The sequence below is a fragment of the Dipodomys merriami genome, unplaced genomic scaffold (genome assembly GCF_024711535.1).
Source record: "Dipodomys merriami isolate MVZ:Mamm:240054 unplaced genomic scaffold, mDipMer1.0.p SCAF_428, whole genome shotgun sequence".
In the NCBI taxonomy this organism is placed as follows: Eukaryota; Metazoa; Chordata; class Mammalia; order Rodentia; family Heteromyidae; genus Dipodomys; species Dipodomys merriami.
In genome coordinates, this window is record NW_027205915.1 from 132,605 (window position 1) to 204,693 (window position 72,089).

A 72,089-nucleotide genomic window follows, 5' to 3' on the forward strand; every position below is an offset into this window, starting at 1 on the left:
AGTGATATTAGTAAGGATGAGAGAGATTCAGACAGTTCATTCAATGGCAGCAGAGTGCAAATGGTACACCCACTCCAGAAAAAAAAAATAGCCTATAAATGCAGCTACTCTTTGGCCCAGTAGTTGTATTGGAAGACATTTTTTTTCTAAGAAAGGAAGTTGTTTTTTATACAGACTGTCCAGCCCAAGAGAACTAAGCTGTCTCTGGAAGTGAGTGGTAAGTTGTGAGCAGTACTGCCCTTGCTGGGGTAGTACTAGAAAACACGAAGATACAAGATATAGTGAAATCAGCAGTCCCTGTGGTGCTGTCCCTCACAGCCGTGTGATTAAATGTGTATGGCAGTACTGAGTAAGTGACTTTATGGAAAGCAAGTGCACATTGGCAAGAGTAAAAGCAGTAGGAGGGGAGATTTCCTCTCAGCAGCATGGCTTCTCTGTGTCATGACTGTCCGGTTCAGAATGAGATGACAATTGTGACAACACTTTGTCTGATGTCAACAAGCTGGTAAAGGCTTCATGTGGTCTCTAGAGTTTTCCAAAGGGGCATGCAGGGCTGTAATTTCACACTGAAGTGTTAAAATTCATACCTCCAGGAACCACAGAAAGGAAACCAACATAGTAATGGGACTGCTAATCTTAGAGCAAGGATCACCTGGCCACAAAGATAAGAAAAATAAGACTCCATAAAAAATCATTTTCAGAGATCTCAACTATCCCAATCACCTGATTTGAGTAAATTTCTTATCCAATGGTCACAGATCTGTCTTATCTCGGTAGAATTATTACTATTATTTTTTCAGTGACAGTTGTAGAGCTTAAACTCAGGGCCAGGAAATTTTCACGGAGGTTTTGTCCTGAAGGGTGACACTGACTACCTCTTGAGCCATGTCATTACTACTGGGTTTTTTATGTTTAATTGGAGATAATGCTCTGAAGGAATTTCCTTCCTGGGATGCCTTCATTGCATGTGACAGAGTTAGGTGTTGTGATAAACGTCAGTATGGGAGTATATATATGTGTGGAACAGACATTTATGGCTTCTTACTAAACTCACTCTGAATATCCCCCTGCTCTTAGTCCTGTGAAATTCCTTATTTTTTCTCAAAAAGACCTTGTCTTTGTTCAGTGCTTTGAAGGAAAGCCACCTGTCTTTCACTGAAAAGAAAGCTGATGATGCAGCAAGTAGACATGGTATGTGATGAACCTTCTTCTAGAAAATCAGGCCCATGGGGAGCACATTGCAGGCTGAGGTCCCTTGGTGAGGAAAACAGAATTTGTACCACAGCAGAGTCGGACAGGTCAGTCAGGTTGGGTCGGGGAGGCCAGGATATTTCTATGTCTGGTGGTGCCAGAGGTTCCTTGCTCTGTTTCTCCTCACAGGTGAACGTCTAAGAAAGGTGCAGTGCTTTCCACAATGAGATCTCCATTCCTGCTTTGTTGAGGAAAAGGAAGGGTTTTGCTAGGATTCTTTCAGTATCTCTGGCAGAGATTCGGCTCTCCAACCACTTCCCCCTCTCCTCCCTTCCTAAATCTACTTTCCCCCTCATCCCCACATTATTCCCTGCTAACCATGGACTGAGAGTATCCATTGGTGCTGTCTATGGGGATGTTCTAGACCCTTCTAACCTCTTGCTCTTCCCAGGGCTGTTTGGAGTAAGTAATCTTGCCAAGGTATCTTGAGTTGTACAAAATTGCCCATGTCATGAATCCCCAGTATTGGCACTGTTATTAATTCAAGTGACCTATTTCTTCAGAGCTTGGATGGGGTCTCCAAGCTAGGCCAGATTTGTCTAGGAGAGTTCTCCCAGTGGTCTGCCTTCCCCTTTCTACACTGTCTTCAGTGCTGGCCAGCAGCTCCAACCCACCTGCCAAGGTGCTGGCCAGAAATCCTATCTGAAGACCGTGTGCACTGGTCTGCATACAGGCTGGTTGTTTTGTTGGGGTCTGTGGGCATTAGTTCCAACTGTTCATGTGGGGTCATCAGGAGAAGATGGGACATGGGCTGTCCATGTCTTTGGACAGACAGGCTCTTCCTTCCTCTTTCTCTCTCATGGATCTCTACACGAGATAGATGCTGGTAGGACCTTTGTTTGTGCATTGCACCCCAGGAATGTCTCCTTAACATGTACCCTCCGGGGTAGTTTTCCCTGCACTAGACTGGGCAGCAGCTGGAGTAGGCCCTTCCCTCTGTGTATGCCTTTGCACTTCTGTCTTCCAAAGTACATGCCACCCTGGGAAGATGAAAACAAGGTTTTCGGAGCTTTCTTTTTGCCCTGTGAGTTCTGTTCTGACTTCCATTCCTTTTGGGACACAGAGGCCTGTGACCTGAACCAAAGGTACTACTCCTACTACTATGTGGGCAGATAACAGGCTACCAGCAAGGAAGGTAAGGAATATAGAATAAGGAAGGTTGGATAGCTTCTTGGCTGCCAAAATCAAGGAGTCAAAGAGTGGGAAGGTCCTCCAAAGGGCAACTATTCAAGGATTGTGTTCCCTAATAGACAGTTCCAGGGGCTGCAACACTCGAAAATGATTTGGGGCCATGGATTGGAACTTTTTTATTCCACCAGAGAGATGTCATTGAGTTCCAGGTTACTTTTTCTTGAAACTAACAATAAGAACAGTAGAAACAAAGGAAACAATAGGTCATATGGGAAAGAAGGCAGAGGATTAGTGAGTAACAGGGCAGGCAGGTGTGTGGCAAGGACTGGAGCTGTCAGAAGAGCAATTAGGCAAGGTTCCATGCATGCAGCAGCTTGTGGTCAGTGCATTTGTAGTGATGGCTGTTGCTCTGGTGTCAGTGTGGCTAGAAGATGGCGCAAGTGCCAGTGCCAGTGCAGCAGTGCCGGCAAAGCTAAGAGATCAGTCCCCAAGGGCATCCACACAGTGATTGCTCTCGGTCCTTCCACGAGGCTGCATCCCCCCCCACATTCTTCTCCTGGTGTCTCCTCCATACACATTACACAGTATTCTGCCCTTGTACAGCCCTCTCCTGTGTGTGTGTATGTGTACCTATGGCTGGTTATCCCTTCTTTGGAAGGAACAGCACCAAGCCAGTTGCCTTCACTTACAGCCCCAGTGGGCTCCAGATGCTTCTGCTGAAATGGGAGGGCAGGGGCTGGGAGCTCCATGGGAGAGCCTCATACAGGCAGATGCAGCTAGCCCTTTCTAGCATGTGTTATGTGACTGCTGTTGGTCTGAAAAGAGAAGGAATGGCATGAGGCCAGAAAGAAGCTTTGGTTGGGAGGGGATGGAGCATGCTGTGTGGTAATGGTTGAGACTATTTGTGATTCCATGGTAGTATCTGGACCTGGCACCTTCCCAGGCAGCATAAGGTCCAACAAACTTGCAGTTTTGATAGCTGGCTGTTGAGTGAGTAGGCCTACCTGGGGGCTTGTAAGAGGAGAGATGACAAAGAGGCCCGTGAAGGGGTGAAGAGGAGTGAAGGCTGGTTCTGCAAGAACCTATCTGCCCCAGAGGGGGAAGGCTGAGGGGAACACATAGAGACCTTCCAGTGCTGGCTTGGCCAGGCTGAAACTCCAAGGGGCTGAGCAGTGGGAGCAGAAGCTCAATAAGAGAGCTCTCACTATGGCCACATGTAGCCAGTTATTATCCACCTTGACTGGGACTCTGGCACCAATCCAGGGGCATCAATTTAATGTAGTTGTGAGAAGAAAATGTGGGCAAGGTGGCTGCAGCAGAGTGAAAATTCCAGCTATTTTTCCTACATGTCCACTTGGGTGAGACCTGGGTGTGCTCCAGCTGACCACATCATTGAGAGCCTTGCAGGACCAGGCTCACCTGGTCACTTGCAGGGCTTGTTTGCTGGAGCACAGGGCTTCCATAGATCCAAAAGGGCTGTGGATACCCCCTGGGCATCTCCTACAGCTGCCCTTGGTTACTGTACATATGGTGTATATGTCCCCCACAATCATGAGAACCATCATCCCATTTTCCCTCTAGGTGTGGGCAGAATCTCTTGGCAAAGTACAACCCATCTCTCTGGAGGGTTGCTGGCAGGAGACCAGAATAAATTCTGCCACTTTTAGATAGGGGAACTGAGGAGGATCATGGGATACACACACACACACACACACACACACACACACACACACACACACACACACACACGTGTGAAAGCCTACAGAAAGGAGGAAGGTGTTAGGCCCCTGACAACCTAGCTGAGAGGCAGTGATGGGCCCAGGACTGGCTAGGAGGGGACATGTCAGAATGCAGCCAAAGCATGCCAAGTGAAATGCAGTTGAGTAGAGGTGGCTCTTAGGATACCTCATTTCACATGTGGGCAGTGAACTGCTTTCAGCTGTGATGAATGTCAAACCTGGAGGAGTGTTGGATACTGACCATGGAGACAGGGTCAGGATTACATTGGCACAGGGCCCTTTTCAGTGGTTTTGCTTTTGAGGATGTCTGGGGAGGAAAGGAGCCTAAGGCATTGTGGCAATTGCAAAGAAAGCCCTGTGTGACTGTCTCCAAGCCAGACACAGTGTTAGTGTGTTTTGTGGAAACCAGTGTGCACACACACTCACCCAAGTGAGTGACCAATGCAGGTGCCTATTGGTCACATTGAGGCAGGTGGAGGGTTAGCTGATGTTTGCCAGCTGGGGCCATCTCCTGTGTACAGGTCTGAAAAGATGGGTGATGACATGTGGGCAGCAAGAAGAGGGAGGGTGGGAGGGAGTGGCATGGGGTGGCTTCTGTTGGGGCTGTTTGTGGTCCTGTGGAAGTAGATGGGACTGGCACCTCCTCAGATAGCAACAGGGCCCTGTATTGTTGATGGTAGGTGAGTGTGGCATGCCTAGAGCATGTGGGATGAGAGATGACAGTGAGGCCAGTGTTGCCTCCCAGTTCAAGTGACAAGCCAATCCACGTGAGAGATCTTTCCTTTGCCTTCTGTCCCTGTGGAGGCCTTCCACCTGCTGCAGAGGAGGAAGGATGATGGGCCTATGTGGGACTCACAGTGCTGGGCTGGCCAGGGCACACTTCCATGGAGCTGAGCGATGGGAGCAATAACTCACCAGCTAATGCCACCAAACCTCCTGTATTGTGTCTAAAATGAAACCCTTGAGTGTGGCCAACAAGCAGTACTGCCCAGCTTACCTCAAGTTCACACTCTCAAACGCTACCACTGAGGGATCATACTCCATGTACCTTGTAAACAGTACCTGGTCATGCTGTGTCTGATTCCTCAGGCTTTGGAAAAGGAGGATAAAGACAGTACAAATCTTCCATGGGCCGAGCTTCCTTCTACTCTGCTGGTCCTCAGAGGTGACCTATAGGCAAAGGATGTCCATATTCCTATCCAGTGATCTGGGCCAATATAACCTTGACCACATACAATGGGACCACAGATTCTACACAGAACAAATGTCTGAATGTATGTAGGTGCACCCGGGAAAAGGCTCATCTTCTGTGTATATGCTTCCCAAGGGTGGAGGCATCATTCAGAGAGTACAAGCACATCTGGTTCTGTGGCCCAATACAAGGGCCTAGCCCCAGTCTCTGGCCAGCACTCAGATGCCCTTTCCCTCTACCTTCGCTCTTCACTCATGCTGCCTGCACAGGCCAGAATGCCACCAATCTCTCATGTCCCAACACTCACCCTCCTGCATCCACCACCCCACACATCCAAGCAAAGTCCTACCTCTCCTACCTCAACCTCACCTGCAGGAAACATCCCCCTCGCTGCAGGTCATGTCCTGGTATATCCATTCGCTCCCTGGCAAGCTCATCCCTGAATCAGGAGCTGCTCTTCCACACTTGTGAATGGAAAGGAAAAGAACTTGAGGTTGAGGGATAGTGCAGAAAGGACAGAGGAAAGCAATCCAGAGGCAAAAAGGGAAAACAGAGGGAAATAAGACTAGAAATAACAAATAGTGAAATACAGGAGGTGGGGGAGAAAGCACAGGGGGGAGCAATCTACAATCCTACAAACATCCCAAGTCCCACTGGCAAGCAGTGTTCATCCTTCCACCATTGCCCCAGAATCCTCCTTTGAGACCAAATTAAAGGACACTCAGGTAAGGCCCACAAAAATCACTTGTCATGAGACAGGTCAGACACACATGCTTTTCACTGGCTGCCCACACCCATTTTTATAGCCACAGAAAAATGGCATAAAAATCCAGATGGCCCTTGCCTGAAAAATAAAGGTTCTTGGCCCTTGTGTAGATGATAATAAAAGTAGAGAGGAGTATATGCTATTGGTGATAGAGTCTGCTTCACCATCAAAACCTGCGTGGTGGACCGTCTCCCCAGCTCCACTCATCTCACCACACTGGGCACCTCTGCTGCACAGCAGTAGCTGCTGGGACCTGGATGGCGCCTGCATCGTGGTAACAAGAAATGTTTCCCGGGGCTGGGAAGCACGAAAGAACCTTGAAGAATGATGTGTGTTACTGTCAATAATAGATAAACTGGCAAGCATCAAAAAGTAGCTTTTAAAGTTCTCCAAGTTTGCATAGTTAAGGGAACATATGATAGGTGAAATATTACTGTTAAATAAGCAAGAGAAAATCCATTATGAAACCCTGTGCAGGCACACCCTTCTGCACCCCATGCTCCACCATGGCTGGATGCTGGCCTGTGTGGCAGGCACAAGGTCAGAGCCCTTGGATGATTTTTCCCTGGAGGAGACCTCGACACCTAGCATCAATACCACAGCCAGAGCAGGGGTTCCTCACAAACTGCAGCAGACACATTTCTGGTTTGCTTTTCAGTCAAAGGTACATCCCACTAGGATAAAGGGGGGATACAGCTGCCTAGAAAGAAGAAAGCAAGGGTCTGCTCTGGTTTAAACCACATGACCAGCTCTGTACTCTACTCTTAGGTTCTGGCCCTTGAGCCAAATAAATGCATCTGTTTTGGAAAAACCCAAGGTGGTTTATTTCCAGTAGTGGGGATGAAATCCAGCCCCTCCCATTCCAGGGAAGAACACATCCCCAGTCCAAAGGCACAACCCTGTCCACTCACTCCCACACAGTCGATGGTGGTAACTGCACTGGGATAACCATGCTCCTGTTTTGCACCCAGCTGGACTGGTTTTAGGGTAGACAGTCTCCTCAGATCCATTCTGCACTACTGTGACAAAAACTTGAAAGCCCACACTGTCTTGAAATGTTACTTCCTGGCAAGCCACAACCCTGAATGCATCCCATGACAGCATCAGTATTCCAGTGCTTGCTTACATAAATACAAAAAGAAACTAAACTGACTAAATGGATGAAACAAACAAGATAAAGTACATTTCAAGTATCAGGATTCAAAACATCAAGGTTCCATTACTTGCAGATGACTTAGTAGCGAATCCTACTAGAATATCTACAGAAATGCAGCTAGACTGCAGAAAATACAAATGTCCAAACTATAGAAAAACCGCACAGTGAATGACTCCCTTAACTTCAATTTTCTTATAATTAAAAAATCTGATTTAAAAGAAAATACTACTAAAATCAACATTACAAAACTTGTCCAGTATAAAAGATGACTGGGGCATGATACTCCAGAGACCAAAGTGGAATAGTTAGCAAGATGGAAAAAATAAAAGCCAGAGGGAGCAAATGGGAATACAGAGAACTTTACATCTGAATGTCTTCCACAAAGACTCTTAAACAATTCCTGTCAGTTAAAAAGAAGACAAACAACCATGCACTGACAAAGAAGGGGGTAGCCTGACCCTCCCTCAGTGTGGGAGGGCTATTTGGTACCCAGAACTGTAAAGGAGTTTGCACATGTCAAAAATTAATTGCTAATCTTCTTCCTCAGCCACCTCCACAGTGAGAGAGTATTGTGTTCCTGCTTCAGAAGTTAAATGCTTCTCCAAGTGACAACTGGCTCTTGCTCTATCTTGATGCCTCCTGTGCCAAAGATCAAACACAGATGCAGGCCAGCTGACAGAGTTGGGCACAGCTCAAATGACTGAGATGTCCAGGCTCCCCAAGGCCTTTGACAAGTTCAGCGTATGGACTCCTCTCCCAAAGTACTCTGGCTTAACCCTATTTCTCCCTAATCCAATCCAAGTCACTGCAGAGATGTTTCTGTTCTTTCTTGGTAATGTCTCTTTTGTACATGTACTTCACTCTTGATTAAACATATTTCAATGAAGCCCATTTTAAAGCTGTACCTCATGCCTCCACCTACAGCAGTCTCAACAATCCAGAAGATTCCAGGCGTGGACTCAATGACTTTGACTTCCTGTCACTCTAGGTTGGTGTGACCTTTTATAACACTTCAGGTTTATGGAATCACAAACCTTATAATTCAAGCTTGACTGCTCAACGCAAGTTCCTCCTCTTTGCTCTGTATGTTATCCCATGGTCTAGATGTACCATGTCCTCATTTCCTGTCACCTGCAAGCACACACCTGAGTATTCCACTCTTTGACTGATACTACAAATAAAGCTCCTATAAACATCTCTGAACAAGTCCTAATGAGGCTATATTGTAGTGTGGACAAATATTTAGGTGCCGAATTGCTATATTACATTCTAAGTACACAAAATGCTGCCTATTTCCAGAGTGATTTTCTGTACTATTTCCTATGGTCAAGAGAAATACTCATGTTCTGTATTATTCTCTGCCAATAGAGAGATGATCACTCATTCATGGTGTCAGTCTGTGTCAGTTGGCACCTCTGCTTTGGGGCCTGTGACTACACAGTACAACCTGGCAGAAGTGAGCCTGCTCAATTCCCAGCACCTGGATGGCAAAGACAGAGAGGAGAGCCCCAGCACCCTCTTCATGGGCACACCTCAATAATTCAAGCCCTACACTTCAAGGATCCCATCCCTGCTACTACCACCATGAGTCTTTGAGGGACACTCATCCCAGTTGAGCACCCTGTGATCTTAAGATGTAACTTTGCTAATGTCTACTGCTGCTACAGCTTTTTGTGTCCTCATCTAACATTCATATACCACATCTTATACAAAAACTGTTAAAAAAAAAAACAAAAACTTTGTCTTTTTATTAGTGCTCGGGCTCAAATTCCAGACCATGTACACGCTAAGCAGGTTCTCCAGTGCTGAGCTCCGTTTTCTGCCTTTTCAAGTTTGGCCTCAGCAAGTGATGAGGACTTGAGTTCAATCCTCAATGCTAGGAAAAAGAAGTTCTTATCTGATCATTACTGCTTGTCTCAGACATATACTTGTTATTGCAAATAAGGGAAACCATGGGACCTATGTTTCTTTGGGCCTGGCTTACTTCACTTAATATAATTTTTCCAATTCTTTCCATTTCCTAACAAATGGGGCAATGTCATTTATTCTCATGAAGGCACAGAATTCCATTGTGTATATATACCACATTTTCTTGATCCATTCATCTACTGAGGGGCATCTGGATTGGTTCCATATCTCAGCTATGGTAAATAATACTGCAATAAACATAGTTGTGCTGGTAGCTTTAGAATGGTCTGGTTTGTGAACATTTGGGTAAATATCCAATGGTGGGATTGTTGGTAGGGGCGGAAAGTAGGGGAGATGAGAAGGGATGGGAAGGGGAAAAAAGGAAGAGACAAAAATGCTTGATAATAAATGTACTCATTACTTTGCCCATGTAATTGTAACCATCTGGGGATATTATCCCAATGAAAAAAGAAATTCTTATATGGTTTTGGTATACTTCTTCAGCCAGATAGATATGTAGATATAGACATATTGCCAAGAGGTTCTCTATAGTCTGTCTTTTTGCTAGCTCTCTGAAAACAAACTAAAGCCCAATGTATTTTATTTTTCCCAAGTATAATTAATTCATGTTCTGTATATCCTTCTTAACAAACATTAGTTTTCGGAGTTCTGGCTTCCCTCCATAGTCCTATGTGCCACTTGGAGTTCTAATTGGTGGATAGGCCACAGTTCGGGCTCATCCGCTTCCACACACATTGTACCACCACTTGGAATAACCATCTATTTCTCACTGAATAATCAAGTCTCTTGATTTTTTTAAAAATCAATGAACATTATATTCTTCAATTGATTCTGAACTTTCCATTCTGTTCTATTCAGTTACCTGTCTGTCATTGTCCCTAACTTTCATTGTCCCAAGCACTTTGCAATATTTCTTTTTTTTAATTGTGAAAATACCGTACAGCGGGCTTACAATTACATGGGCAAGGTTATGAGTACATTTATTATCAAGTATTATTGCCTCCTCCTTTGTTTCCCCTTACCATCACGTTGTAACATTTCTTGAACTTAATCATTTTCAAAATATCCTGCTCATTCCAGATCCTATGCACATCTATAGAAACTTTAGAAATTGGTTCATAAATTTCTATTCAAAAAAGCCTGCTAGTACATGGTTAAATAACCTGCCACACTGGCAGCTCTGAACATTCACTACATGAACATAGACTCTTATGATATCATAAGGCAGAGCCAGTCTGTGAGCAGCTGCTACAACATTTGAGATTCCAGTGATGACACTTGCTATGTGTTGCTGAGCTGGCTGATGGTTGGTAGCCCATGGAAGCCTCAGATTGGGGCTAGTCCCCAGACATCCAAAGACTGGATCAAAAGGCTGGGGCTTTTTTCCCAGATAAACAGAGGCCACGGCAGTGTTGATGATCAGTGGATCACATCACTGCTCATACCTACATGATGAAGCCACTGTGAAACCCGAAAGCACTGAGTTCAGCCCAACTCTGAAGTTAGCTGGAAGTCCCTTGTGGGAAAGGGGTGAGGTTGAGGAAGGCTTGCAAGAGACATCCACAGTCTTCCTAAGAAAGTTGCATCGGCCAGGAGCTGGTGGCTGAAACCTGTAATCCTAATTAGCTACTCAGGAGACAGATCTGAGAATCGTAGTTCAACACCAGCATGGGCCAGAAAAGTCTGTGAGATTCATGTCTCCAATTAACACCCAAAAACCAGAAGTGGTGTTTCAGTTCAAGTGGTAGCTCTTGTGCAAAAGAGGTCAGGGACAGAGTTTAGGCCCAACAAACAGTAATAAAGCCAGATCACAAAGGCAGCAGGGCCACCTAGTGGTAGAAATAAATTCCTCAGAACTCACAATGCTGGGCAGACTACCTCAAATGAGGATAAGTCCTAAAAAGACCTAATAAGAGGCCCTGTACTCAAAACAAATGGTGACCCTTGACAACTAAAGATCATAAAAAAACATAAGCAGAAGAGAGCCCGGTGTCAGGCCCAGGCCTGTAATCCTAACTACTCAGGAGGCTGAGATATAAGAATCATGGCTCAAAGCCATCCGAGGAAGGAAAGTCTGAGACTACTATATACAATTTACCACCAAAAAAATCTAAAAGGGGAGCTGTGGCTCAAGTGATAGAGTGTTAACCTTGAGCAACAAATCTAAGGGAGATTGCCCAGGCCCTGAGTTCAAGCCCTAGTACTAGCACACATACGTACACACACACACACAAACACACACACACACACACACACACACACACACACACACACACACACACACACACACACACTCACCACAAGGCCACATTCCCATGCCAATCATGCAGCTGCTCTGAGCCAGCTTTAAGAGTGGGTCCCTGAGCTAGCAGTCAATCATACCTGTGTGTGACTTGCCAACCTGCTACTGTGTAATTTCTCTTGTAGGGACACAAGCCTCAGCAGAGGGACCAACTTTTCACTGCTCCTACCCCTTCCACCCAGTCCCAGCACTATGCTCAATCTCATAAGCACAGGCTTCTCCTTGCACAGAAGGTTCTAATAGGTGCTCCCAAACTGCAAACCTCCCACCCCCAAGGAAAGGAAGAAGAAGAAAAATCTGCTTTTTCTCCAAACTCCATGGGATTTCTTTGTTTGGGGAGTACCTAGGACTCAACACTATATCTCCCCAGCTGGCAGGGAAGTGCTGGGCTCAAGCAGTCCTCCTGCCTCAGTCTCCCAAGCTGCTGGGAAATTCAGGAACACCACCTGAAAATGGAAACATTCTTTTTCATTTCCCTTCTTGGTGCTGTGAAAAGAAGCACGTGCGATCTGAACTCAAGGCCACACACTTGCTATTCACATGCCCTGGCTGCCCTCAAGCTCAAAGTGATTCTGGTGACACTAAATATAGTAGATTTGCCTCCCCCATGAGAAAAGTAAAACATGGGAGTGGAGCACAAATCTACTAATTTCAAGGCTGACTGATAACAAATATGATATAGTGGGGCTACACAAGGAGACAGGCATATAGCATTGAGGTTTCCAAGATACTAGCTACCGACTGTGAGCCACAAAGCTGCAGTACAACAGGTGAACACAGGAGAATCTTCCCTGCACAGAAGTGTCTTCCCAAGGAGCTTCCAGAGACAAGAGCCTCCTTGAGAGCCCAGTCAAACCAGGATGCACTTAGTTAATGGAGGATGTGATCCTGCCAACTCATCACAGCAGAAGCAATACTGTGCTCCTGTGTTCATCCTGCCACTGAAGCAGGACAGCCACCCGGGGAGGGGTGTCTCATCATCTGAGGGAATCTCTTCATCTGGGGGAGGTCTCATTGCCCTTGGAGGGTCTTGACACCTGGGAGCCTCCATTTGAAGAATCATACCTTTGTGTGTGGTGCCAGCACCAAAAGATTTTCTAGTTCATTGGAGACAGAGTTTCCCAGACTTTTCTGTCCTAATTGGCTTTAAAACACAATCATAAAAACACAATCATCAGATCCTCTGATCTCAGTATCCTGAGTAGCTTGGATTATGGGAGGTGTTACCAGAACCTAACAGAAATCCTATCCTCAATGATGGCAACAGTTCAGTATAAAATCCAGCTCAGTATAAAATCTGAGCTCCTGCTCAATCCTGGAGCACATACAGGCAACCCCACTCAGAACCTAGAACAGGACCAAGGGGCGAACGTAAGATGATGCTGCACATGGCCACCTAAGGACCAGCCATGCTCACAACAGGGACATTGGGTGTAGAAATAGTTGCAAAGGACTCAAGAAGGAAGTGGAAATTTCAGCTAGCTGAGGAAGCCTATGCTACTTTGGCCAGAGTGGCAGCTCCTTCTGCCTGTTGCACAGTGTCATGTGGCAGACACTGGGCACACCAGTATCCCATCTACTCAACCGGGCTGGTCCAGATGGGCACAAAGGGCCTATGTGCTTCCTAACAGGAAACAAGAGCCAGAGGATTCTCATCACGTGTGAGAATTGACTCTCACCGAAAAGAGGAGGAAGCCCCCAGCAACAGCCTGCTGGGACAGCCTCTGTGAGCCTGTTTTGCAAGTGGAGTTCAAAGGAGAATGTTGTCCTAGACTGCACCCTCTGAGCTCTCAAGAAAAAGAAAATCAAGGGGTATTGCCAAGAGATAGAAAACTGAAGGCAGCTCTGACATGGGGAATAGGCAGATATCTGAGCCAGTGGTGAACACCATAAATAAGGACTGTTCATCTCTATAAGAGTCTCAGTTTCCCAGAACAGCAGGAAAGAGAACCAGAAAGCTGGGGGTCTATAACCCTGAGCACACACAAACTCAGTGGGCTTGGGCCCTGCTCAAGGGCTCATCTGGAAGGGTGAATCCTCCACCTCGCTGAGACCCGGGCACAGCAGTTAAGATGGGAGGTGGCTTGTTTGTAGAGTACAGCAGAAGGGCAAGCAGAATTTAAGCTGGAGAAGATAAGCTGTGGCCCCCAAAAGGATGAGACAGCAGACAGAATGGATGGGCAATGAGAACAGCCCTGTGCTGTATCACAACACCAGCACTTAGGGGCAAGCCACCCAACAGTTCCAGCCTGCAGCCCACTATATGTCCCTCTAACTACCTGCTATGCATCAGCAACAGTCTGCTACAGGGGCCGGCATGGGTCAAGAATCTCCACCGTGATGAAATTCTTTTGTCTTAATCATAGTTTGATCCCCAGTGATTATCATTGCTAAAAGGAATGACTGTCTCCCAGCACACACAGTCTTGAACAGCACAGGACAGACACTGTTCACTGCTGTGGGAGTTGTCAACAAAGGTGCTAAAACTTGAACAAATTGCCTAACTCAGCACTATTTCCCTCCCACTGTCAGGATAAACCTAGGCAGTGTGGAACAAAAGCCCCTGCCCCATTCAGAGAGAGAAAAAAACCTCCAGATGAGGTGCTCAGGCTGCCGGCCTAGGCAGAAACATGGTGGATGCTAGTTGCCAAAAAGCATTCATGATGGCAGTGGCTCACCCACATGAGGAGAGGGGAGATGAGGTTGGCAGCTCACCCACGTGAGGCTCAAGCTCAGGGTCTGGTCCAGTATCTTCCCTCTCCACAGCTTCACCAGCAGCTTCTGAAAAGACAACTACAGACCCCTCATCACAGACCAAATAAATACCATGTAAACTGATGGTGACAATGACCAAGCCAAGTCTCCTGACCTTTGAAGCCATTCTGCACAGCCACACCACGCTCCTCAACATAGGCGAACATTCTCTTCCTGCAGTGGGTTCAGCTTCCAATACACCCTAAGCAGCCACAGTATCTCAGACTTCATGTTTCGCATGACAACTGCATTCTTCTCCTTCCTACAGGCACAGCTTCTGCTTCAGGTCCTGAACAAGGAATGGGAAAAAAGATAGGTAAAGTGAGCTCTAGGAGACAGGAAAAATACCTCTACAAGTGGCGAAGCCAGGAGACTGAAATCTGAGCATTGCAACTTGCATAAAGTCAAAAGTGAAGGCATGGCTCAAGTAATAGAGCACTAGCCTTGAGCAACAAAGCTAAGCAAGAGCAAGAGGCCCTGAATTGAAGCACCAATATCAGTCCATGCACATGCACACACATGTGGGCACATGCGTCCATGCACGCGTGCATGCACGCGCACACACACACACACACGTGTGCGCACACACACACACGTGTGCGCACACACACACACACACACACACACACACACACACACACACACAAACAATGACTTGCAGACATAATCACTTTACACTGGGCCTGCAATGGCCACATCATACAGAGCTAAGAGCCACAGTACATGATTGAGCTTGGAGAAGCTGTGGAGGAGGGGACAGAACTGGAATCTCTGCTCTCATTCCATGATCCACAGGGAACAGACAGAGCCTCTTTCAGCCACGGAGAAGTGAGGGAGCAAAGGGCAGGTCCTGGATCCTCAGAGGACAGGAGTAGTTCCTATTCAGCCAAGCCCAACAATGCTGCTCTCTCCCTGAAAGCCTTCATGAAAGCTGTCCATACATGCTATCCTAGAGTCGGTAGTGTTACAAATGTCTCTGGATATTGGGATGTCCTGTAGGAATAAGAACATCTACTCCAAAGGAACTTAGCAAGACAAAATTTACTCTTTCAGAAGGGTGTGTCACCAACCAAAAATTTGGCAAACAAGTACACACAGCACACACTGCTCCCTTTAATTCCTAAAGCCAAGAGGCTTTGCCCATGTGCTCAGACTGTCTGAGCTCAGATACAGAATGTGCAAAAGGATGTGAATGAACAGGGTGTCACAAACATTCAAGGGTCTTTGTAAAGGATTCTTAAAGTGCAGCAGGCAAAAGATATAACCAAAATGTAATCAACAAAGGCCAAAAAACCAGGCCAACAAATAAAGTTTCAAAAAAAAATTCTCACAAGATTGGCAGAAAGGAACCAATCTACTTTTGATAGAAAAGAAGCTTTTCTCACACTAGGAAACATGATCAAGTCTGACTCAGAGTAAGGCCTCATGTTATATCCAAGATGCTCCAGACACAAACCAAGGAAGGTTTAATAAGAGACTCCAAGGGACTGCAGCCCCATGGAGGGAAGGGTGAACCAGACCTTGAAGAGACTCAAGGGAACATAGCTGCAAAAGAAGTTACACGAAGCCATTCTCCCTCTCCTTCCTACCAAGACAACCTTTTTTTTGTTTTTATATTTAAAAAAAAAGCTCTGGACTGGGAATGTGGCTCAGTAGTTCAGTGCATGCATGAGGCCCTGGATTCGATTCCCCCGGACCACATAAGGAGAAAAAAAAGCCAGAAGTGGTGCTGTGGCTCAAGTGGTAGAGTATTAGCCTTGATCTGAAGAGCTGAGGGACAGTGCCCAGGCCCTGAGTTTGGGCCTGACAAAAAAAAAGAAAGAAAAGAAAAAAAGCAAAAAAGAAAAGATCTTATTACAAAGCCAAGTCTGTATCTTACAACCCTCCTGCTCAACCCAAGTTTTAAGATTACAGGTATGCATCACCATACTTAGCTGGACCACAGTCTTTTGGTAATACTGGGATTAACAAAAAACAACCCATTAAGCTTGCTAGGATTGTGCTGCATCAATTAAACCATTCACCTAACTCAGAGCCGCAGCTTTTGAAAGCACCCTGGGGATTTGTTCAGTGTCACTCAGGTACATACACTCCCGGGGAAGGCAAACTCACAGAATTTTGGGCTCTATCACACTTGCTCACTTAACTCAGGACCTCCTAGAGACATTACCAGAAGATTTAGTATAGCCACTGGGCTACAGTAGCAATTCCCCATAAGAGAGAACACTGGGCACTCTTTAGAGGCACTTCTTTTTGCCACAGAGGAGCAGTAGCTTGTGCCTTTCACTGACACATGATAGGTAGAAGCCTGGTGTATTGCTGAACACCTCAGAAATCACAAGCAAATTCACAGAATCCCCAGACCAATGTAACAGTGGGAGCTCAGGCCACTGTGTGCCAGTAGCCAGCATCTCCTCCATCCCTCCACTTATGCATGATATTTTTTTTTCTTTAGTCCTCTTAAATCCAACACATCTCAGCCTCCCTCACTGTTATCCATGGAATCCTAATTCTACACTTCACCTTCACCAGCCTTCAGCTGCCACTTCCATGCCAAGTCTAAGCCTCTGGCAGAGAAAGGTAGACCCTACCCCACAGGGATGACAGGTGTGTCAGGGGCCCAAGCACACCTGCTCCATCTTTCTAGGGCACCAACTATATCCCAAAGAAATTGCACTTTCTTTCTCTTTACAAATGCCAAAGAATGATAGATTATGTGCTTCAATTTCTAACTCAAAGGGTCTAAAAGGAGGAAGAAGGACAAGGAAGAAGGGAGGACAAGGGAAAGGGAAGAAGGCAAGACACCCATTCACACTTGGATCCCAGCTTCTCCAGACCAGTCCTGTCCTCTGTTTTTCGCTGACACTCAGGGAGCTCCATGGGAAAAGAAATAATGACATGCGGGAAGGACACAGCCAAAGCCAGGCATCCAACAGGATATAGCCAAAGCCAGGCATCCGACAGGTCCCAGCCAAAGCCAGGCACCCACCCAACAGCCCTGTGGTCATGAGAGCCCCTCTCTGATACAGCACTAAGTATCTGGTGCCAACCAGCAGAATGCTTGACAATGAACAGCAAGAAACATCACAGTCCAATTCAGGTTCCAGAATCCCCTGGATCTACCAGCTAGAACACAAATCCTCAGATATTTGCATTAACTACAGACTTTTTTAGATAAAGGTTATCATTTTCTTTTTTAGGGGGGTCCAGTTGTGGGGCTTGAACTCTGGGCCTGGGCGCTGTTCCTCAGCTCTTCAGCTCAAGGCAAGCGCTCTACCACTGAGCCACCTTCCCAGCCCCAAGGTTACTAATTTCTTAAGTGACCAGCAATCACACAACTGTCAACTATCACTCATATTTTAACACCCAAAAGAATATAGAGGACCTCTCCTCAGAAGACAGGGCTTGTTGAGAAGGGTAGTATACTATACAGAGCTCTAAGGAACACTAACACCATCACTAAGCAGGCCAGTTCACAGAAACTTCCTCTGTTCCCTTGCTCATCTGCATTAGGACATCACTGCAGAATGACTCCAGACATGGAGGGGAAGGAGATAAGAAGAGGAGTTGAAGGCAAAGCCAGGGAGAGGTCTGGTAGAGCAGTCAGTGCAGAGGTACGCAGGACAGCACAGGATCCCTCCCCTCCTTCAGACCCAGAGACCTGGTCTCAACTGGGACTTAGCCCACCCACCCCACCCCCAGCCCTACAATCTGGACTCCTCGAGGAGGCCTTCCCACTTTGTCAGCATTCCCAAGAACTTGAAGTTAAACAGAACTTAAATCAGGGCAAACGTGTAGATGGAATCACTGCACAGTACACAAATGGCTCCAAAGGCTGATGTGGTGAAATGCCCAATCCTGCTTCTCCACCTGGTTTTCTCACAGTGCTGATGGAGACCTATGATTACAAAATATCCTCCTCATGAAAGCAGAAGACACACTGATGCTCCTACTCCAAGTCTCTCCAAGAACGTCATCAGCATCCACTAGTCCATGAGCGGGAGCACAATGTTGAGCACTCAACCAAGAGGAAAGCAGTCACTAGGAGAGGATACGCACCAGAAGGAGAGCACTCACTCACCAGGAAAAGAGCACTCATGAGGAAAAGAGCACTCACCAGGGTGAGGAAGCCATTGTAACAATCGTTTACAGCATTCCCTGGCCTCCTACAATCACCCGAAATATGTCAGTATACCAGGATGAGATCTGGAGGACAGATAGCTGCCTCAATGACATAGGATGGGAACTTAGGCCAAAGTGTATCCCTAGACATCACCCTTACCAGCCTATCCTTCTGGGCTGCTTACCTGAGATATTCAGGACTTGACCAGGACTCTCTGCGCCCAGATATCTACCAGACACCTCACAGGGCACATACAGTTCACCTGCCTGTTCTGCTGCTTCTGTAGCTGTAGAGAACTTCTGGAACAGAAGTAGAAAGGTCCTTCCACTGTCTAAGAAAGGAAGTTCAAGTCCTCATGTTGGAAAAGATGTTAGTATTTATCCCCAATTCTTCCATGGCCAACATCTTTCTCGAAGGCAAAGAAAGGTCAGAGCCAACCTCTCACACCCCATCAACTGTTGCACACAACAGTGTTTTGCATAAACTCTTCCCCTAAACCCCTGTGAGCCCACAGGCACAATCTGCAATTATTTGAGCCAGAACTGTCTGTTTCCAAAGAGGAATGAGGCGTACGAGCATGTGACCAAGTCCATGTGAGAGCTGGCCTGCACCCAAGCACAGAACGAGCCATAAGAAGAGGTGGTCAAATGCAATAGAATTGAAAACCCAGAAATGAACCTACAGACCTATAGCCATCTAAACTTCGATAAGGAAGCTAAAACAATAGAATGGAAAAAAGACAGCCTCTTCAGTAAATGGTGCTGGCAAAATTGGTTAACTACATGTAGAAAACTAAAGCTAGATCCTTATATATCACCCTGCACCAGAATCAACTCCAAATGGATCAAAGACCTTGAACTCAAAGCAGACACTCTGAAAACATTACAGGATGGAATAGGAGAAAACCTAGGTCTCCTTGGCTCAGGCCGAAATTTTCTGAATAGAGACCTGGAAGCACAACAAATCAAAGAAAGGTTGGACAAATGGGATTGCATAAGGTTGCAGAGCTTCTGCAGGGCAAATGACATAGCTAGCAAGATCAATAGAAAGCCCACCGATTGGGAGAAGATCTTTACTAGCCATACAACGGCCAAGGGTCTCATATCTAAAATATACTTGGAACTCAAAAAATTAAACCACCCAACAACAAATCCTCAAAGAAACAACTGCCCAATAAATAAGTGGGCGAAAGACTTAAAGAGAAGCTTCTCTGAAGAAGAAAGAAGGATGGCCAATAGACACATGAAGAAATGTTCAACATCCCTAGCCATAAAAGAAATGCAAATCAAAACAACATTGAGATATCACCCACTCCAGTTAGAACAGCAAAAATCAAGAACTCTAACAACAACAGATGCTGGAGGGGATGTGGACAGAAAGGAACCTTACTTCATTGTTGGTGGGAATGTAAACTTGTTCAACCACTTTGGAAAGCAGTATGGAGGTTCCTCAAAAGGCTTCACATAGATCTCCCCTATGATCCAGCAATCCCACTTTTGGGCATTTACCCAAATGTTTACAAACAAGACCACACTAAATCTACCAGCACAACTATGTTTATTGCAGCATTATTTACCATAGCTAAGATATGGAACCAAACCAGATGCCCCTCAGTAGATGAATGGATCAAGAAAATTTGGTATATATACACAATGGAATTCTATGCCTCCATCAGAAAGAATGACATTTCCGCATTTGTTAGGAAATGGAAAGGTTTGGAAAAAATTATATTAAGTGAAGTAAGCCAGGCCCAAAGAAGCATAGGTCCCATGGTTTCCCTTATTTGCAATATCTAGTATAGGTATGAGTCAAGCGGAAAAGGTCAGATAATGTGATGTTAGGAAAATGAACCCTTAAATATGTATTTTAATGTTTTCGTTTCTTTCATGCATGTGTTTCTAACGCATTTATAAGATTATTTCTTTGTTGCTTTGTATGTCCCTCCCCCACAGTGTAACCCCCGCTTTCACTATATTTGATGTCAGTATAACATGTGGAGGAGATGGGAACAAACCAGTCGTTTAAGGATTCAGGTGGACCTGTTGCAACAATGAGAAGTACAAAATGTCACGTCTAAACCAACTTTACAATGTCGGTGTGGGGGGGAGGGGGGTACAATTCGGTGGGGGGAGGGGGGAGGCTGGGAAGGGAGGTGAAGGGTAAACAAAGGAGGAGGCTGCAATGCTTGGTAAGAAAAGTATGCATTATCCTGCCCATGTAATTGTAGCCCCTCTGTACAGTATGTTCTCAAATAAAATAAAATTAAATTTAAAAAAAAAGAAGAGGTGGTCAGCAGCCTGGTGGCACAACCCCCACAGGAACACCCACAAAAAGTATGGCCTCTGCGAATCAGAAACAAGGCATGCAAAGGCAGGACAAGGGCAAAGGTTAAACATGAACAATAGCCAGTCCACCACTCCTTCTGTCTCACAGGTACATATCCACGATCAACAAGCCTCACAAAAACTAAACCTTAGATAAATATTAAGGAAATTGTAGAACACAGGGAAGACTTCAAGATTCAAGGATTGGAACACCGTAATGTTCCAAATCCAACAACGATTAAAGCAAAGAAATCCCTGCTTCTGACTCACTGAATGGTATTAACACTTAAGTGGTATGACATCCTAAAAATGGCCACAACAAAGAAAAAATTGACACAAATATCAATCCTCGTGAGAAAAGTGATCTTTGTTATTGCTGTTGAAGTCAAAGGCAAACTTGCATGCCTAATTTATGGCTCTGTGTTAACAGAAATGGAAAGTCAATCTGGAGCATAATTCAAGCTCAAAGCAGGCTAAACAGAGGTAGAAGTAGAGAAGAAAGAAGAGAGCTAAGGTCAGATGTATATGATCTTGCAGCCATTGTAGGATCTGCTTATTCCTTCTGGCTATGTCTGATAAATTAATGAAAACAATCAGAAACCAAAAGAAGGTAGGCTAATCAGCAAGCTTAGAGTAAAATACAAAGAATCTCGTCCTAAAATCTTCTTTCACAAGGATATTTCAAAAGATTTTAAAAATTGGATCCTTTGAGTATGACAGCCCATTCCTGTAATCTGATATCCTTGGAAGACATAGGTATAAGGAAGGGGGAAGTGAGAACTTATCAGAAAAAGAGCCAAGGTGGGAGGTGTGGCTCAGAGGTTGAAGTGCCTGTATACCAAGAGCAATGCCCTGGGTTCAAACCCCAGTACTGCCAAAAAAAATAAAATAAATGAGCCAGGCACCCCATAATCCAAGCACTCGGGAAGAAGAGGCAGGAAGACAGCTAGTCAAAGTCCAGCCTAAAGCACACAGCAAGACCTGTTCTCAAGGTACTTAAGAGAAAACTGTTTGTTTACCTCTGAATTCCCCATTTAACAAGGGCTATAGCATCAGTTCCCTATACACAACACAAAGAAAAGAATGGGATGGGAAGAGAGGATAGACACATGAACACATGTATGTGGTCAGAGGCAACTGAACTCTGTCATTCTACCCCCACTTCTAAGCCTAAATCCATTCAGTTGTCAAGACTGGATGAGAAGTAAATTTTAAGTCCTCCCCTCCTACATAATGTTGACACCTGCCTGGGGTAACCCACCAGAACATAGCAGTGTGCATGTTCAAATTCTGGGAACCCAATGCCTTCAGTCTAGCAACAAGGTGCCAGGGCAGGCTGCACACCCACTTCATCAACTTACAGGCCTTGTAGCTGCTCCTGCCCACTGCCAACTACCCAAGGCATTTCCTCAGCAACACACTGGGAGTTAGGCACAGTGCCCCTCTAACATGTCAAAGAAATGAGCCCAGTGGGGCAGTGACCTCAGGAGGAAAGTGAGTTGAAGGATGGCCTGGGCTTGATTGAGACACTGTCTCATTTCTCACAAAATAAAACAAAATGTCTTTTAGAGAAGACATCTAAACATTGCCAGGAAGCCTGCCACCCACAGCCTGGCCACACCAGTACCCTCATGAGTCTACCTACTAGAGAGAAGCTCCTAGTGGGCCACCCTGAGCCCCAAGGGAACCCCTTCAAGGTGGAGTGCACAACTCAGAACATGCTGAGCCTCTAAGGGGGGAGGGGGTGCAAATGGCAGGGTGTCTGGGCAGACCAGATCTAGGGGCAGAGGGCCGGACATGTTCTGGGTGAGGGGCCAAGAGCCAGCTGGCTGAGGCTGGGAAAATCCCCGGGCGAGGTGCCAAAGGTCGACCAGCCCTGGTGATAAGGACGTCAGGTGCCAAAGGCCACACAGGGTCTCAAGGCAACCTGGACAGTAGGGCTGGGGTCCACATAGGGTCTTGGGAGGGTGAGTGGCCCAGGGCTGGTGGGCTGGATCTGTAGGCATATTGAGATGAGTGGCCAGGGCCAACAGGGGTCCCTGGGCAGCTGTAATGAGGGGCTGAGGGCTGGCCCGGGGTCTCAGGCAGCCGGTACAAGGGGACAAAGTTCCCAGGAAATCCATGAGGAAGGGCGCAGGGCCAGCAGGTCTCAGGAACAGCCATGCTAGGTCCAACAGTCAGCCTTTTACTTTCCTTCCCAGGACCAGTACTCTACTGCATGCACATGCTATGTTCTCCATGTACACTCCACTATGTGTCAATACTCCACTGCATACACATGCCACATTTTCTGTATACAGTCCACTATGTGTCAATACTCCACTGCATGTACATATTGTGTTCTCCATGTACAGTCCACTCTGTGTAAATACTCCACTGCATGCACATGCTGTGTTCCCATGTACAGTCCACTGTGTATAAATACTCCACTATGTGCACAAATTGTGTTCCCTGTGTACAGTCCATTGTGTGTAAATACTCCACTGCGTGCACATGCAGTGTTCCCATGTACAGTCCACTGTGTGTAAATACTCCACTGTGTGTGCATGCCATGTTCTCTGTGTACAGCCCACTATGTGTCAATACTCCACTGTGTGCACATGTCATATTCTCCATGTAAGCCCATGTTGTGGAAATACTCCACTGCGCATTCATGTGGTATTCTCTGTGTACAATCACCTGCCAAGAGGTCCTTAGGTTGCTTCTGGCTTCTTTGACTACGGTGAACAATGTTTTATGAACATAGGTGTGTCTGTCCCTACCTTCTTCTGTTGGCATACACTTGGGAACTAGAGGTGTGTAGCATCTCCCTGCACCACCATTTGGGGACCAAGCCTCTGCTCTGTAAAACTCCGGGACACTCTAAGCACATCACCTCTTAGAATCTAGCACAATTAGTCCTTTGCATTTTTGTCACTTTAATAAATTTGAAATCGATTTTGATCCACTTTTCCCTAATCACCAGTGTTGGGCATCTTCTCCTTGTACCTTTCATGATATCCACATGGCCTTTTGTGACCCTGGATGCATTTTGCCCAATTTTTACCATGTGTGTTATTGTTACCTTCAAATAGTTTTACAGAAGAGTTTTGATTTAACGTGTCCATATATGTGCACAGCGTATCTTGTACAAGCATTCTCCCTCCATTAATTTCACTTCCTCCAACTATCCCAAACCCGCTTATATCATTCAGTTTCCAAGTTCCATTTTCACATACATATATTGAGACTGATATGTACATCCTCCCACCATTCTTCTCTCTATTCATTTTTCCCCTACCATTAGCATCCACATGCTCTAGTCAAGACACATTTCAGTTTCCTGATATTCATTTTTGTTAAACTATTAGCTTTTTGATGGGGTTATGCCATGGAATCTCACTCCAGCCTATACCATACTTTAGTCAGTTTGGTATGGCATACACACATCCACACCCACACCCACACACATATATTTATATTTATACTCTAGATATATGTCATGCTAGCTTATACTATATTTTAGTCAGTTTGGTATGACCAGTATGTTTGTTTTAGGTATAAGATCCACATATGTTCCATGCACTAGTGGCTTATGCCCATAATTCTAGTCACTTGGGAGACTGAGGACTGATTGTAGTTCAAAGCCAGTCAGGCAAGAAAATCTGTGATATTTTTATCTCCAATTAACCACCCAAAAGCTAGGAATGGAGCTGTAGCTCAAGTGGTAGAGGGCTATCCTTCAGTGAAAAAACTAAGGGACAGCACCCTGAAATCTAGACCCTGTACTGGCAACAAAGAAAAGTTTAAAAAGAGTTGCATATGAGAAGCGACATGAGCTCCTTATCTTTCTGAGCCTGGTTGCTTCACTTCAGATTCATCCATTGCCCAGCAACAACAAAAAATTCTTGTGTGTGTGTGTGTGTGTGTGTGTGTGTGTGTGTGTGTGTGTGTGTGTGTGTGTGTGTGTGTGTGTGTGTGTGTGTGTGTGTGTGTGTGTGTGTGTGTGTAATGGTCCCGGGGCTTAACTCAAGGCCTGGATAATATCCCAGAGCTTTTATGCTCAAGATTAGCATTCTACCACTTGACTCATCTCTGCTTCTGGCTTTTTAGTGGTTAATTGAAGAAAAGAGTCTCACTGAGTTTCCTGCCAGGCTACCTTTGAATCACAAGCAGCATCAGATCTCAGCCTCGTGACTAGCTAGTATTACAGATGTGAGAACCAGAACCCAGAAGAAGTAGATATGATTTTTCTTTCTTTTTTTTACAGGAGTCTAAAGTTCCCTGAGTCTCATAAAAGGCTTTACATTTAGACTCTTGACCATTGTTGGAACTTTTAAGACAGTGGAGAGTCTTAAGATTTTGCCTTTTGAGAGGAACATGATCCTGAAGGGTCCAGGGGCAGAATGTTATACCCTTAAAATGAAATGTCCACCACCAGCTCATATTTTCAAGGCATACTGCCCAACTAATGCTGCTGGAGGAGAAACATATTAGCTTACTTCTAACCTGAAATAGAAGTAGAATGGCAGCCATATTTCAGCATCTTAGACATCCCAGCCTTATCATGGAGCTGGTACAGTTTTCAGATATCAAAACAATATTTTGGAGGATCTACGTATCTTGACTGTCCCCACTAGCTCCTTTATATAATTTGGATTACTGATAGAATTATGGATCTATACAGACGTCTGCTTCGAAGGTGTTTCTGAAAACCAGTACCTCCAGCTAACAACATTGTTTGTTCCTTGCTTACATAGTCCTTCCTCCTCCATCTCCTTCTTCTCCTCTTACTCCTCCTGCTCTAGCCTCTTCTCCTCTTCTTCTTCCTCCTCCTCCTCCTCCTCCTCCTTCTCCTCCTCCTCCTCCTCTTCTTCTTTTTCCTCCTCCTCCTCCTCCTCCTCCTCCTCCTCCTCCTCCTCCTCCTCCTCCTCCTCCTCCTCCTCCTCCTCCTCCTCCTCTTCTTCTTCCTTCATTTCTATTTTTATTTTTTGGTTGGTTGTGGGCTTTACCTTTTTTTTCAAGGTGGTATTCTAACACTTGAGCAATACTTCTTTTCGTGTTTTTTTTATGGTTAATTGGAGATAAGAGCTTCATGAACTTGTCTGTACAAGCTGGCTTCAAACTGCAATCCTCAGATCTCAGCCTCCTAAGTAGCTAGGATTACAGGCTTGACAACTGGTTCCCACTATTACTGTAAATAGGTCTTTAAGAAGATATTGCACTAGTAAAACCCCAACTTTTAGCTCAGTGCTTATCACTAAAGCACCAGGTTAGGAGAGCAGACTCAGGACACTCTGCCTGGATTGACAGACCTAGCTCTTCCTATTAGAACACTCATGCCACAGAACATGGGCAAATGAAGGTATGCATGTCATTAAGGAGATACATGGCTTACACAAACTGGTCACAAGGACAACTGGAACTTAGTAGGCACTGTATAAGGTTCAGCTGCAATAACCAGTAAAAATAAACAGTATCACATCCACTTGATCTTGTGATATATCTTGTTTGTCATATATTAATTTGTTGAAATTTTTTGTTCTTTTTGCCTGTCCTTGTGCTTCAACTCAGTATCTGGGTGCTGTTCCTGAGCTTTTGTGCTCAAGACTAGTGCTCTACCACTTGAGCCACAACTCCATTTTAGGCTTTTCATGGTTAAATGGAGATAAGAGTCTCATGGCCATTCCTGCATGGGCTAGCTTTGAACCTTAAACCTTAGATCTCAGCCTCCTTTGTAACTAGGATTACAGGAATGTGTCACAGGCACCTAACACTTTATATAATTTTAACACATTAAAAATATTTGCCTTGAGCAAAGACACACAAACAAGAAATTATTCATCCAGACAATAAATAATTACAGAATGAAAGGTGACTTTCAAGGCACTGAAGCTGCTCTTCCTTGGCTTCACCAAGATATAATGGAAAGGAGTAACCACTGAGAGTTGAACTTTCAATTGAATTAAATTCTAAGTCTATCTGAAGATTATGGCACCCAGGGTTGAATGTAGGGTTGGGCACTGTCCCTAAGCTTGTCAGCATAAGATTTGAGCCATGGCTCCCCTTGGGGCATTTTTGGTGGTTGATTGGAAATGAGAGTCTCAGAGACTTTCTGCCATGGGGTGGCTTTGAACTACAATCCTTAGATCTCAGCCTCCTGAATAGCTATGACTATAGGCATGAGCCACTGGTACTTGGCAATTTTACATTGTATTTAATGAAACTCTTGAAACTCAAAGCATTTTACATTTTGTGTACAGTTCAGCTTCACTGTACATACATTGGTAGTAATAACCACTGAGATATGTGTATAATATTACATATATATTTTCTACATTATGGGGATGTGTGTATTTACTTATTATTATTACTACAGATCATTTTCACATCTTGAGTTATTTGACGTTTGCAAAATTAATAACATCAAGCAGTGTTTTAAATAACTCATGCTAATGCAGTCTGATTGTATTTCATGAATGTATTGAAGATTGCAACCTCTGAGCAGAAAAATGATCAGTAAAATATGTGAGACCTCTTATTATAAGGTCTACAGTAAATTTAGAAACAAGTGACCAGATAATATCAGCAAGAGACAACTTATCTCCATTTCAGCTATCTTAAAGCTGTTCTTAATCCTGAAGCAAATAGCATTGGTTTACTTACAGTTATTATGGTCCTTTGTGATTTGGAAATTAAGATGCAATGCTCATAGGACAAGCCCTAAGAACTTGTATGCTAACATTGCTGGAAGGAGAATAGGAATAAAGTGGGGAAGTGGTCTGAGTCCAGAAGGCCAATGGGAAGACAATAGCCTCTTCTCTTAAGTGGATGGTTTTATGGTGGTATAGTGGCAGCTTAAAGGTACCAGAGACAACATTGGCTTACCACTGTGCTTCACAATGTATGGTCTCTTGTATAGGTATTAACATTGTTGAAGAAAGAATACTGAGTCTGGCATGTAGCTCAGTGGCAAAGTGATTGTCTAGCAAGCACAATGTCCTGGGTTCAATTCCAACTACCAAAAATGAACAGACCAAAAAAAAAAAAAAAGAATCTTCTGTTGGCACTGGTAGTTCACACCTGTGGTTCTACCTACTTAGGAGGCTGAGATCTGAGGATCAAGGTTTGAGTCGTGAGGCTATTATCTCCAATCAACAAGCAAAAAGCTAATAGTAGAGGTGTGGATTGATTGGTAGAATGCAAAACTTGACAAAAAAAAAAGCCAAGCAAGAATGAGAGGACCTGAGTTCAAGCCTCAGTTCCAGCACAATTAAAAAAAATCTTCAGAATCTGGGCACTGGTGGCACACACCTGTAATACTAGCTACTCAGGAGGCTGACATCTCAGGATTGAGATTTGATGTAGGCTAGTCAAAAAAGTCCCTGTGAGATTCTTATCTCCCATTAGACCCTAAAAACTGGAAGTGGAGTTGTGGCTCAAGTGGTAGAACACTAACCTTGAGCACAAAGAGGCCCAGGGACAGTGCTCAGGCTCTATGATCAAGCCCCAAAACAGAAACAAAAACAAATCCTCAGAAAATTTAAAATGGCCCCTGCGCAAAATCACAGAGGTAGTGGGTGTCAGGATCAGGGCTTAAATCTTGATCTGGGTACAAAGTACATTTTCTCCTTAAGTTGTAGTAAAAATATTTATTATTTTTCACAATGTGAAAATGTGTAAGTCAGTGACATTTAGCAATTCACAATTTTGTGTTACTATTGCATGATTTCTGGAGTATTTTTATTTGCCCTAAAGAAGACCTATTAAGGAGTAATTCTCCAACATTATATTGCCCCTAACTCCTGGGAGCACTAACCTACTCTGTCCCTACAGATTTGCCTATTCTATAGATATTTTGTATCAGTGAAATCATACAATAAATGGCCTTTTATCTCTGCCTTCTTTTAGTTAGTACAGTGTTTGCAAAGTTAGCCTATATCACTGCATGCATCAAAACCTTTTGTCCAACCAGGAGGCAGTGGCTCACTTCTGTAATCTTACTCAGAAGGCTGAGATCTGAAGAACACAGTTCAAAGCCAGCTGGGGCAGTAAAGTCTATGAGATTCTTATCTCCAATTAACCACCAGAAACCAGGAGTGCCAGTATGGCTCATTCTGGTAGAGCACTAATCTTTAGGGTAAAAAGCTCAGGGCAGCACTCAGGCCCTGCATTCAAGCCCCGCAACAACAAAAAGCAAGCAAGCAAGCAAACAAACAAATAAACTGAAAAATACCTTCTGGCCATATAATCTTTTTTTTCCACTATATTTTATTGTTAAGTTTATTTAGTGACAAGAAGGGAGGTAGGGAGTTTCCCAAGTGAGTTAAGTTGGAAGTTGGATACAATTCAGGATCTAGGTTTTCTCCATATTTATAGTTTCAATAAAGGGTTAGTTAGAGAGAAGAGTTTTTCCCAGACTTGTTTGCCAAGGCTGGTTTTGAACCATGATCCTGACATCTCAGTCTTCTCAGTAGTTAGGATGCTAGGCATACCACCTGTACTCAGCTTCAATTACTTTTTAGGTGTAAGAAAATATTACCCTGAATTTTCCCCTCCAATCAGCTCTGCCAGATATTCAAGGCAACCTATACTTCAGCAGTTGCTGGCAAAGGAATGGAAATACAATGAATCATGTAAGATTAATGAAGGTTGAGGCTGGAAGGGGCCCCATTTCCCCTGTTTCCTACAGTCACCTGATGCCTGAACATAATCCAAAATGTAAGGGAAAGTGATGGCTGTAAGATGGGGCAGCCACCAGTTGCGTGGGCAAGATTTCCTGTAGCAAACCCCTCTATCTCTGAGCTCCAGGCCTTAACTGGCTATCTGAAATGAAAAACAAAACCATCCAAATCACCAACCTCAACATGCCCAAGATGGAACTCATGGTCCCTTCCCATTGTTGCACTTAATTGTGACGAGCATTCCCATTTCAGATGCCCATGCTGGCAAAAGAATTTTCACATCAGCTTTATCATACATACCAAGCACTGTCCAAGTCCTGCTGATCTAGTCACACTTACTTATATCTACTGCTACCATCCTAAATCCAAGTGACCTCATCAGTTCTTCCCTGGATACTCCAGTCTAGTTTTTCACAGCACAGCTAGAGTGGGCCTTTCAAATATAAATTGGTTGTGTTTAAGGCACTGCTTCTGGAATGAGGACTAAAATTTGGTCTTTGTTCAATCATTCTCGTCCCAGTCACACTGCTTTCCTTTGAGCTTAATAAGGTTTGCACTCCATCCCACCTCAAGTCATCTGCATCTGCCCCTTGTCACCTCTCCCTTTCACCTTAACCTTCATTTCCAAAGGAAAGCTTTCCCACACATCCTCATGGTCAGACCCTTGCACTAGGAGTCACATCCTCATGGCTATACCCTTGCACTGGTAGCCACATTCTCATGGTCAGACCCTTGCACTCGGAGTCATATCCTCATGGTCAGACCCTTGCACTAGGAGTCACATCATTAGGGTCAGATCCTTGCACTAAAAGTCATGTCCTCATGGCAAGATCCTTGCTCTGGGAGACACGCCCTCATGGTCACATTCTTGCACTAGGAGTCACGTCCTCATGGTCGGACCCTTACACTGGGAGTCACATCCTCGTGCCAAGATCCTTGCACTTGGAGTCACGTCCTCATGGCCATTTCCTTGCATTAGGAGTCATGTCTTCAGGTTAGACACTTGCACTGGGAGTTAGAAGAGGACTCTGTCTTTCTTTTTTTTTTTCTCAGTATGCAGAATAAGATCTAAGGTTCATAACAAGAAGTAGCTGGTGCCTCCTCAACCACACACTAAATGCCAAGTACAGGGCTGTTGAATGACTAAGTGAATGGGTAACCTTCACAGAAGTGTAGCAGACAAGAACATACCCCAAGCTCCAGGGGGTTACAGGATGGCTGCGTACAATGGGTCTGCAGCCCAGGTCACTTGTGCCCATCTGCAGTGGCTCTGCCCCTGGCCCGCCTCTCACAAACAGGCCGGGGGTGGGGCATGGAGGTCCTATGATGTAACAGCCTCCCAGCATGTGATTAGGCTCTCTGGCACGCAGGCTAGGGAATGGACGTGTCTCTGTGTACTGATTGGCTGTCTCGCTGCGGTTGGGCAGGCAGTGGTAGTGGCAGCGCAGAGAGGGACTAGAACAGGCCTGGCAGGGAGGGCAGAGGCAGCCAGCATGGGTCCTCACCACAGGCTTCCCTGAGCCTTGCTTGCTTGGACTGCCCATGGGGGCCCGCCGTAACCTTGGCAGGATAAGGGCGCCCTGGGGTGCCCTATGGTTGCCATCTGCAACACAATGCAGGAGAGCTTAAGCTGGGTCGTGGCCAACTGCTTCCACCAGCTGCTGGAGGAAGAGTGGGACCCATTCAATCTCTTGCGTTAGGCCAAACTCTGGTGCCAGCAGCAGCTGCAGCACCACATGCATGACCAGGTGGTACTGACGGCTCCTGGCGACTGGGGTGGCCGAGTGTGGCCAGGCCGGAACCTCAGTCCCCAGGCTGGGCATGGGCTGCAGCTGCAGGGAGTCCCAGAAGGAGCTCAAGAGCAGCCCAGTGCCTGGTGTGCCATGGCCAGACAGCCCCGACTGGGTACACAGGTAGGAGAAGAGGGGCGTGGGGCTCAAGGCCACCTGGCCAGCAGCCTGTACTCTCCACGTGAGTCCGTGGCACTGTGCACAGCAAGGGTGGGAGCCCTGGAGACATTGCAAGGGTCAAGAGCATTCATGGCCGCGAAGATTGCGCCTCAGGTGGCCCTGGAGTCAGGCAAATTTGGGGGGTCGCGGGGCCTGTGCACAAGTCCAGAGCGGGCTGGTGCTGCGCAACCACCATCCCAGCCAGTGCACAGTGTGAAAGGGGACCGGCAAAAAGGGAAGGGGTGACCTGGAAAAGGGGGAAAAGTGGAGGGTGGGGCGCAGGGACACGAAGGGTGCAGGGGGCGGGAGGCAGAGGACATGGGCAGGGCTGCAGTTCTCCAGTTCTCCAGCTGACGCTGGCCTGGCAGCACTTGCAGTCCTGAATCACCCCTGATTGCTCTAAAACGGCATTCCTAACCCTGTCACCTCCAAGCTTCTAGATGCCTCCTGCCTCATCAGACCACAGCCTGGTGCAGGAAGCGGAAGGGCGCCTCAGAAAGCATTTCCACCTTACCCGCCCTGACCTACGGCGCTTGCACCTGCCTCCCCCTTCTTCCCTGATTGCTGAGTGAAGTGTGCTGTTGTCATGAGGTTACATGTGTAGTTGTCACTTTTGTAAGTGTTGAGCTTAGTTGTCACTGTTTTGAGTAGTGAGGTGAGGTGTGCAGTACTCATTGTTCAGACTGTTCTGAGTGTTGAGGTTAGGTCTGTGGTTATCACTGTTGTGATTACTGAGGTTAGATGTGTAGTTGTCACTGTTCTGAGTGTTGAAGTTAGGTGTGTGGTTGCCAATGTTAGGAATATTAAGGTTAGGTATGTGGTTGTCAGGGTTCTGAGTGTTGAGGTGAGGTGTCCAGTTGTCACTGTTGTGAGTACTGAGGTTTGATATGTAGTTGTTGCTGTTGTTAGTGTTGAGGTTAAGTGTATAGTTATCACTGTCCTGAGTACGGAGGTTAGGTGTGCAGTTGTCACTGTTCAGACTGTTCTCAGTGTTGACATTAGGTGTGTGGTTGTCACTGTTCTAAGTGTTGAGGTTAGGTGTGTCTTTGTCACTGTTCTGAATATTGAGGTTAGATGTGAAGTTGTCACTGTTCTGAGTGTTGAAGTTAGGTGTTTGCTGTCAGTGTTAGGAGTATTAAGGTTAGGTGAGTTGCTGTCACTTTCTGAGTGTTGAGGTTAAGTGTGTAGTTATCACTGTTCTGAGTATTGAGGTTAGGTGTGTAGTTGTCACTGTTCTTAGTACTGAGGTTAGGTATGTAGTTGTCACTCTTCTGAATGTTGAGGTATGGTGTGCTGTTGTGTGTTCTGAGTATTGAAGTTAGCAGTGTGGTTGTCAATGTTCTGAGTATTGAGGTTAGGTGTGCAGTTTTCACTGTTCTGAGTACTGATCTTACGTGTGTAGTTGTCACTGTTCTGAGTACTGAGGTTATGTGTGTACTTGTCACTATTCTGAGTATTGAGCTTAGGTATGTAGTCACTGTTTTGAGTACTGAGGTTAGATGTGCAATTGTCACTTTTCTGAATATTTGGATTAGATGTGTGTTGGTACTGTCTTGAATATTGAAGTTAGGTGTACAGTTGTCACTTTTCTGAGTACTGTGGTTAGATGTGTAGTTGTCACTATTCTGAGTACTAAGGTTAGGTGTGTGGTTGTCACTATTCTGAGTATTGAGGTTAGGTGTGTAGTTATCACTGTTCTGAATATTGAGTTTAGGTGTGCAGTTGTCATTGTTCTGAGTACTGAAGTTAGGTGTGTGGTTGTCACTGTTCTGAGTACTAAAGTTAGTTTTGCTGTTGTCACTATTCTGAGTATTGAGGTTAGGTGTGTAGTTAACACCGTTCTGAGTACTGAAGTTAGGTATGTAGTTGTCACCATTCTGAGTACTGAGGTTAGGTGTGTGGTTGTCACTGTTGTGAGTGTTGAGGTTAGGTGTGTAGCTATCACCATTCTGAGTGCTGAGGTTAGATATGTAGTTGTCACCGTTCTGAGTACTGAGGTTAGGTGTGTGGTTCTCACTGTTGTGAATGTTGAGGTTAAGTGTATATTTGTCACTGTTCTGAGTACTGATGTGAGGTATGCAGTTGTCACTGTTCTCACTGCTCTGAGTATTGAGTTTAAGTGTGTTGTCACTGTTCTGACTATTCTGAGTGTTGAGGTTAGATATGTGGTTGTGAATGTTCTGAGTACTGAGGTTAGGTATGTAGTTGTCATTGTTCATAGTAGTGAGGTTAGGTTTGCAGTTCTCCCTGTTCTGACTGTTCTGAGTGTTGAGGTTAGGTGTGTAGTTGTCGCTCTTCTTACTGTTCTTTGTATTCAGGTTAGGTGTATAATTGTTACTGTTCTGAGTATTGAGGTTAGGTTTGTAGTTGTCACTGTTATGAGTAGTGATGTTAGATGTGTAGTTGTCATCATTAGCAGAGCTTATTTGACCTGTTCCTGGCTTGGTCAATACTTGTGCACTGCTTCTGGGAAGCAGAGACTTATGCCTCTTCTCCTAGGTCCTCTGGAGGCTGAGATGGAATCTAGGTTCGAATCCAGCCTGGCTATAAAGTCCAGGAGACTTCTACATCCAGTTAGCCACGGTGGGGCTGTGGTTCAATGGTGGAATGCCAACCCTGAGCCTGAAGTCTTGAGAGACAGAGCTGAGGCCTGAGCATGCACACAAACATGTGTGTGTGTGCAGACACACACACAAAGTGTGAGTTCCAGCTCTATCAGAAAATTTTAAGAACTGGTACCTTGACTTGTGCAAATCATGACTCTGCCTTTATCTGTGCAGTCAATTTGCTACTTGAGAATCAGAAGTCAGTAAAATAAAGATGCTGAAAACCAAATGCTATTCCGTATGTCAGTAAGTGTATGACCTTATTTAAACAAATGAGATAATAAACTTTTGACCTTACTTTTTCTCAAATTAGACAAATACAAAGTTAAACGGGGCAAGGGTTCTCCATTTATTTACTTATCTATGTATTTTTGGCTGTAATAGTTGGAACTGATGGCCTCATTATTTTTCAGACATAGATGTCTCCCTATGCTTCTTACATAGCTGAGATTAGAAGTGTGTGCCATCATGACTTCATGTCTAGCTTCATTTTTTAAACAAATGAAAATGTTGTGTCCTTTAGAAGAGTGTGACACTGCAGCTAATACTGCTAATAAGCTGACTTTTCACTGTTTTATAATTTCAAATTATATTTTTGTCATGTTTTTTTTCTTATCATATTGTGGATCAAACATGGGCCTCAAGCAAGTCAAGCCAGAGGACTTTACCAATGAACTTCAGTCCTACCCTGAGTTGGAAATTTTAAACATGTATGACACTGGATGAAGATTTTTTATTTTTCCTGCTGTCAGCAATGTGAATTTATATGCACAAATTTAATTACATAAATGCATAGTGCTGTTTCTTTTTTCAAAACTTAAGTGATATAAAACTGGGATGCAGTCTACTTCCTGCTTGACATTGTAATCCAGTGCACTTACCAATTTATCTGTCCATTTAGAGTCTAGGCAAAATGGCTTTTGAGATCTATATTTAATTTTATAGTTAGAATATCTTTGTAGTTATTTTTCAAGTGCATTATAGCAGCAAGCACCACATTAATTTCCATCTATGTAGTTACTGTACTAAAATTATATATAATGAATGTTAGAGATCTACACAAATTCCTGTTAGCCCTGTTATGAAGGTCTGTGCTTTTCTATACTCAAACATTTTAAATTTAGTCTGGAGATTGAATGAATGCTTAGAATAGAGAAATGCCGAGCACTTCGGAATATGCTTTTTGACATACACCGGAAACATTAATCCTCCAGAATGTGGAAATCAAGAAGCTTGCCCAATGGAAATGGATGTAATCACTGTCCAAATCTGTACAGAAACCTTCCAGAGGCCCTTTGCTCAGTATATTCTTGAACCATCAGAGGCTGTTTCAGCTTGCTTTCCTCAGCCAAAATGCAACTATTTTATGAGAACTCTTGCTGGAAATTTTACTGTATACTTTTTCTTCTCTAGGCTTATGTTTAGATCATTGATCAAAATCCGTATGCCAGCCTTTAATTGGAAAGGGCTGGTGAAATGCAATGTTTGCATCACCTACTTCAAGCTGCAGTTCCAGCATGGAAAAGCAAGGTGGATTCACTTGCAGTCTTGACCTCTTTCAACTGATTTCTGGGGGAAAATATCTGTCACTATTAGCTTTGGTCTTTGGAAATTTCGAGGGAGAATGCAATGTTTTCATGATATTTGTAATTATCCTAATAAGTAGCCCATTCTATTTAACACTTTTCACCGGAAAGATCTTCGTGTATTTCAGAGACTACCTTATATTAAGATTCAGGACCAGTTGTATAATTAAAACTAAATTGTGGAGCTTGGCGCTGTTGGCTCATACCTATAAACCTAGCTACTCAGGTGGCTGAGATCTGAGAATTGCGGTTCAAAGACTACCTGGGCAGGAACGTCTTTGAGTCTCTTATCTCCAATTAACCACCAGAAAACATTCAATGATGCTATGGCTCAAATGGTAGAGTGCTAGCCTTACGCTGAAGAGCTGAGGGACACCACCCAGGCCCAGAGTTCAAGCCCCATGATCAACAAAAATAAGTAAATAATAATTTAACTGTAGGTTTGGAAGGTACTTTATTGGTAGAGCACTTTAGCATGTACAAGGCCCTAGGATCAATGTCTAGTATCACTGTAAAGGAAAAAAATAATTTTCTTGTAACTATGAGAAGCACTCAGTGTTTCACACCAGTTAACATAGCTGTTATGCAAGACACCACTTGGAAAAAATTATATTAACTGAAGTAAGCCAGGCCCAAAGAAACATAGGTCCCATGGTTTCGCTTATTTGCAATAACTAGTATATGTCTGAGACAAGTAGTAAAGGTCAGATAAGTTGATGTTAGGTGAAATGAATCTCAAGATAAGGATTCAAACGTTTTTTCTTTCTTGTAATTGTTTCTAACATATTTATAAGATGATTTCTTTGTTGCTTTCTATGTCACTCCCCCACGGTATAACCCCTACTTTCATTGTATTTGATGTTGGTATAATTTATGGAGGGAAAGGGAAAAACACAAAATTAACACACACACACACACACACACACACACACAATCGTTTAAATAGGAATACAGGTGGAGTCATTGTAACAATGAGATGTACAAGTCCTTATGTCGAAATACAAACTTTACAACTTTGGCTGGAGGGGGTGGGAGGTTTGGGAGATGGGAAGGGAGAGGAAAGGGAAACAAAGGAGGGGGCAACAATGCTTGATAAGAAATATACTCATTACCTTGCCCATGCATTTCAAACCCCTCAGTACGGTATTTTTACACAATAAAAATAAAAAAGCTGGGGGTGGTGGTACATGCCTGTCAGCTATGTGGGAAGCATAAATAGGGGTCCAGGCTGGCCTAAACAAAAGCAAGAATACAAAAGTAACAAAATAGCTGGACGTTAGTGGCTCACATCTAAGATCTGAGGATCACAGTTTGAAGTCAGCCCAAGCAGTAAAATCCATTATATTTTTTCTCTAATTAGCCTGACTAGAGGTGTAACCTAATAGAGAAGCAGCTGTAAAAACATAATGGTAAGTAAAAGCTCAAGGTCCTGAGTGTAAGCACCAATACTGACACCAGAAAAAAATGAACAAGTAAATAATCAAAAGGGACTCGAAGCGTGGTTCAAGTAGAGTGCCTTTGTAACATGGCTACAGCCCTTAAATTAAGCCCTAGTACAGCAAAACAAAACAAAACCAAAACAGATGAGTGTACTGTATTCTTTTTATTTATTTATTTATTATCTATTTATTTATTTATTTACTTTATTTGTGAACATACTGTACAGAGGGGTTACAATTACATGGGCAGGATAATGCGTACATGAAGTTTTAGACTAAGGAGCTAATTTTAGAATAGGGATATAATTAGGGTTTTGATTTAGCGTTATGAATTCAGACTCCTAAGCAGATTAAAACAGATTCTTAATTCTATGATCTGCTAAGTAGACTATCATGAGACGAATGAAAAAAAGTCTAATATGATGCATGATACCAATCTATGGAAAGTTGTCTGGTGTGAAGTGTGGCATAGCGCTGGTGCATTCTGTCTCCTGAATCAGGGCAGAGCCTTCTACAAAGGTAGCTATTATTTATCTTATGCCTCCTGTTAGCAAGATAGTTCTTTGTCTAGGGAGTCAAGGTTCTCAAAGTGTTTTGACTTCCTGACTACCAAATTCATTTAGGACCTTGTCCTAAACAATGTCTTAGCCAAAGAACATGGCTTTATAAGGCTGGGGTGATGAACCTGTTTTTGCCAAGGTCCCTTTGGATATTTATAACCCTTAATGTACCAAATGATTTTTCAGGTCTTAAATGATCCATGAGTCAAATGTGCCTCACCCCTGCTAGAGTTGATTACATTAAGTAAATAAAGCACATGTAGTAGAGAGCAGCTCATCTGAAGGGGTGTGCATGTGGTGACTAACTAGAAGGGACACATAAAACAGCAATCTACAACCTGGTGGATCTGCCACAAGGTTTGAGAAAGTTCTGGAAAAGCTCACTTTATTTTTGGTGATTATTTCAAATTTTCTCCGTAATGGCTACTTATATATGAAAATCCTCTTAGATCAGAACTATATTTTTAAAAGGTTTATGTATTTTTTTCTCTATTCAGACTTTTATTCAATAAAAAAATGAATTTTTTTTAATTTAATTTTATTTTATTTGAGAACATACTGTACAGAGGGGTTACAATTACATTGGCAGGATAATGCATACATTTCTTACCAAGCATTGCAGCCTCCTCCTTTGTTTACCCTTCACTTCACTTCCCAGCCTCCCCCCTCCCCCCCACCCAATCATACTCCCCTCCCCCCCCACACCGACATTGTAAAGCTTGCTTTGACATGACATTTTGTAATTCTCCTTGTTACAACAGGTCCACCTGAATCCTTAAACGACTTGTTTGTCCCCATCTCCTCCACATGTTATACTGACATCAAATAAAGTGAAAGCGGGGGTTACACTGTGGGGGAGGGACATACAAAGCAACAAAGAAATAATATTATAAATGCGTTAGAAACAGATGCATGAAAGAAACGAAAACATTAAAATACATATTTAAGGGTTTGTTTTCCTAACATCACATTTTTGTTCAAAGGCAAAAACCCATACTGCAACCATTTTTAAAAATTACAGAACTTTAAAAAGTACAATTGAACATGTCAGATTTGAATACAATACATCTTGATTACTGTCACCCTTTCATCATTTCCTTATCTCCCAACCCCACCCAGCTACCTTTTCTTAAATAATAAGTAGGGTAGCCTTGAAAAAGATAGATTTTTGTGACATGAAAATCTGTGAAATAACATATGTAATGGTAGGGGCACAGGGATATGAGACAATGTATTGACCTTTTCTTTTTTTCTTTTAAAATAATTTGATTTATAAAAAACATTGCGGGGCTGGTAAGGTGGCTCAGTGGTAGAGCACTTGTCTTGCATGCCTGAGGCCCTGGGTTTGATTCCTCAGCACTACATAAGCAAAAAGAAAAAAGCCGGAAATGGCACTGTGGCTCAAGTGGTAGAGCACTAGCCTTGAGCTGAAACGTTGAGTTACAGCACCCAGGCGAAGAGTTCATGCCCCATTACCGGACCCCAAAAATTGCAAGAATTATATGAAATATTCTTTTATACCCTTCATCTGGATTCCCTAATTATCAACTTGTTAACATATTTGCTTTATCATTCTTTCCTTTTCTACATACATACTTTTCTCTTTGTCATTTGAAAGTACGATGTGTGAGTGTCAAAAACAATTGTTAATATTAATATAGCACTGTTACCTGATTCTTTAAATTATCTGATTTGCATTCAAATTTCATGAGGTGGTCTACGTTCTTTAATCAGGAATAGAGTGTAGATCAGTTCTCTTTGTAACACACACCATGGTTTGTGTTTCTCTGATTTCTTTTTTCCTGGAGGAACACTGACATTTACATTTGGTAGGAGCACTAGAAGTGGTCTCCTGTTAATGAGTCATGTGAAAAATATGCAGGGAAGTGTCATTTTGTTTTTCTTATCTTGGGCCTTGAAATTGGTCTGAGCACAGCTGTCCCTGAGCTTTTCTGCCCAAGGCTAGTTCTGTATTACATTGAGCAACAGCACTACCTCTGGTTTTCTGGTAGTTAACTGGAGATAAGGATCTCATGGACTTTCCTGAGCAAGCTGGTTTTGAACCACAATTCTCAGATTTCAGCCTCCTGAGTCGCTAGGATTACAGGTGTGAGCCACTGGCACCAAGCTCTGGATTCTTGAACCATTTGTTATTTTCTGTCTTTTGTGTTTGAGTTTGTCAAATATTAAACTTCGTGAGTACAAGATTATTTCATTTCATCAGGTTTTAAAATACAGAAGACCTGGTATGGTGGTTTACACCTGATATTCTAGTAATTATGAGGCTGAAGCAGGATAATTTCAAGTTCATATCCTGGGTTAGATTAGGAAAACCACGTTTCAAATAAACAGTAAGCCCAAAACAACAACAAAAAAAGCAAAGGGGAAATGAATATGGAAAATATTCTGTTTTCAAGCATTACAGTGTACCAGAACACAGGGATGTTTTTAGGCTTGGTTTCTATCATTAATATATTTGAAAAGACTTTTGTGTTTTATTGTTATCTGATTTAGATTTCTATAAATATAGGACTGATTTTCCCTGATGTTACTTTCCATATATGTGTTTGCTGTTCAAGTTTTGGGTAGAATTTTTTTTAAAGATTTCTGTTTTACAAAAGACCTAGAATAGCCAAAGCAATTATAAGTAAAAGAAACAACACAGGATGGATCACGATACCAGATTTCATGCTCTACTACAGAACCATAATAACAAAGATAGCTTAGTATTGGCACAACAACAGACTCGAAGAACAATGGAACAGATTAGAAGATCCAGAAGTAAAATCATATACCTATACTCAGCTGATATTTGACAAAACAGCCAAAGACATACAGGGGAAGAATTATTGGTGCTGGGAAAACTGGGTGGACACATGCAGAAAACTAAAAGTGTACCCCAACCAGTCTCCATGCACTAGCATCAACTCAAAATGGACTGCAGAACAGAGTAGGAGAGACACTTGAACTTACAGGCATGCATGAACTTCCTGAACAGATTCCCAGGGTCACAACAAATTGGAGAGATACTTGACAAATGGGACTACCTTAAAATAAAAAGTTTCTGCATAGATAAAGAAATAGCAACACAACTAGAAAGACAGCTAACTAACTGGGAAAAATATTTACCAGCAATGTATCAGAGAAAGTCCTAATATCCACTATATACAAGGAACTTAAGAAACTACCCCCTCCCAAATCTATCCAATCATTAAATGGAAAAGCAGCTAAAGAGAGACTTCTCAGAAGAAGATATAAAAATGGCAAAGAAACAGATGAGGAAATGTTCACCACCTTACCACAATGAGAATGGTCCACATCCTAAATTCAGCCAAAGACAAATGCTGGAGGGGATATGGAGAAAGAGGAACCCTACTGCATTGCTGGTGGGAATGTATACTAATACAACCACTTTGGAACGCAGTCTGGAGGGTCCTCGGAAAGCTAAATATAGACCTCCCCCATTACCTAGCTATACCACTCATAGGTATCTACCCTGAGCAACAAGAACCAGGATAGAAAGACACTTGCTCCTCCACGTATATTGCAGCACTGTTCACAATATCTAAGATTTGGAAACAACTCAGATGCCTCACTACAGGTGAATGGATCAAAAAATTGTAGTACCTATATACAATGAAATATGCAGCCATTAGAAAGGACAAAATAATGTCATTCACAGAGAAATGGGTAGAACTAGAACAAATCATTTCGAACAAGGTAAGCCAAGATCAGAGAGACAAATGGCACATGGCTCCCTGATATGTGGATTTTAAAACCAAAATGCAAGGATATGACAAAATAAACAGGACTCAAGAAACAAGGGACCACTAATTTGTCATATCATTTCTAAATGACTCCATATTCTTGACCATATATATGATGTATATATATGCATATATATTCCATATATGTGTGCACATCTGAGGGAAGCTAGGAGGAGGACACAGAATCAGAGGGTAATGGGAAAACACAAAACAGAGGGGCCCATCAGCTACATCAGACATTGATGAAAATGAACTAAGTAACTGAAGGGCAGCAATGGGAGTGAGGGAATGAGAGGGAAAGAGGGAGCAGCATACACTAAACAAAAGGAAAGAAAGGTACATATCACCCGATTTGAAAGAAATAGTTGTATTGTCAAAGCTTATGCAATTCACAAACTATAGACCATGATAATGACAATTTTGCATTGTGAAGGTTAAAATGTGTATATGACTTTAACTAAGTATTACTATTGCACAATAGTGAGAAATTTGTGAATTTCATGTAATCATTTAATCTCAATAAAAACTATTTAAAACATTTTTACCCTTTGGACTATATTCCAACAATTCATATTGTGGCATGATTTCTTTTCTGTAATTCTATGTCTAGTCCAATTTCCATAAGGGATTTTGATAGGTTAAAAATAATTTCTTTTTTTCTCAAAATTATATTAAATGCTAATAAAGAAAATTGGAAAAGAATAGAATTTTAAATCAGAAAAAAATTCCTTTTTAAATTTGTTTTGGATTTCGTTAGAGGATGGAAAAGCCAATGTAGAGAATTTATTTAGAATAGTCTTTTATATGAAAAGCAATATTAATCATCAGTACTTTGGCATTTCTTTTCAAGAAAAGAAAATTGTAAATGGGATCTTTTGTTTTTTCTATTGTGGAAAGAATGGCTTTTCTTAGCCATGAGAAAATGATAGTATAACGTTACTGGTGCAAGTATTGAAGCTCTGGATTAATGCTCTGGATTTCTTGATTTCATGATCCCTTTTTGTTTTGGTCAGTCATGGGGCTTGAACTCGGGGTTTGGGCCCTCTCTGCGAGCTTCTTTGTTCAAGGCTAGTGCTTTACCATTTTAAGCCACAGCTCTACTTCTAGTTTTCTGGTGGTTCATTGGAGATAGTGTCTCATTGACTTTCCTCTCTGGGCTGGCTTTGAGCTGTGCTCCTCAGATCTCAGCCTCTTGAGTAGCTAAAATTACAGGTGTGAGCCACTGGCACCTGGCCAGGATCTCTTTTAAATAAGTAATTTTATTTTATGGCAAATGTTTTGAAAAGCCTTTACACATAAAAAATGTTAATAAACAACTGTTAAAATAATTAAAATGATGTAGTCCTTTAGAACTACATCTTAGGAGATTATAGCCTAGTAGAAAAAAAGGAGGTTCTCAGAAAGCAGGAGGATGGGCAGAAGGGAAAGTGGGCAGGTGATTACACACCAGAGCCTGATGGTGTACCACACCATCCAGGAGACTGGATGTGGCAGAACACAGGCAGAGGCTTGGGTTCTCTTATCATATGGCATTGTCACCTTTTCCTAGACCAGTGGACAGGTTTGATGGAGACAGGCAACTGAGATGATGTGGAGGCCCAAGAGGGGCATGTTAAGCAGAGGCAGAGGTGGTCCCGGGAACAGAGCTTTTGATGAATTTGACCAGAGAGGGAAACGAGATTTTGAAAGATACAGTGAGAATTATAAAATCTAAGTCACTTTATAAATACTATTTTGCACATAAGTTTCAGTAATACATGAATGTTTATTATGTCTGAATATTTAACCAACTTCATATCAGTATGGTATTACTCTGTGAAAGGCTGATCCTGGGACAACTTTTATGGTCCACTTTTTCTGATGTAGAAATTGACTAGAGTGTCAATTGTATGCTAAAGGAATACTCTTCATTTCTCTAGAGCTACTAGAACTGAAACAGCATGTGTGGATATGTATCTCGTAGCTGGGGATTAGGTAAAGACACCAGGTAAGGAGTGAATTTGTGTCCTCTGAAAGCCTATGATGAAGTGAAAGTCTGTGTACTTGTATTTGCTTATATTAAGAATTGTGATCGTTGAATTATGCTTTATAATTAGATATCCCTAAGCAGAGACTGTTTTGGAGCTTTGAATTACTGAGATAATTTTTTTTGGTATAAGTACCTAGGTGAAAACTTTTTGCTGTTATTAGTGATGGTGGTCGTGGGACTTGAACTCTGGGCCTGACTGCTATCCCTCAGCTATTCAGCTGAAGGCTAGCTCTCTACCACTTAAGCCACAGCACCACTTCCAGTTTTCAGTGGTTTATTGGAGATAAGAGTCTCATGGACTGTCCTGCCAGGGCTCGCTTTGAACTGCAATCCTCAGATCTCAGCCTCCTGAGAAGCTAGGATCACAGGCCTGAACCACCAGTGCCCAGCTTCTAGGTAATAATTTTTAAAACAAGTTTGCTCTGTTGCATTTAGATTTGAAACTGTTTTTAAAGAGCTTTTTAATTTTATATTTGCTAAATGATTTGTGACAGATGTCTACATACTTGCTGATGCCCTAACAAGTATATGGCGTAGCATATTTATGTATGTCTCAAGAAGCTTTCTAAATACCCATATATTATATACTTCTCTGAGACCTTTCAGAGTTCTTTTAGCTTCTTGGTATTGCATCTTACTTTATAATCATTTGTAGATGTGGGTTGCAGCTCCAAGAGAAGTTTCTCCTGTATTATGCTCCTGTTAGACATTTCTCTATGGCTTCATGATACTTTAGATCTTTGCCAATTCTGCTAGTTAGAGTAGGTATTTGTTTGCTTTTACAGTAGTTTTGGCCTTCATGGTGTCTGCTGAGAAAGTGATAGGATATACTGTAGGGTAAGGCACGGTGTAGAGCAAGAAACTGTGTAAGACCACCTTTCTGTAAATTAGAAAACTTGATGCATCTGTATTTCTATTTTTCTTCTTTTAAAGAATCTAAGCTTTTTATGCAATCTTGTTTTTATTTATTGTTAGTATTATTCTGGAGAAAGTTCCAGGGTGACCTGGAGTTCTCTGTGTCCCAGGCTGGCCTCTAACTTGTGAGCTTGCTACAGCCACCTCCTGAAAGCTAGTGTTCCACTCTGTTCCACTATGCCAGACAGAACTTCTTTTCCTTGAGTATCTGTTCTAAAAGACAAATGTATAAAATAATAATGCCAAAAGTAAAATTAGGTTTACCACAATTCTCTTCTATGGAACCGGAACAGAAACTTTTTGAGTGGTTGCTCAATCTCAAATTCCGTAGTTTCAATGATCTCTTGTTTTACTGCAATTACATGTACGTATGTATGTATATATACATATATACACATACACACATAATATTTATATGTGTGTATGTAGAGCTGGCTGTGCCATTTGTGGGGCTTCCAAGATTGGTGTTAGGAAGACATGTCTTGTGGCATTCATTTTGGTTTTGTTTGTGACTAATTTAGGTGATGCTAGTTCATAAATAAGTCTTAGAGTAAGATATTTTTGTGTGTGCAGAATCTGGGGCTTGAACTTAGGGCCTGGGTACTGACCCTGAGCTTTTGTGCTTAAGGCTAGCACTCTACTTGAACCATGTATGTCTTCACTTCTAGATTTTTAGAGATAAGAGTCTCACTGATTTTCCTGCCCAGCCTGGCTTTGAACCACAATCTTCAGATCTTATCCTCCTAAGTAGCTAGAATTACAGGTATAAGCCACCAACAACAAGTAAGAGTCACTTTTTGTGGTTGTGGTTGTAGTTGTGTTTGTTGTTTAATTGTTTCTGTAGTTTTCAGAGCTGATGTCTGAAGTTAAATTTTTGCACTTGCCAGCAAGTTTTCTTTCAATGAGTGAAGTCCCCAGTCCCTGTTTTTTGTAATCAGCTGATGTGCAGTCAGTGCTGTCATGTGAACTTTGGATCTGTGAAGAAGTGAATGAGAAGTGATGTGCAGTCCATCCCTGGCTCATGCCGAAAACACTGGCAGTAGTGAATAGAATAAAGGACAGACTCACGTGACTAAGTAGTTCTGACAGTTTTGAGTTTCCTTCACAGGTCTGGCATGGAGTGTCATCAATATCATTTAAAAACATAGTATTTTGATAAAAGCTTAATAGACAACCACACATGAGTTTTCAATAATACTGCCTTAGAGTTTATATGGTTGAGAGCAGGTAATTGTATGTTACCAGGTAACATTTGATGAAACTCCATCCACTGTTAGAGATTTGGGTTCAGTGTGAAGGCTGACTACATTTGAGCTAGGTACTAAAAGCCTTGAAATGTTCAACAGCAATTTTGGAGCCTAGTCACCCAAAGAGGCATGCTTTTCTCTAGCATAACAAGTCAAGGTATAGACAGAATCTCTTGGGCTGTTTCTTGTAATGAACTTAGCATTGTCAGTTTGCTTTCAGCAGAACATTATTTGTCAAAACAAATTGTTGCTCATCTTTGTAGATTTGATCAAATGGTTCAATAAGCTGTTAGTACACCATGAGTTTTGAATTTATGCATAAAATAATTTAGGTCAACACAAAGGGTAGATTTGTGATTTTTCCTCTCTGTAAAATCAGTTCACTGCTCAAGTTTAATAAATGCTGATTTTTATAGTCTCAGGTGTTTGTGTTTCCCTTTTTCTCTTTCCCCACATCTTTTTAGTCATTAATTGCCAAACAGTACAAACTGTATGTCTGTAGGGTTTTTATTGTGTGTGGGTGCCTGTCCTGGAGCTTGGGCTCTGGGCATGGGCACTGTGCCCTGAACTTTTGTGCTTAAGGTTAGTGCTATTCTGTTTGAAGCAAGCAACAGCTCCACTTCCAGCTTTTTTGGTAGTTTGAGATAAGAGTCTCATGGACTTTCCTTTTGGGGCTGGCTTCGAAGCACATCACTCAATCTCAGACTCCTTGGTACTTATGGTTGTAGTCACCAGCCATTGATGACTCATTTTGTGTTTTAATCTTGGTTTGTTTCATGGCAAGAGAACAAAGAAAATATTAAAATAACTTAGCATTGCTATTTTGCTAGACTTTGGGACTACTGGGTGCTTAAAAATGAAGTGACCCACTGGGGTCTGTCTGATGGGTAGATGTGAGCATTTATGAAGGGGCTTCAACTAGGTGTGTGTCCTTTAATACATCAAATACATTTGAGTTAAGATCTTGTTTAAAGCCAGGCACCAATGGTGCATGCCTGTAACCCTAGCTACTCAAGATGCTGAGAGCTGAGGATCACGGTTGGATGCCAGCCATGTTAAGAAAATTTGTGAGAAATAATCGTATAAATGCGTTAGAAACAAATGCATGAAAGAAAAAAAATATTTAATTACATGACTCAGGTTTCATTTTCCTAACATCACGTTATCTGACCTTTTCTGCTTGGCTCATACATTTACTAGATATTGCAAATAAGGGAAAACTTGGGACCTATGTTTCTTTGGGCTTGGCTTACTTCACTTAATATAATTTTTTCCAAGTCTTTCCATTTCCTAACAAATGGGGCAATGTCATAAGATTATTTCTTTGTTGCTTTGTATGTCCCTCCCCCACAGTATAACCCCTGCTTTCACTGTATTTGATGTGGTATAAGTTGTGGAGGGGAAGGGGAAAAACAAGTCGTTTAAATAAGGACACAGGTGGACTCGTTGCAACAATGAGAAGTACAAGTTGTAATGTAGAAAACGAACTTTACAACATTGGTGAAGGTGGAGAATTGGGTGGGGGGCGGGGGGAGGCTGGGAAGGGATGGGAAGGGTAAACAATGGAGGAGTCTACAATGCTTGCTAAGAAATGTACTCACTATCTTGCCCATGTAATTGTAACCCCTCTGTACATATTTTTATAATAAAAAAGAAGAAAGAAGAAGAAAAAGAAAAAAAGAAAGTTTGTGAGATCCTTATCTCTAACCACCAAAAAGCTGGAAGTAGAGTTGTGTCTAAAGTGGTAGAATCCTAGCCTTGGGAAAAATACCTCAGATGCAGTAGCTCGGCCCTGAGTTCAGGCCCAGGACTTGCAAATAAAAATGTAAAGAAAAACATCTTGTTCATAGAGTAAAAGTTTTTAATAAGAGCGCAGATCTGTAGCCAACTGATATTTGATAAAGGAGCCAAAAGACACACATTGGAGAAAAAAAAAAAAACTCTTCAATAAATGGTGTTAGGAAAATGGGTCATCCACTTAGGATACTGAAAATGGGCCTTTTGTCACCTTCTAAAAACAAAAACAAAAACAAAAACTCCAAAGGTACAGAGAGCTCAAAATGAGAACTGAATTTTTAAATCTACTACAGAAAAATATAAGAAAACTTATGAAACACAGGTAATTATTTTCTGAATAGGACTCCAGAGAATGGAAATAAACATGGGTAAATGGGACAGTATCAAATTAAGAGTTTTTTTCAAAGCAAAAGAAGCGACCAGAATCAAGAGACAACTCAAAGAATAAGAGAAGAATCTTTGCCAGTTATCCAACAAATAAAGGATTGATATCCATACTATACAGAGGACTGAAATTAGACATAAAAAACCCACAAATAATGTAATTACATAGTTTAAAGAAGAATAACAGGATGGCTAATAAAGTCATCAGGAAATGTCCAACAGCCTTAGTTATAATAAAGAACATGCAAATTAATACTGCAATGAGATTCAATCTACTTCAGTTAGAATGACAGCCACCAAAAAATGCCGGCAAGATGTTTTAGAAAAGGAATCTTTATAGTCTTTTGGTGGGAATGTAAACTAGTGTAATCATTATGGATATCAGTCTAAAAATAAACCCTTCCAAAGACTCCACTGTACTAGTATGAGGCATATGTCAATAGAATAAATCAATATACCAGAAAGATGTCAGAATAACTCATGTTTATTACAGCACTGTGTACAATAGCCAAATAATGGAATCAGACGGCTGGAATCTTCTTCTTCTTCTTTTTTTTTTTTTTTTTTTTTTTTTTTTTTTTTTTTTTTGGTCAGTGGTGGGCCTTGAACTCTGGGCTTGGGCACTGTCCCTCAGCTCTTCAGCTTAAGGCGAGCATTCTACCGCTTGAGCCACAGCATCACTTCTGGTTTTCTAGTGGTTTATTGGAGATCCGAGTCTCACGGAATTTCCTGCCTGGGCTGGCTTTGAACCTTGACCCTCAGATCTCAGCCTCCTCAGTAGCTAGGATTACAGGCATGAGCCACCGGCGCCCAACATTGGAATCTTCTTGAATGATAAAGAAGAAGTGGTATTGATGCACCATGGAATGTTACACAGCCATGAAGGAAAATGAAATCATGTCGCTTTCAGAAAAATGCATATAATTAGAAGACATCATAATGAGCTAAGCTAAACAAACAAAAAATCCCACAAGATATATGTTTTTTCTCCTATATAAAATCTATACCTAAAAAGCATATGTATTTGTAGACATGATTCTACTTTTATTATTATGGGCAGACATACAATTTGAGTCTACAAGTCTATTTAAGAGGAGAAGGGGAAGGGGAAAAGAGAGTGAATAATTTTGAGATACATTGTAACTATATGTGAAAATTACATGAAAGCTTTTGATCAATAGCAAGTTGGGGGAGAGAGAGAGAGGCTAGGGTGGAGTACTAGTAAGAGGGTTGACTAACTAAGGGGAAAGAGAACGAATATGGTTTAAGTAGATTTTTCAAAATAAAACTGAAACCTGTTCAAATTGTTTTGAGAAGAGGGAGGATAACATTATGTGTAAATGTCACAATTGTAACTATTTTATGATAATTTTTTAAATGCCAGGGACTTGTTGCTTAGATCTATAGTCCTAGCTACTTAGGAGGTTGAGATCTGAGAACTACAGTTTGAAACCAGCTCAGGCAGATGAACCTGAGATAGATATTCTGATCTCTAGTTAAACAGTAAAAAAAAAAAACCTGGAAGTCAAGGTATACCTCCAATGGTAGAGTGCCAGCCTTGAGAGAAAAAGCTGACAGAGGTGAGAGAGAGAGAGAGAGACACCCTGAGCTCAAGACCCAGAAACCTGTACAACAAAAGAAAAAGCAAAACCAAAGTGGAAGTTAATACAAATTTATGGCAAAAAGAAACTGTGAGATTAAAAAAAATGGTTAGTATTTTTTTGTTGTTGATCATGGGGCCTGAACCCTTAGCCTAGGCTCTGTATCTCAGCTATTTAGCTCAATGCTAGTGTTCTTCCACTTGAGCCAAAACACCACTTCCAACTTTTTCTGCTTATGTGGTGCTGAGGAATCGAACCCAGGGCCTCATGCATGCTAGGCAAGCACTCTACCACTTAGTCACTTTCCCAGTCCCTGTTACTAATTATTAAAGAGATGCACAGAGGGTTCACCATTTCATAAGCAGATAATGAATATATTTCTTTGGTGGCAATTTCTCCCCTTCCTTTGCTCTCTCCATTTCCCTCTACCATCTCTACCTACCAATTGTATAGTTGTACAGTTCATTTTCCTGATAGTGTCTACTGAGTATCACTGCTGCATTTGTTTACCCTTGGTTCTTCCATTTCTTTGCCTCTTCTTACCCCCCCAAAGACAGTTAAATGAACAAACAGACAAAAAACAAGAAACAAAGACCAAAAAGTAAAAAACAACACCTTCTTCATCAACAATGGGAAAAATATTAAAAACGTGTTGCCATTTCCTGGCATTCATGTTGATAAATATTATTTTACAGGTTCACTGGCACAGAGGCATTCATTGCACCTTTGGGTCCCTTCCTTAAGAGTACCTCCTTTAATTGTATGGGTGTTTTAAAACAGATTACAGTTTCTACATGCTTAAAACACACAATATTTGAGTTGAGATGTATTTTATTAATGCAGCTTAATTTATATGTATTTTAAAACCTTAAAAAGCCATCATTGAAAACTTTATATGAATTTTGGGAAAGTACATTAACTGGATACCTCTCGGAACACTGGCTGGTCTCAGCCTTGTCTAAATAGTGATTTAACATTGCTGCTTTCAAAAATATATAATGTGTACTTCTCAGTTATAGAAACTCTAGATGAATGAATTCAATACTATATCCCCAATAATGTTTTCTTTTTACTGACAATCACAACTGCTCTTCTTTTTGATGTTGCTTCCTTAGAGGAATGTGAAATGTTCCTTGTCCCATGTGTTCTAATATGTGAGGATAACTGTCACAAGTTATATTTTGTTATAAAAATAGCATTTCTTAAGTATTACTGTGTGCCAACATCTGCTCTTTATAGAACTGTGTATTAATTCACTGAACTCTGAACTGCTCTGAGCAGTTAAATCTTAATTTTCTCACAAGGAAGCACAGGGGTTAAACAACTTATTAGTAAGTACATGGCCAGAATTAGAGTCTAACTGTGCACCAGACAGAAAATGATAAGAATGGTTAATTGACATTCAGCTTACCATCCTGTTAGGGACTTCCCATAGCTGGGAATAGGTTGCTCAGTCCTATAATCCTAGCTCCTCAGGATGCGGAGATCTGAGGATTGAGTTTCAAAAGCCAGCCCAAGCAGGAAAAGTACATGAGACGCTTATCTTCAAGTAACCACCAGAACTGAAAGTGGCAATGTGGTTCAAATTGGTAGAGCGCTACCTTTGGCAAAAATGCTCAGGGACAGCCCCCACACTCTGAATTCAAGCCCCACAATGGACACACACACACACACACACACACACACACACACACACAGAGATAAAGAGAGAGAGAGAGAGAGAGAGAGAGAGACAGAGACAGAGACAGAGACAGAGACAGAGACAGAGACAGAGACAGAGACAGAGACAGAGAGAGAAAGACAGAGAGAGAGAGAGAGAGAGAGAGAGAGAGAGAGAGAGAGAGAGAGAGAGAGAGAGAGAGAGAGAGAGAGAGAGAGAGAGAGAGAGAGAGAGACTAAAAAGAGAAGATACTGGTTCTGTCATCTTGAGGATTGTCAGAAAGATCACTGACGATTTCCCTAGATAGAATTGATGGAACATCCACCTCATTCCTTCCCTTCATGAAATGAAAAGGTTGAGGATATCTTTGCTTCCTTGCTATCTTGTACAAGGGTTTGAACTGAAGGCTTCAGCTTGCTTGCTTGTCACTCTCCCACTTAAGTTATGCCTCCAACCTAGCTTTTTTTGTTGGTCATGGGGCTTGACCTCTGGGCCTGGGCTCTGTCCCTGAGCTCTTCAGGTCAAGGTGAGCACTTGAGCCACAAAAACACTTCCAGTTTTCTAGTGGTTAATTGGAGATGAGTCTAACAGACTTTCCTACCTAGGCTGGCTTTGAACCACGATCCTCAGATCTCAGCCTCCTGAGTAACTAGGATTACAGGTATGAACCACCAGCACCCGATCCAGCCTAGCTTTTGCTGGTTATTTGGGAAAAGTCATATTGCAGACTTGTTATTCTCAAGAGCTCAATTCTCCTCTATAAGACTGTAGTTATGAGCCACCGTGGTCTAGCTGAGTAAGTATTAATACAAGATATCTATCTTCTATTGCACGTTGTTTCCAAGTGTATTTGTATAAACAGTGAAGTTTTTGCATATTTGTGTGTTAGGCTAAATTTGCTTGCCTCACTCATGTCTGATTAGTAAGTTTTACTTAGTTTTAGGGCCCACTTTCTTTGGTTCACTGTATTTTTTTCCCTAGGTTCAGGTAGAAAGTGGAAATGTGTATGTGTGGACAGGTGTTTTAAATATTCTCTTGGAATATCACGACTCTTTTTATAATCTCCATTGCCCCCTTACTCCCTAAATCTCAATGTAATACAAAGGTGAAGGTTTATAGATACAATGCAGCAGCCTTGTGGTACCTTGAAGCCCCGCAGGGTAATCACATGGACCTCTGATGGGTCTACGTGGGCTGGTTATGAGGGTCTTTCCAGGATGCACATTTAGAAGTGACACTCCCTTTCTTGGTACCGGAAGCAACTGGTGCCACATATAATTTCTACTCTCTCATATTTTCCTTCAGTGATATAAACAGGACCAGGACATAGAAAATACTATGTTTTATTACAACAATATACATAACTTACATTATTTCAAGTTTTAAAACCATTGTAGTGTTTTGTGTACAGTAAGTATTCTTTCTGTAATTCCTTTTTTTTACTTTTGAATGTAACTGAAGTAATATAGTTTGTGCGTATTTTATCATTCTAGTATAACTTCATTTGCAGTACTTACATGCAACTATTTTTCAAATTCTGAGATTTAATACTATGTTTTTGGATAACAATTTTATTGTACTTTTATTTCAGTTTGCCATTATGGCCTTATAAATACAAACAATAAAATCCATTCTTGCTAGTATGGAGTTCAATGTCCTTTGGAAACTACTGACTCAGGATATAACATTGTGCATACACTAATGTGTATCACCTTATTTACAACTGCTCCATAAAATTAGTAGTTCAGATGGCAGCCTCTTCATCTGGCACACTGGGCCCACTGGGCATGCTGGGGCCTCTGGTGAAGTAAAAGCCTAGCTGCAGCCTTCCCACCTTCTGCAATGCCAGTGGACTGTGGGAGAAGACATGCTGGCATGCTAGGGCAGTCCTCAGTGGGTGCCACAGCACAGAGCCAGCTGCAGTCACTGGAAGCTCTACCTGGACATGGCTTACATGGCACGGTGCCACTGAAGAACTCTAGCACCTGCCTGCAGGCCCAGGGCCTGGATGACTTTTCCCTGGTATCTCACACTGCATTTCATGATGGGGATGACTGAATCGAAGCCATTCTCCAGATTTGCTTGTACATAGCCTTCTTGGAGTAGGGGATGACTCTGCTAGGCTGTGAGGAGAAAGACAGGCCCAGAGATAGTTACTCCAAATTTTGTACCCAGGTGAGTGTGGCAGCTTCCTTCCCTGCATCCTCCCGCCGGTTCAGGGTCCCCCGCTCCTTGTCCATGGAATAGATTTTATGTAAAGAGAGCCCCTTCCTCAGACAACAAGTTATATTCTGGGTTTTGTAAACATTCTGTATTTGAGCATTCCCAATGTTTGGCTTTTGTATTCTTTCTTGTAAATTCTAGTGAAATTTGGATTTTAGGTGTTGAGGTATGGGGAAGAGCAGCCAGATTATGAACATAGTTTCCTACAAGCTTTATAGCTAAAAAGGAAAACATATTCTCCTCCAAAACTGCCTATCAGTCGATAAATTAGAGGGGAACAAGGCTGTTTTCTCCTAAGATCAAATGTGCTAGTTTTATATGCATGCTTTATGTGTTCAAAATACAATTAAGTCGGCCTGGGAAGGTGGCTCAGTGGTAGAGCACTTGCTTTGCATGCCTGAGGCCCTGGGATCAATTCCTCAGCACCACATAAGCAAAAAGAAAAAAAGCCAGAAGTGGCGCTGTGGCTCAAGTGGTAAGGTAATAGCCTTGAGCTCAAGAGCTGAGAGACAGTGCCCAGGCCCAGAGTTCAGGCCCCAGGGCCGGACCCCCCAAAAAATACAATTAAGTCATTCCCTATCTTGGATATGATTTGGCAAACCTAAGAGTTAAGTGTCCTGGGAGCTAGAGGCAGGATATTTGTGAGCTTTATCCAAAATGTGGGAGGGGGGAGAGGGGGAAGGTGTTAAAATCTGTATATTATTTTGTAGAATCAAAGTAATACAAAATGAGGATGACAAAAAATCTGTCTGGTCTAGATCTCACATGGTGCCTTTGACATGGCACTTTTGCCTTTTTTTGGCTGTGGTTAGGTCCACCTGCCTGGTGGGTAATTTGTCTTCAAGGAATCATGGTCCTGAAGTGGGACCTGGATTACCTAGTGGCAGTTGGAACCAGTCCAAGGACAGAACAAAGACCACTTCCAATGCATGGCTCCTTAATTCCTCATGCAAGTAGGATTACCAGTGAAATTTCTTGAATTTGACTCCAGAAAACAATCACTGAACCAAAAGGAAAGGCCACCAAACATCTTTCCTATTCCTCCAATCCCTCCTTCCTTGGTAAAGTGCAAAATAGTTTTGCAGGTTTTGGCACACAAACAAATCACCCACCCTCCCCTGGTAAACTAAGTTGCAATTGACTAAGTCATGTAAATGCATAATGCCACATTCTTTATTCTGGACAACATCTTCAGGTTGTTTGATGCTTTAATCTTGTTTTTTTTTATTTCTTTTTGTCAGTTGTGGGGCTTGAACTCTGGGCCTGAGTGTTAACATGCTCCTGAACTCCTCAGATCAAGGGGAGCCCTCTACTACTTGAGCCACAGCAACATTTCCTCTTTTCTGGTGGTTAAGTGGAGATAACAGTCTCACAGATTTTCCTGCCAGGGTTTGCTTTAGACCATGAATTTTTAAATTATATTTCTATATATTTTTGCTAATTTCAGGAGACTTGGTTCTCCTTTCTCTTTAATTTTCTCCTGTATCTTCTTGTTTTGGAACAAGTGTCATGGACTGTCCATCCATTCAAAACTAAGCTTATTTCATTAATTTAATGGGAAAGGAATCAAGCCTGCCTGCATCTCAGGGCAGCTTCGCAAATAATGTTAATCTGATAATTCACATCATGAATTTTCAAAGTCATGTTGATATTTTTTTGAAAACCTTCACTAAAGAGTTCTGATTTCTAACAAGGTTAAAAAGACTAGTAATTCAACAAAACACATTGTATTCTTCCCAGATTCCATGGTGAAGAAGCCCTTAACATTAACCCCCTCCTTTCAAACTTGTAGCTTTATTCAGTTTTACTGTGCTGGCTTTCATTTTGGTATTAGCATCAATAATTTCCTTGTACTAGTTGACAGTGAAATTCCACTTTTTATTAGTTCAATTCTTATTGACAATGCTAGACTCATGAGTTAACTATCACAGAGCCTAAAATATTGAATAGCATTAATTATATGCAACTATTCCATAAATTAATATAAGTACCATGAATATGCATGTTCATATAATTTTTAAAATGCAAAATTACATATCTGGGTCTAGTCACCTCTGTATAACCTCTTTCCTTTCCACATCCAGTTAGTCACTCATGTTAAATACCTGAAGAATAACTTGTCCCAATGTGCCTTCAAGAGGCCAGGGGTACCCAAGTTGACTGGCTGTGCCCTCTCTGCCCTTATTTTCTTAGGCAATGTGGTATCAGTGTCAGGGGTGTCATGGATCAGGTGGCTGGAAACATAGTACTCTGAATTATGTAGAACAGAGTAGCAGAGACTAGGATACCAGCTTCTCCACACCACTCAGAGGCCATCACAGAGATGCTCACAGGGCTTCACATGCCTGGTTCACCAAGCATGCAGGGCTCGGGGGTGCCATCCTCCAGGCAAAGTGTACCCCCATTTCAGCTTGGCCGCCCCTGCCTAGTGGACCACAAACTGCATTTTTACACAGGAAGCCAGGGGCACACAAGGTCATCCTGCAGTCTAAGGCATCCTTTCCCTCCTCCTGCTCAGGTGTGGGGCGGCTCTGGAGCCAACCACAACATCACAATTGATTATCTAGAAGGAAGAGGAAAAAAGGTTCATTGTCCCAGATATAACTGCCCCTGGGATTCTCTGTGTACACGAGGTGTGTGTGTGTGTGTGTGTGTGTGTGTGTGTGTGTGTGTGTGTGTGTGTGTGTGTGTGTGTGTGTGTGGTGTGAGAGAGTCAGACACAGCTGAGGTTTGGGGTAAAACACTTCTTCCCTTCAGCACTGAGTTTTGGTATCTAATGGTCGTCCCCCCATCCCAATTCTGAGTCAACATTCTAAAGTTGTCCTTCTGTATACTTTTATTCATTGATCTTCTTGATGTTCAGTTTCCAATGGTCTGCTTGTGAAGTTAACCATTTTCTGTTGAAGGTGGTGCCTTTTTTAAAAACTTATGAAGCCCTTTGATCACTTTAAATGCTATTTTACTCTGTTAGTCCATTTTACTTAGCCCAACTCAGGGCCTCGGCTGTGACTGTAAGTTCTGAGATTAGCTTAGGGCTAATATGAGATACTATCCATTCAATCTAACTTTCTAGTGAAAGATGTTTGGCATCTTTATTGAAATAATTGCCTGCTTGTAAAAAACACAGTGTTATAAATGTGCAATCGATTGATTTTAGTAAATTGTGCACCACTGTATTGATATTTATTTTTTACTAAGGTGAATAGTTGGAATGGGGGAAAATCACAAATTCTTTTTTTTTATTGTGAAAATAATGTACAGAGGGGTTACAATTACATGGGCAAGATAGTGAGTACATTTCTTATCAAGCATTGTAGCCTCCTCTTTTGTTTACCCTTCCCATCCCTTCCCATCCTCCCTCCCCCCCCCTACCTGATCCTCCCCCCGCCCAAGTTGTAAAATTCGTTTTTGACATGACAACTTGTACTTCTCATTGTTGCAACAGGTCCAACTGTATCATTATTTAAACGACTTGTTGGAAAATAACAAATTTTATAACTTAAAAATTGATCAAATAACAAAAAAAAGAAAGACACTGATTAGGAATGATGTACAAATGTAAATGTTTAATAAATAAATGAAATGTTTGAAATTCTTATCCACAAAGGAAATATACATCAAAAAGTCACAAATTCCATTTAACACATAAGAGTACTTATCACAACTCAAAAAAATAAAAACAAATGCTGGAGAGGTTGAAATAAATCAGGAACTATATATAGTTGTGTGGCATTATAAACTAGTGCAACCCATACGGAGATCAGAATGGAAGTTTAGACAATGCCAAAAAAGGACACATATTTTAATGAGCTTTACAGCAACTTGGATACATATTGAAGAAATATGATTCAACATGATTAACCGTATTCATGGGAGTAGTATTCATAGCAATCAAGCTCTGCAGTCAACCTAGGTGCAGAAAGAAGGAATAAAGAAAATGTGATATTCATAGTTATAAACATATACTGGGATATCGGCTAAATGAATGTGTCTACTATTTCTTTTCAACATATTTTTGGATATACACAATCCTAATTACACTGGGTTTTGTGGCATTGAGTTTTGCTGTCTTGAGGAATCTCCATAATGATTTTCAGAGCAGTTAAAAAGGTTAAAGATATCCTATAATAAGTGGATGGGGGACTGAAATTTAAATATATCAGTGAACACATACAGGACAATCATATATAGTTCTAATTTGAAGCAATTTTAAGAAGGCCACATTTAGGGGAAAGACAATGTTAGAAGATTAATAACAAATTTTGTTGAAAAGTTGAATAAAAAGGTATAAAATGAAATTTATCAAAAGCTGTTGAATGATAGAAGATGGATGGAGGTTAGAAAAACAGATTCATCTGCACGGTCAAGTCGACTGAAGTATATGCATATTTGGTGTACACTGATGAAACTCATTCCAAAACATAAAATATCCTTAAAATATTTATGAGAAGATAGAACAGGATCTGTCTTGAGTATATGTAATAGCAAGAATTCACTGGAGGATCAGAAATGTGAAGGAGAGAGAATATCACCAAAATAGTTTATGTGATTCTGTGAAGATGCACAATGAATCTGTGTTTGGGAAAGGAGGAAAGAAGAAAACATATGAGGTGTTGTCAAGATATATCTTACACATATACAGAGATGGAAAAACAGGATAAATGTGCAACTAATTAGTGCTAATTTAACAAAACATTTTGCTCATTTTAAAAAATGAAGCTATAAAAATAATACTTAATATCATCAAATAAATATGCCATGGAAGAAAATGTACATAGACAGATTTTCCCCAAAATTTGTTTTATTTGATAACAAGTGGATTAAATTAAAATGTAATTATGTCTGCAGATGTTAACACTTTCAAATGTCATTGCTAGAACCATCAAAGAAATTTAACAGAGAATTAAAGAGTAAGTACAATCTCTGCTTTGGATGAAGATACTCAGTAGAAATTTATGACGAAAGAATGTGCTCTCTTTTCCTCATCAATATAGAGTTAGGACACCTACCTTTTGACAGAACACTTGTAGTAAGAGCAATGAAGTTACTAATTTAGGTAGTAATTTGTTACATCTATTCCCTAATTTTATGATGTGACTCCCAAATGATATGAGTGGTCGTAGGAGATTTTCTGAGTTATTTCACCCAGGATTTCTAATTGCTTCACCTGTCAATGTTTCTTCTGCTACTTTTATTTCTCTTTGTTTCTCAAGTCAAATCCTGTGACCTTTTGATTCATGAGAAAGAGCTGGAGAAATGTGAGGATGGCCTGGAGTCTGAGCTAACATCCACTACAGCAAAGAGGATCTGGTGAAGGACCTCCACCTGGGCCTCAAAATCAGATATTAATTGACCTCTTGGTAAATGGGGAAACTCACTCCATCAGGCAGAATCTGTCATTCTTTGACTTTCTCTGAAAAGATTTGGTACTAGGGCACAATTCAGAATGAGCTTTCTCTCCACCAGCCACAGCCTTAGCAGGAGGAACAGATTCAAATCTGAAAATGGTCTCAGTTCCCACAAGGCCAGTCAGAAGACAGGAGATCATACTTTCCCGCTCATCAGGGACCTTCTGGTAGGATTAGAGTCTGGACAAAGTCTAAGATGGAGATAAACTGAGACTGGGCGTAAGGGGGACAAAAAACTTCCCTTTCTTTGACTATCAGTGAGTTGTTTAGTCAGACATGATGCCTCCTTCATATCAGAAAATACACTATGTGAATTATGTCACTGTCACTGTGGGAGGTCAGTTTCTTTGAGAGAGAAGGGGTTAAAAGTTGCGACCACCAGTTTGTTCCCTAGGTTGTTGTCTCTCCCTCACCTTCCCTTGCAAGGAATACATTGATCCTTTCAGGCATTCAACTACTTGTCCAGATCCTAGGCAGGAATACTACAGGTTATTCTTTTGCATCTCTTGCATTTGAGGTAAAATAGACCCAGGCTCAGCTCATGCCAAGAGGTAGATGCAATGTTACAACAAGCTCAGATTTGTACTGAAGATCAATCATATTGAAAAAAATAACTGAAATTAATAGCCTCCTTCTACACTTGCATCTTTACTAACAGACAACTTCCTGGTTGCTCATCATGTAATTTCTTTCTTTTTTTGGGGGGAGGGGTCCGGTCATGGGGCCTGAACTCTGGGCCTGGGCGCTTTCCCTCAGGTCTTCAGCTCAAGACTAGTGCTCTACCACTTGACCCACAACACCACTTCCAATTTTTTTTCTTTTTGCTTATGTGGAGCTGAGGAATTGATCCCAGGGCCTCAGGCATGCAAGGCAAGAGCTCTACCACTGGGACACCTTCCCAGCCCCTGTAATTTCAATTCTTTAATAGTAAGAACCATTCTAGGAGGTCTTTCCTGGCCATACTTTTTGAGGTTTAAACTGAAAATTGAACTTACTAGAATCTCAAAAGTTTCAGTTTGGGGGTGGTAGATACTGGTGGTTCATACCTACAGTCCTACCTAATCAGGAGACTGAGACCTGAGGATGGAAGTTCCAAGCTATCTTGGAAAGAAAGTCTATGAGATGTCTCTCTAGTTACCAAAAAAACCCCAGAAGTGGTACTCTGTACCAAAGTGTTAGAGGGGTAACCTTTAACGAAAGAACTGAGAGACAGTACTCAGGCCCTGAGTTCACGCGCTTTGAGCAACAAAAAGTAAGTTTCATTTTTTGACTATGGTTTCCTTTTCAAACACACTATGTACTTTATCTGGAAGTCTTATTTAAGGTTCCTGTGTCTCACTCAAGTAGATTTTTTATGGGTGGGGGTGTGAAGTCGTGGGGCCTGAACTTTGGGCCTAGGCGCTGTCCCTCAGCTCTTCAGCTCAAAGCTAGCACTTTACCAGTTGAGCCACAGTACCACTTCTGGCTTTTTTCTTTTTGCTTATGTGGTGCTGAGGAATCAAACCCAGGGCCTCATGCATGCAAGTCAAGAGCCCTACCCCTGAGCAACTTTCCCAGCCCCTCAAGTAGATTTTTGTCTGTCAACAATAACCAAGTCTATAAAGTCTACCTAGAGTACAATCAGCAAGTTCACATCAAATAGTATTAAGTGTGGGTGGGTAGGCCTTAGACTAATTCTTACTTTAAAGAAACTATGTTGGCCTTCCTTCCACTTGAACAATTGTGTGGAAAATAGATGCATTTCTGGATTTCTTTGGTTCTTTCCAGAATCTATTTTCTTCAGATTATTTTCCATTGATACAGAAAAGTTCCAAATTGTGGCTACTATTATTAATTGTTTTGCTAATTTTAAGCGTGGGAAAATAGATCAAAGGTATTTCAAACTTCATTTGTGTGAAAAATGTTCATCCATTATCTAAATTCAAAAAACATACATTACTAAAGGTACTTTTACTTCAGTAAAAAGAAGAGCATGAGGGTCAGGAGTTCATAATTGTATATGATACTATTTTTAAGAGCAAGACTAAATGCTTGCTTGTACATAGTTGACACTTGCAAATAATTTATTATATAATTATATATGCATACATATACATATATAATTTACATATTGACACACATATATGTATATATACATGTATGCATATAGTATATATATATAGTATCTGTATGCTAGTACTAGGACTTAAACCAGGGCCTAAGTTCTTTTGCTTTTCTTTTTTCCACAAGGTTGGCATTCTTCCATTTGAGCCACAGCTCCACCTTTAGTTTTTTGGTTCTTAGTTTAGTACCAAGGTCCATTTTACCATGTCTGTCTTGAAACTATGATCCTCAGCTTTCAGCCTTCTAAATAGATAGGTTTAAAGGCAAGCACCACTAAAACCAGCCCTATTCCCTTTGAATTAAAAATAAATTTAAAGAACAATAACTTGTAGTGATTTCAAATAAATGTCTTTTCATTTAAACTAAAATAAACTGCTTAATTTTTTTTCTTCTTCCAACTCACCTACCAAGAAAGAAAAGGAAAAATTCTAAACGAAAAATCCTAAAGAACCTCTGAATCTAACAATTCTCAAGCCTGCTAGCCACAGTTTATTTGCTGGGAAATAAAACAGGATGATATTGTCTACAAACAAAGCAGGAGAAAATGCTCTTCATTAAACTTGCTGCAAGTCTGATAAGGATGAGGGCAAGCAACTTTATCCAGGAAGTATCACAAAGTGTTTGCTGTGGTAGGCTGAATCTAGTGGATAAGTATAGCCTATCTTATAGGATGTTCATAATGATGTGGAGAATAATCAAAGGTGAATATGTGATTAGAGAGGTGTGATTTCCTGAAGATGAATGTTTATATTGTAGTTTGTATACTGTTGAAAATAAGACAGTTAAGATAGGGATATTTATGTAATTTTTCTGCTTGTAAAAGTTAGACTAGCAATACCTTTGAAAATTGATAGTAAAGTAAGAGTCCTTACAGTTTCTTTTGCAACATAAAATTTTACACAATAAGTAGTTGTTTATTCTGAATTGGTGTAGAAATGAAATATCATAATATATTGAATACTCAATAATAATGACTTAAGAATATGCCAAGGACAGTCACAGTTACTTAGGAGGTGGAGATCTGATTATAGCTGTTTAAAGCTAGGCCAAACAGAAAATAACTGTGAGACAGTTATTAGCCAAGAAAAAAAGTAAGAAGTTTTTCTGGGTTCAAGTTTTAAACAGCTAGCTCTTAGCAAAATGGCTCAAGGACAACACCAGGCCTAGCTCAAACCTCAGTACTGGCACAAAAATAAATTATGCAACTAAAACATACAAATATGTTTATTAAAATAAAGTTGTCCTTCACAATATAATAATAAACTTATGTTATAATTTATATAATTTATAGCAGTTATAGAATATCAGTAATTATACATATATCATTTATGTTATAATAACATTACATATACTATACACAGATTATAGTAATAACAATAATATCCATTAATTAATACATGTTTTAGAATAGGGAATAGATTTCTTTGGTACAACAAATTACCTCATCACAAAAAATTCCTTTTGGATTATATATCACTATCAAACTATTCCATGTTTATTCAAGGTACTTAAAAGCCTGTGTTCATAAGTACAGTTGTTGTTGACATTGATTTGTTACTCCTTAAACAATTACGCTAATTACTTCCACAAACAGTGGAAGCTGAATGATGTTCATCCAGGTTTCTTTAGAAATTAAACCGATATTTATTTGATACAAAGATCACTTTAAAAGTCATTACCCATACCCTTTCCATTTAAAAATATTTACATTCTGTGTCAATTTTACTGCCATTATAACCATAATGAAGAAGATAATGTGGGTTTATCTGCTCCATAGTTCTTAAAAGGTAATGAATCTGACATTTACATAATATCCTTAGAAATGCCTGGTGGAAAACTGGATTTGAATTATGGGTATGCAACTAGTCAGTCTTAAGTACTTGGGAAATTTCCTTGGCCTTGTTGCCTAGGTCTTTTTTAGTGAAATATTGAATTTCTTTCCTAAATTACAGTACTGTCATGAGCACTAAAACTACTTTATTGAAGGTGCATGCTTCGAATGGTTTCTGCACATTGTGTAGTAGGTCCCAGATAAATATGCTTCTATCACCATGGTCACAGCATCCTTCCTGAAGGCCTTCAGAAATATTTACCAAGTGGAATTCCCGAAAGATGGGGGAGGAGAAAGTGGCGGCTAAACAAGGTCTCACATAAAAAGCAATATTAGAGTTCCAGTGAACAGCCCTATGCCAGAGAATCACACCAAGTGTGGGATCACAGGACATCGAGCTAGGCCAGAGAGCGAAAATCCAGGCAAGGAGACAGATCTGAACAATTGCCAGCAGCCGCCATACCTGCAAAACAGAGAGTCTGGGACAAAGGAGCCAGACGCGGCAGGCGAGCGGATTCTACTCAACACCAGCAAGAACTCACAAGGAGCAGATATATTCATCCTGCAGTTCACAGACCAGATATGACCCAGGAACCAAGACTCAGCATGAGTAGAAGCCTAATGTCCTCACTCCTTCTCAGTAGCAGAGATGGGAAGGCCTCCCCTCCCCCATCCAGTACCAGAGATCTCCATCTTGGATACTGACAATGTTCGGTGGAGCTGCTAGCTCCAACTCAGGCCATGGAAGAAAACTAGAGTCATTTACCAGGTCACAAGAACCTAAACTTACATGCCAGACTCAGCTCCACCCAGGGAAAAGTCACCCAGTTTGGGTACCAGCCCCAGGAGTGGCTTTCTTCACTGGGTAATCAGAGCCAGAGGTTGCCCCTCCCTTTAGCAGCCTTGACAATCAGTTGAAATTCAGTAAACATAAACCCTGAGAGTGGCTCCAGGCTGGGCTCTGTGAGTTTCTCACAAACTAGCCCCCAGGAAAAGCTACTGTTTGCTGAAATGCCTCAACTCTACCCAGAACATAGCCTCATCACAGTATCTCCAAACTTGAGGAACAAGCCATCTCTCTCTTTTGTGCAACTCAAAGCAGATCTCCCTCCCATTGAACTAACTTGGGAAGAGGATCACAAAATCCTGGGTAAAGCAGAGCATTTTTCTGCCTGTTCAAACAAACTGACTTAAGAAACCAACCCAACCACAGGACAATCAAATACCATAAGCAGACCAGAGACACCAACAAGAGGCTGGTTATGGACACAAGGGAGCTACAGGATTTTTCCCACCCCTCCCAAAAAAATCAAATAATATTTTTTCTATTGTTTTTGTACCTTTTATAATTTTTTTCTAAAACTGTTTTTTTTAATTTTAATTTTTTCCTTTATTGAAAATTTTTTTTCTAGTAACTTTTTTTCCTCTTATACTTTTTTATTTTAGGGGTATGTGTCTGTGTGTGCATTTTTCTTTCTTTTTTTTTTTTCGTTAAAAATTTATTTTGTTTTTTGTTTAGTTCTACGGAACTTCTGTTCTTTTTTTTTGTTTCTTTCTTATCCTTTTCACCTTTTCTTCTCTTTCATTCTTCTTTATGTGACCTAATTGTTGTTCTGCAAATCCTCAGATAAACCCATAGTCGATTATTAGACCTTATACCACATTGTGTACACACTTAATCGACAAATTTATTACTCAATTCAAAACCTTTGAGACTTAAATTCCTTAATAGCAGTACTACCTCTTTATACCTACATAATATTTTCAGTATTTTTATTTTTAAGTTTTTCACATCTCCTTTATATCCCTCCTCTTCTCTCATTATATTCAGGTTCTTCTCTGAATATTTTCTTTTCAAAATGGCATAATATTTTAAATTTTTACTTTTCTGTTTTTTCTGGTCTCTTTTTTCCCCTTTCTCTTTCTATTTTCTCTCTCTCTCTCCACTTTCATCCTATCCAACTATTTCCTGCTTTGAGATTAGGACTTAATTAAGTTAACTCTCCCAGTACCTTCCCACATCACTCTATTCCTATTTTTACCCACATCTCTCCCTAAACTTAATAATTTCTGACTTCCCAAATTCTTCTTTGCAGTTCGTAGCCCATTAATCTATAGCTGTTTGATGTTGAATAAATTTATGTGTTGAACTAGATTGTATCTGCAGACTATTGACTGTGCAAATACAGATTTTGGTTGATGCTTGCCTTAAGTTCGTGTTCTAGCACAAAACTGGTATTAATTTCATCCCAAATGGGCAGAATAGGCCAGAAAAACACAAGAAATATTGCAATTCCGGGTACCTCAACTCCCACTCATGATATCAGAGGACAGAACAGATAATGAGTAATCCAGATGAGAGTTCCCAAATAGCTCTGCAAACATTGCTGGCAAACATGATAAATGAAAAGATTGAAAACTTACAAAGGACTCTTAATGAGCATGATAGGGAGAGAGGAGGCAAACAAAAGGTCAATGCAGGCAAAGATTGAAAACCTCCAAAGGACACTGTATGAGCATGATAGGGAGAGAGATTAGGCAATCCAAAGGTTGATACAGGAATTTCATGAGCGTGAGGAAGCTACTCAAAAACTGATACAAGATTTGTGTGAGCAGCTAGAGAATACTCAAAGAGAAAGGCAGGAATGGCATGAGCCGGCTGAGGATTTGAGAGAACATGATGAGAATACACAAAGATCACTAAGGGCATTCATGGAATACATTAACAAAGAGCTGAAAGAAGTCAGGGAGACCACAAAGGGAATGCTGAATGGAACCCAACAGAAGGAATGGCAGTCCAAGGAAACCATAGCCAATCAACTATTTGATTTGAGAATAAACACTGAACACCAAATTAAGGAAGTAAATGGTTCATACAAGATCTAATCCAAAGCTTCAACAAAGAATTTGAAGCCAACAAAGTTGAGAAATTAGAAGGAAAAGAAATGAATAAACAAAGTAAAAGTCTGTACACCAGGTTAGATCATGCAGAAGATGGAATCTCGGGGATTGAAGACAGCCTAAATATTATAGAGAAAATACATACAACCATCCATGAGAAGTGCAAGAAATATGATAGATCTATCCAAAACTTGGAAGACACCATCAGAATGCCTAATCTAAGGATAATGGGTGTAGAGGAGCACCTAGAAAGAGAAGTTAATGGTCTAGGAAATTTGTTTAACAGGATCCGAACAAAGAACTTCCCAAACATGCAAAAAGATAGGCCTATTCAGATACAAGGAGCTTTTAGAACTCCAAATAGACCAGACCAGAATAGGATATACCACCATCACATTATAATCCACACAGGATAAATTCAGACCAAGGAAAAGGTCCTTAAAGCTGTCAAAGAGAAAAGATTCATCACCTATAAAGGGAAACCAATTAGAATCACCTCAGATTTCTCAGCAGAGAAATCAATTCAAGAAGAGCCTGGTATGATGTATGCCATGCCCTAAAAAAGCTATCAACCAAGAATATTGTACCCAGCTAAATTCTCCTTCATAACTGAAGGCCAAATAAAAACCTTCCATACCAAAGAAAAATTGAAACAATACATCTCCACCAAACCAGCCCTACAAAAGATTCTTAAAGATGTCTTACACATGTTTACCAACAAGACGACAATAAAGACCAGGAAACCACATCCAAACTGAGAATCCAATTACCATAGGAAGAACCCAGTTTTCACAGCCCCCAAGAAAGTGGATAACATGGGAGGAACTCCCAAATAGCTCTCTGTCCTTTCTCTCAACATTAACTCTCCAATTAAGCGACATAGAATGTCTAGTTGGACTAAAAAACAAGATCCTTCTATCTGCTGCCTTCAGGAGTAACATCTTTCCATGAAAACAAACACAGTTTCAATGTTAAAGCCTGGAACAAAATCTACCAAGCAAACGACCCTCATAAACAGTCGGGAGTTGCAAACCTAATATCACATAAAATAGACAACAAATTAAATTTGATGAGAAGAAATAAAGAGGGTCGCTACATACTAATTAATGGATCTCTCTGTCAGGAGGATATTACAATTCTAAATATCTATTCGCCAAACAAAGGATCACCCAAATTTATCCAAGAAACAATACTTTCCCTCAAATCCCACATAGATCCAAAGACATTAATAGTTGGGGATTTTAACACATCACTCTCCCCACTAGATAGATCAACTCGGCAAAAACTCAACAGATAAATTGCAGATCTAAGCAGCTGCATAGATCAACTAGATTTAACAGACATCTATCGAATATTTCCCCCAGCAGCATCAGAATACACTTTTTTCTCAGCAGCACATTGAACATATTCTAAAATAGACCACATTTTAGGCCACAAAGCAAACTTGTCCAAATTCAGAAACATTGAAGTTATACCTTGTATTCTCTCTGACCACAAGGGAATAAAATTAGAATTCAACACCAAAAGTCACCAAAGAAAGTCCGGTAACACATGGAGTCTGAGAAACACACTGTTGAATCACGAGTGGGTCATGGAAGAGATTAGAAAGGAAATTCAAATGTTCATTATATTCAACAAAAATGAACACACAAATTACCAGTTCCTCTGCGACACAGCAAAGGCAGTACTCAGAGGCAAGTTTATAGCTCTGAGTTCCTACATCAAAAAATTGGAGAGATCTGAAACCAACAATTGACTGAGACATCTGAACCTCCTTGAAAAAGAGCAGCAAGATAAACCTCAATCCAGTAGATGGAAAGAAATAATTAACATTTAATCACAATTAAATGAATTAGAATGCAAAAAACTATAGAAAGAATCAACAAAACAAAGAATTCGTTCTTCAAAAAAATTAACAAAATTGACAGACCCTTAGTAAATCTTATCAGAAAAAGAAGAAAACACACCAAATAAATAAACTCAGAGATGAGCATTGAAACATCACCACAGTAACAAGCAAGATTCAGAACATTATAAGGGCATACTTCTCAAACTTTTCTGCTAATAAGTTTGAGAAATTGGCATAAATGGACCTGTCCCTAGCAAATATTGACATGCCAAAACTAAACCAAGATGAGTTAAACTATCTTAACAGGCCCATATCAAGCATTGAAATAGATACAGCAATAAGAGAGCTCCGAGCTAAGAAAAGTCCAGGACCAAATGATTTTACAGCAGAATTCTACAAGGCCTTCAAAACAGAGCTCACACCAATACTCCTCCAACCCTTCAATGAAATTGAAAGAGAAAGTTCACTACCGAATACATTCTATGAAGTCATCATAACCCTCATCCCAAAACCAGGCAGTGACTCATCATAGAAAGAGAACTATAGACCCATGTCTTTGATGAACATTCATGCAAAACTTCTCAACAAAATTTTGGCCAATTGACTTCAACAATTCATCCAAAAAATCATACACCATGATCATGCAGGATTTATTTCAGGGATACAAAGCTGGTTCAATATATGCAAATCAATTAATATTATTCATCACAAAACAGTAGCAAGGATAAGAACCATTTGGTTATCTCAATAGATGCAGAAAAAGCATTCGACAAGATCCAACACCCCTTTATGATGGTTTAGAAAATTAGGAATCCATGGAATATTCCTCAATACAATAAAGGTTGTATATGACAAACCTACAGCCAGCATTATACTTAATGTTGAAAAACCAAAGCCATTTTCTCTTAACTCAGGAACTAGACAAGGATGCCAACTCTCTCCACTTCTATTCAATATAGTATTAGAATGCCTAACTATAGCAATAAGACAAGATGCAGGTTCCAAATAGGAAAAGAAGAAATAAAACTCTCCCTTTTTGCAGATGATATGATCTTGTATTTAAAGAATCCCATAGACTCCACTCCCAAATTACTCAACCTGATGCAAAACTCTGGCAAAGTAGCAGGGTATAAAATTAACCCGCCAAAATCAATGGCTTTTCTCAATGCCAACAATGAGAAAAGTGTGGCTGAAATTAGGAAAACAACTCCATTTGTAATAGCCAAACAAAAAATACAATACATAGGAATTAACCAAAGAAGTGAAGGACCTGTATGATGAAAACTTTAAAAATTTGAAAAAGGAAATCAAAACAGAACATAGAAAATGGGGAAAACTCCCATGCTCCTGGATTGGAAAGATCAACATTGTGAAAATGGCAATATTTCCAACTCTATCTACAAATTCAATGTTATGCCTATCAAAATTCTAACCTCATTCCTCATAGAAATAGAAGAGGCAATCCTAAAATTCATATGGAACAATAAAAGACCCCTAATAGCAAAAACGCTCTTCAACGGAAAGAACACTGCTGGAGGAATATCAATACCAAATTGCAAACTCTACTATAAAGCCATATTAATCAAAACTGCTTGGTACTGGCACAAGAACAGACCTCAGGACAATGGAATAGAATTGAAAACACAGAAATGAACCTATATATAGCCATCAAATCTCCAATAAGGGAGCGAAAAAATAGAATGGAAGAAAGACAGCTTCTTCAGTAAATAGTGCTGGAAAAATTGGTTAACTACATGTAGAAAACTAAAGCTAGATCCTTATATATCACCCTGCGCCAGAATCAACTTCAAAATGGATCAAAGACCTCGTAGTCAAAGCAGACACTCTGAAAACATTACAGGATGGAATAGGAGAAACCCTAGGTCTCCTTGGCTCAGGCCGAAATTTTCTTAATAGAGACCCAGAAACACAACAAATCAAAAAAGGTTAGACAAATGGGATTACATGAGGTTGCAGAGCTTCTGCATGGCAAAGGACATAGCTAGCAAGATCAATAGAAAGACTATGGATTGGGAGACGATCTGGACTATGGATTGGGAGACGATCTTCACTAGCCATACAACGGACAAGGGTCTAAAATATACTTGGAATTCAAAAAATTAAATCCCCCAACTACAAATCCTCAAAGAAACAGCTGCCCAATAAATAAGTGGGCTAAAGTCTTAAAGAGAAATTTCTCTGAATAAGAAAGAAGGATGGCCAATATACACATGACGAAATGCTCAACCTCCCTAGTCATAAATGAAATGCAAATCAAAACAACATTAAGATACCACCTCATCCCAGTTAGAATGCCCCAAATCAAGGACTCTAAAAACAACAGATGCTGGAGGGGATGTGGACAGAAGGGAACCTTACTTCATTGTTGGTGGGAGTGTAAACTTGTTCAACCACTTTGGAAAATAGTATGGAGTTTCCTCAATGACTCCACATAGAGCTCCCCTATGACCCAGCAATCCCACTTTTGGGCATTTACCTAAATGTTTACAAAAATACCACACTAAAGTTACAAGCACAACTATGTTTATTGCAGCATTATTTATCATAGCTAAGATATGGAACCAACCCAGATGCCCCTCAGTAGATGAATGGATCATGAAAATGGGGTATATATACACAATGGAATTCTATGACTCCATCAGAAAGAATGACATCGTCACATTTGTTAGGAAATGGAAAGATGTGGAAAAAATATGTTAAGTGAAGTAAGTCAAGCCCAAAGAAAGATAGGTCCCATCGTTTCCCTTATTTGCAATATCTAGTATATGTCTGAGTCAAGGAGAAAAGAACATATAAGGTGAGGTTAGGAAAATGATCCCTAAGATATGTATTTAAATGTTTGTTTTCTTTCAAGCAGTTGTTTCTAACGCATTTATAAGATTATTACTTTGTTGCTATATATGTCCCTCCCCCACAGTATAACCCCCCGCTTTCAATATATTTGATGTCAGTATAACTTGTGGAGGAGATGAGGAAAAACAAGTCGTTTAAATAAGGGTACAGGTGGACCTGTTGCAACAATGAGAAATACAAGTTGTCCTGTCAAAAACGAACTTTACAACTTTGGTGTGGGAGGGGAGGAATGGGTGAGGTGGCGTGGGCAAGCTGGGAAGGGTTTGGAAGGGGAAACAAAGGAGGAGGCTACAATCCTTGATAAGAAATGTACTCATGTGCTGGGCGCTGGTGGCTCACGCCTGTAATCCTAGCTACTCAGGAGGCTGAGATCTGAGGATCGCGGTTCAAAGCCAGCCCGGGCAGGAGAGACTGTGAGACTCCTATCTCCAATAAACCACAAGAAAACCGGAAGTGGCGCTGTAGCTCAAGTGGTAGAGCTCTTGCCTTGAGCTGAAGAGCTGAGGGACAGCGCCCAGGCCCAGAGTTCAAGTCCCACTACCGACCAAAAAAAAAAAAAAAAAAAGAAATGTACTCATTATCTTGCCCATGTAATTGTAACCCCTCTGTACAGTATTTTCACAATAAAAAAGTTATGAAAAAAAAGAAATATTTACCAAGTGATGTTACCATCTGTGAAAATTTGTCTTTACTAAAATAAAAAGTTCTAGGGCCTGGGAAGTTGGCTCAGTTGTAGACCTCTTGCCTTGCATGCCTGAGGCCCAAAGTTAGATTTCTCAGCACTACATAAGCAAAAAGAAAAAAAGCCAGATGTGGCGCTGTGGCTCAAGTGGTAGAGTGCTAGCCTTGAGCTGAAGAACTGAGGGACAACGCCCAGGCCCAGAGTTCAGGCCCCACGACCCCCCCAAAAAGAAAAAGTTCAATTCTTCCCATGAAATAATAAAAACAATGTTGTGGCTGTCCTGTGGCTTTGAGTCTAAAGGAGTTTTGCCTGAATTTCATTTACTATATTAGTGGTACCTGTAGCATTCTTTAGTGCTGCCATTCATGTCTCTAGTCTGTGTTTCATCTGGAATATAATCATAGCAGTTTATAATCTTCATTGCCAGAATAAAAAATACAAGTGTCTTTTCTATGACAAGGCAATTTTAGGCATACTTTGCATATTATATGCTTAATAATTGCCTGAAATATATTTCTGATTTCGTTTAGATCCATAAAAGACAGCTAAGACCAGGGAAAGATTATTGCAAAGAATAATAAAAAATACTTTTATGGTGGTCTTAATGGCAAAGTGAAAGGGATATGTAACAACACTGAGGGTTGGTTAATGTTCTATTTTGGCTATTCTCTCTCCCTTCTTTGTAGAAAGGTTCTCACCATGAAATGAGAAATGATCTAGACCTTTCAAGCCTTGTGTCAGTGACAGAAGTGATGGGATTAAGGATATGTGCTGCCAGGACTGCCTTTAAGGAAGTTCACAATAAAGCAATGCCAACACATATAAATAAACTTTGTGATGTGTATTCACTACCGCAATTGCCAAAATTAAATTCATATGTCAAAACATCAAATTATTTACATTATATTACATGCAGTTCTGGAATCACTAACACCTCCACAAATCAAATGCAATCTAAAAGCTCTATCTCAAAAACCAACATTTGCAGTATCTGAAATACAAGAAGATACACAATCAACTTAAAGAGTGAGACCTTTTGCACTGGTAATGAGCATTGATACCTGGATTTTAAACCAGGGCTTAAAAAATCACATGTCACTAAATATGTAATTTAAATTGAAGATTTGACCTTGGTCCCAATATTGGAGGTACAATTCAAAAGCAGCTAAGGTTGCTGCAGTATTGTTGCTGCAGATACAGTGTGACCCTCCCTAATAATGGTAACGTACAGAGTACAAGCTAAGTCATTAAAAGGTATAGGACGGATTCTCCACTGAGAAAAATTGCAGGGGTTATCCTCACTGTTGCGTTGAAAAAGTACAGCCCATCGCATTTTACTTTAGGCTCT

The 72,089-nt window shown here is 41.3% G+C and overlaps 1 protein-coding gene across 1 annotated transcript; it reads right to left on the reverse strand.

The window, feature by feature from the left end:
- Nucleotides 1-31,907: 31,907 nt before the first annotated feature.
- Nucleotides 31,908-53,110, reverse strand: LOC138807697 (GATA zinc finger domain-containing protein 14-like). Its single transcript, XM_069993479.1, has 3 exons — nt 53,028-53,110; nt 32,770-33,745; nt 31,908-32,300 (listed from the first exon to the last, which is right to left on the reverse strand). The coding sequence occupies exons 1-3, from the start codon at nt 53,108-53,110 to the stop codon at nt 31,908-31,910; spliced, it is 1,452 nt and encodes a 483-aa protein (XP_069849580.1).
- Nucleotides 53,111-72,089: the final 18,979 nt, after the last annotated feature.

Excerpts from the sequence above, each read along its gene's own strand:
- LOC138807697 (XM_069993479.1), bottom strand. The coding sequence starts at position 53,110 with ATGGACAAGGAGCGGGGGACCCTGAACCGGCGGGAGGATGCAGGGAAG. Across the intron at positions 33,746-53,027 it reads ACCTGGGTACAAAATTTGGA|AAGCAGTGCACAAGTATTGA; the intron begins GTAACTATCTCT and ends TCTGCTTCCCAG. Across the intron at positions 32,301-32,769 it reads CAATTGCACATCTAACCTCA|AACAGTGACAACCACACACC; the intron begins GTACTCAAAACA and ends CTCAACACTTAG.